At 34.5% G+C, this 68,788-nt stretch overlaps 12 protein-coding genes and 2 pseudogenes across 15 annotated transcripts in view; 10 read left to right on the top strand and 4 right to left on the bottom strand.

The window, feature by feature from the left end:
- The window catches only part of LOC120277554, a 5,593-nt gene extending 2,868 nt beyond the window's left edge, over window positions 1-2,725 (top strand). The window contains exons 4-5 of the mRNA XM_039284415.1: window positions 404-523; window positions 2,655-2,725. Of these exons, the coding sequence (XP_039140349.1) occupies window positions 404-523; window positions 2,655-2,725 (191 nt within the window). The remainder of the gene's footprint in view (window positions 1-403; window positions 524-2,654) is intronic.
- The window catches only part of LOC120278017, a 22,704-nt gene extending 18,901 nt beyond the window's left edge, over window positions 1-3,803 (top strand). The window contains exon 5 of the mRNA XM_039284905.1: window positions 3,752-3,803. The gene's annotated coding sequence lies outside the window, so the exon portion shown is untranslated. The remainder of the gene's footprint in view (window positions 1-3,751) is intronic.
- A 3,586-nt stretch (window positions 3,804-7,389) lies between these two features.
- Window positions 7,390-8,845, top strand: LOC120277553. The gene is made up of 2 exons (XM_039284414.1): window positions 7,390-7,637; window positions 8,254-8,845. Exons 1-2 carry the CDS (start codon window positions 7,390-7,392, stop codon window positions 8,843-8,845), a joined length of 840 nt encoding a protein of 279 aa, XP_039140348.1.
- Window positions 8,846-15,079: 6,234 nt separating this feature from the next.
- LOC120277394 (tRNA wybutosine-synthesizing protein 2/3/4) lies at window positions 15,080-20,888 on the top strand. 2 transcript variants are annotated; one of them, XM_039284225.1, is made up of 11 exons: window positions 15,081-15,544; window positions 15,633-15,823; window positions 16,130-16,457; window positions 16,597-16,990; window positions 17,656-18,765; window positions 19,017-19,146; window positions 19,327-19,562; window positions 19,833-19,968; window positions 20,088-20,164; window positions 20,391-20,497; window positions 20,587-20,888. In XM_039284225.1, the coding sequence occupies exons 1-11, from the start codon at window positions 15,121-15,123 to the stop codon at window positions 20,685-20,687; spliced, it is 3,234 nt and encodes a 1,077-aa protein (XP_039140159.1). In that variant the 5' UTR covers window positions 15,081-15,120; the 3' UTR covers window positions 20,688-20,888. The 2 variants fall into 2 exon arrangements, with proteins under 2 accessions (XP_039140160.1, XP_039140159.1); XM_039284226.1 differs by lacking the exon at window positions 20,587-20,888 and having other exon boundaries at window positions 15,080-15,544; window positions 20,332-20,467.
- Window positions 20,889-22,456: 1,568 nt separating this feature from the next.
- On the top strand, window positions 22,457-23,715 carry LOC120277552 (zinc finger protein CONSTANS-LIKE 9-like). The gene is made up of 5 exons (XM_039284412.1): window positions 22,457-22,831; window positions 22,908-22,991; window positions 23,076-23,305; window positions 23,408-23,523; window positions 23,606-23,715. Exons 1-4 carry the CDS (start codon window positions 22,457-22,459, stop codon window positions 23,466-23,468), a joined length of 750 nt encoding a protein of 249 aa, XP_039140346.1. The 3' UTR covers window positions 23,469-23,523; window positions 23,606-23,715.
- Window positions 23,716-24,819: 1,104 nt separating this feature from the next.
- On the bottom strand, window positions 24,820-28,919 carry LOC120277045 (calcium-dependent protein kinase 2-like). Of its 3 annotated transcripts, none has more exons than XM_039283788.1 (8): window positions 28,697-28,919; window positions 27,721-28,595; window positions 26,397-26,540; window positions 26,151-26,303; window positions 25,722-25,837; window positions 25,265-25,650; window positions 25,072-25,171; window positions 24,820-24,985 (listed from the first exon to the last, which is right to left on the bottom strand). In XM_039283788.1, exons 2-8 carry the CDS (start codon window positions 28,466-28,468, stop codon window positions 24,911-24,913), a joined length of 1,722 nt encoding a protein of 573 aa, XP_039139722.1. In that variant the 5' UTR covers window positions 28,469-28,595; window positions 28,697-28,919; the 3' UTR covers window positions 24,820-24,910. The 3 variants fall into 3 exon arrangements, with proteins under 3 accessions (XP_039139722.1, XP_039139723.1, XP_039139724.1); XM_039283789.1 differs by lacking the exon at window positions 28,697-28,919 and having other exon boundaries at window positions 25,265-25,392; window positions 25,483-25,650; window positions 27,721-28,468; XM_039283790.1 differs by lacking the exons at window positions 24,820-24,985; window positions 25,072-25,171 and having other exon boundaries at window positions 25,261-25,392; window positions 25,483-25,650; window positions 28,697-28,917.
- Window positions 28,920-32,307: 3,388 nt separating this feature from the next.
- On the top strand, window positions 32,308-36,087 carry LOC120277046 (serine/arginine repetitive matrix protein 2-like). The gene is made up of 4 exons (XM_039283791.1): window positions 32,308-32,411; window positions 33,301-34,456; window positions 34,784-35,002; window positions 35,699-36,087. Exons 2-4 carry the CDS (start codon window positions 33,336-33,338, stop codon window positions 35,835-35,837), a joined length of 1,479 nt encoding a protein of 492 aa, XP_039139725.1. The 5' UTR covers window positions 32,308-32,411; window positions 33,301-33,335; the 3' UTR covers window positions 35,838-36,087.
- Window positions 36,088-36,220: 133 nt separating this feature from the next.
- LOC120277043 (glutamate receptor 2.7-like) lies at window positions 36,221-41,456 on the bottom strand. The gene is given in 6 exon segments (XM_039283787.1): window positions 36,221-38,403; window positions 38,492-38,889; window positions 38,976-39,723; window positions 39,725-40,315; window positions 40,317-40,609; window positions 40,707-41,456. Coding segments are annotated over 6 exon segments (2,718 nt in total). The 5' UTR covers window positions 40,963-41,456; the 3' UTR covers window positions 36,221-37,971.
- Window positions 41,457-42,035: 579 nt separating this feature from the next.
- LOC120278181 (probable nucleoredoxin 2) lies at window positions 42,036-43,944 on the bottom strand. Its single transcript, XM_039285105.1, is given in 4 exon segments — window positions 42,036-42,855; window positions 42,948-43,286; window positions 43,288-43,428; window positions 43,668-43,944. Coding segments are annotated over 4 exon segments (1,230 nt in total). The 5' UTR covers window positions 43,773-43,944; the 3' UTR covers window positions 42,036-42,210.
- Window positions 43,945-44,363: 419 nt separating this feature from the next.
- LOC120277551 lies at window positions 44,364-45,253 on the top strand (annotated as a pseudogene).
- A 1,016-nt stretch (window positions 45,254-46,269) lies between these two features.
- On the top strand, window positions 46,270-48,866 carry LOC120277548 (annotated as a pseudogene).
- A 1,918-nt stretch (window positions 48,867-50,784) lies between these two features.
- Window positions 50,785-54,258, bottom strand: LOC120277479. The gene is made up of 3 exons (XM_039284339.1): window positions 53,757-54,258; window positions 52,844-52,972; window positions 50,785-52,772 (listed from the first exon to the last, which is right to left on the bottom strand). Exons 1-3 carry the CDS (start codon window positions 54,126-54,128, stop codon window positions 51,177-51,179), a joined length of 2,097 nt encoding a protein of 698 aa, XP_039140273.1. The 5' UTR covers window positions 54,129-54,258; the 3' UTR covers window positions 50,785-51,176.
- A 6,388-nt stretch (window positions 54,259-60,646) lies between these two features.
- Window positions 60,647-61,123, top strand: LOC120277959. The gene has a single exon (XM_039284839.1). The coding sequence runs from the start codon at window positions 60,680-60,682 to the stop codon at window positions 60,989-60,991; it is 312 nt and encodes a 103-aa protein (XP_039140773.1). The 5' UTR covers window positions 60,647-60,679; the 3' UTR covers window positions 60,992-61,123.
- A 2,655-nt stretch (window positions 61,124-63,778) lies between these two features.
- LOC120277884 (uncharacterized GPI-anchored protein At1g61900) lies at window positions 63,779-67,952 on the top strand. The gene is made up of 8 exons (XM_039284733.1): window positions 63,779-64,087; window positions 65,174-65,374; window positions 65,463-66,068; window positions 66,428-66,673; window positions 66,846-66,857; window positions 67,139-67,282; window positions 67,372-67,416; window positions 67,564-67,952. The coding sequence occupies exons 1-8, from the start codon at window positions 64,024-64,026 to the stop codon at window positions 67,632-67,634; spliced, it is 1,389 nt and encodes a 462-aa protein (XP_039140667.1). The 5' UTR covers window positions 63,779-64,023; the 3' UTR covers window positions 67,635-67,952.
- Window positions 67,953-68,788: the final 836 nt, after the last annotated feature.

Below are 68,788 nucleotides of genomic sequence, written 5' to 3'. Positions count from 1 at the left end.
GGCTAATTGCTTTTTTTTTTTTACTTCTCATATCAAATGTTAGTTGTCCACTTTAGTTTTTTAATGTGTGATATGAGAATAGTTGATAGAATAGTATTTTGTGTGGAATGACAAAAACAATTATGAAAAAGTAGTTTGGACATTGTTTTCATGCTTAATAGATACGACTATAGTACTTTGCATTGTTGTTCCGTACACATGTTTGTGATGTTAGTACAAGTTGGCAAATTTATTTATCATGATTCAGAGTGGCTTGCGTACTCTTTTTTTATTTTGTATTTTGATTACATTTGAAAATCATATTAATAACTACTCGCGGGATATATATATATATATATATTTTTAGGCAATCAATTTATTAAAACATGGTTGTGTTAATCATTGTGTTTTGTGATTGTACTAGGCATTGTTTTAAGAAGAGCCGAGGAACGCTTTAACAAGAATATCAGTTTTATAATGCCTATTACTGAACAATTATCTCCTCGCTTTCGTCCTTTAGGTCCGCAATACTTCAGAAGAAAAGGTTCTATGCATTATAATATTTGTCCTTTTCTTTTAAATTAATTGGTTATTTAAAATTGCTTCGTCTATATATGCGTTACTATTATTATTATTATTATTATTATTTATTTATTATTGTTATTATTATTTTGGTTATTTAAAATTGTTTCATCTTTCAAAGTAACCATACGTTATAATCATTAATAGGTCGTTTCTTATTAACTTTACATTGGAGATAGTTTGGAAAACTATATAATTTGCGCTAGATGAATATTATGGAAAAGCCAAATCCATGGAAAGAAGGGAAATATTATTATGTGAAAATACAATTTAAAACAAACTCCCGACATTTTTTTAAGTCATGCAAAAAGTTCTCGTGTGAAGTTGTTATTTTTAATCATTTATCCTTGATTGCATAAACATCATAGCTAAACTTATATTAATATTTTGAAGTGATAACATAAGTAAGAAATTTTTTAATTTCTACTGCCTTTGGAGTAGTTTATGAATTTTTTTTAATGATTATAATTGTGCTTTGTTAAATTAATACAACTAGACACAACTCAATTCATGAGATCAACATGGTAAATTGGTAATGGAATAGTACTATCTATGAAATAATAATAGCAATAACAAGGCTAATTGCTTTTTTTTTTTACTTCTCATATCAAATGTTAGTTGTCCACTTTAGTTTTTTAATGTGTGATATGAGAATAGTTGATAGAATAGTATTTTGTGTGGAATGACAAAAACAATTATGAAAAAGTAGTTTGGACATTGTTTTCATGCTTAATAGATACGACTACAGTACTTTGCATTGTTGTTCCGTACACATGTTTGTGATGTTAGTACAAGTTGGCAAATTTATTTATCATGATTCAGAGTGGCTTGCGTACTCTTTTTTTATTTTGTATTTTGATTGCATTTGAAAATCATATTAATAACTACTCGCAGGATATATATATATATATAGGCAATCAATTTATTAAAACATGGTTGTGTTAATCATTGTGTTTTGTGATTGTACTAGGCATTGTTTTAAGAAGAGCCGAGGAACGCTTTAACAAGAATATCAGTTTTATAATGCCTATTACTGAACGATTATCTCCTCGCTTTCGTTCTTTAGGTCCGCAATACTTCAAAAGAAAAGGTTCTATGCATTATAATATTTGTCTTTTTCTTTTAAATTAATTGGTTATTTAAAATTGCTTCATCTATATATGCGTTATTATTATTATTATTATTATTATTATTTATTTATTATTATTATTATTATTTTGGTTATTTAAAATTGTTTCATCTTTCAAAGTAGCCATATGTTATAATCATTAATAGGTCGTTTCTTATTAACTTTACATTGGAGATAGTTGGAAAACTATATAATTTGCGCTATATGATTATGGAAAAGCCAAATCCATGGAAAGAAAGGGGATATTATTATGTGAAAATACAATTTAAACAAACTCCGATATTTCTAAGTCATGCAAAAGTTCTATGTGAAGTTGTTATTTTAATCATTTATCCTTGATTGCATAAACATCATAGCTAAATTTATATTAATATTTTGATGTGTTAAATTTTTTTTTTTAACATAAGTAAGAAATTTTTAAATTTCTACTGCCTTTGGAGTAGTTTATGAATTCTTTTTAATGATTATAATTGTGCTTTGTTAAATTAATACAACTAGACGCAACTCAATTCATGAGATCAATATGGTAAATTTGTAGTGGAACAATATTATCTATGAAATGAGAATAGCACAAGGCAAATTGCTTTTTTTTTCTTCTCAGATCAAATGTTTGTTGTCTATTTTAGTTTTTTAATTTGTGATATGAGAATAGTTGACAGAATAGTCCTTTGTGTGGAATGAGAAAAACAATAATGAAAAAGTAGTTTACGCATTGTTTTCATGCTTAATAGATACGACTACAGTACTTTGCATTGTTGTTCCGTACACATGTTTGTGATGTGAGTACAAGTTGGGAAATTTATTTATCATGACTCAGAGTTGCTTGCATACCCTTGTTTTATTTATTAGTTTGATTGCATTTGAAACTCATATAATAACTACTTGCAAGATATATATTTTTTTCTTAGACAATCAATTTATTAAAACATGGTTGTGTTAACCATTGCATTTGTGATTGTACTAGGCTTCGTTTCAACAGGAGTCTGGAAACACTTTGATAAGAATATCAGATTAAGGATACCTATTATTGAATGATTATCCCCTCGCTCTCCTTTTGATCTACACTACTACAACAAAAAAAGGTTTCTATGCATTATAATATATTTTTTTTTTTGGATTAATTGGTTATTTAAAATTGCTTCATCTATGCATTATGATAGATATATATATATATATATATTGGATTAGTTCGTTTTTAAAATTGATTCATCTTTCAAAGTAGTCATATGTTATAATCATTAATAGGTTGTTTGTTTTTAATTTTAAATTGGAGATAGTTGGAAAACTATATAATTTGCGATGGATGATTATAGAAAAGCCAAATCCATGAAAGGACGGTAAATATTAATATGTGAAAATACAATTTAAACAAACTTTGATATTTCTAAGTCATGCAAAAGCTCTGTGTTAATTTGTTATTTTCATCATTTATCCTTTATTGCGTGAACATCACCGCTAAACTTATATCAAAATTTTGAAGTGATAAAAGTTTGTTTTTTAACATAAATAAGAAATTTATTAATTTCTATTGAATTTGGAGTAGTTTATAAAATTTTTTTAATGATTATAATTGTGCTTTGTTAAATTAGTACAACTAAACGAAGCTCAATTCATGAGACCAACATGTTAAATTGATAATGGAACAATACTATTTATGTAATGAGAATAGCATAACAAGGTAAATTGTTTTTTCTTTTGGCCTTTTCCGATCAAATGTTTGTTGCCTATTTAAGTTTTTAATGTGTGATGATAATAGTTGCCAGAATGGTCCTTTTTGTGGAATGAAAAAAACAACGAAAAAGTAGTTTGCATATTGTTTCATGTTTAATAGATACAACTACAGTATTTTGCATTATTGTTTCGTACATTTGTTTGTGGTGTGAGTACAAGTTGGCAAATTCATTTATCATGACTTGTAGTGGCTTGCATACCCTTGTTCTATTTTGTATTTTGATTGCATTTGAAATTCATATTAATAACTATTTGTAGTATATATATATATATATTACCCAATTTATTAAAACATGGTTGTGTTAATCATTCCGTTTGTGATTGTTCTAGGTTTTATTTCAAAGAGAGCTGATGAACGTTTGGACAAGAATATTAGTTTTAGGGTGCCTATTATTCAATATATATATATATATATATATGATTGTCTTTTGTAAAGTACAGTGGGTGATATGATTGACTTTTGTGAATTACAGTGCCTTTTTTTTCTTTTCTTTTCATCATGCTAAGCAGCATACCAAGTATGGTTACTGACAACGTAGATATATGCTTTGTTAATAATGGGGAAAACATGTCACGGGAGTGATCCCTTTTATTAAATTAAGTCAATTGCTCATGTATTTACTTTCTCAAACAATTATCACATGTTTTTGTGTGGGGGTTTTATTTTTTATTTTATTTTATTTTATTTGCTTTTTTTCTTTTTCATTTATCGACAACGCGATAGTCCCAAATCGTGATAACATCAAAGTCGAAAGAGGAGGTCACTGGGTTCAAATCTCTCCCCAACAAGATCGCTCCCCGTCATCGTCTCATACAATCGCTCACCCGAGATTCCTATACTATTCTCATACTCGTATATATATCGTGACATCCTGCTCTAAGATCATGCTTTAGATCTGCTTTATATTCATAAAAAAAAAGTACATTGTCGCCTATTATTCATTGCAAGTGAATGCAGTGGTATATAAATTCTTACTTCTCCTTATGAGATATTATATTTCACTAGTTTAAAAATTATTAGCCATCTTTTATAATATCTCTACAAAGTTTAACCTTCTTTTTTTTAAAAAAAGAGCTTTTACTTATAAAATAATGAATTATGATTAAAAAAAAGAGCTTCTAAATGGATATTAATTACCTATCAATTTTTTTAATAAAGATGGTAATCGGTGCCCTTTAAAATAATTATCAAGGGAACATAGGGCAAATAAATTGGGTGAATTAGTATTTGCACATTGCTGCAATAGTAGCATCAATTCAAGAATTCACCTTGAATTTGTCTATTCACAACTTAAATAATTATTTGTTGTTTTCATCGCTTGTGAGATGAAATCTTTTACACTAATTAAAAAAGTTGAAGATGCCACATATGACATCAACACACAACACTTTTTAAAAAATTATACTAGATCTGAGTTTTAATTCAACAAAAAAATTTGGATCAATTAAATATTGAATAATTTTTTTCATTAGATATACAGACACATTATGCAATTTCTTATTTATTCTTTTTGAAGAAAACTTTTGTCTTCAAAATTATACCAAAGACAAGACGCATCTTAAAAAAAAATCACAACTTGACTGTAATTAGTAAGATTATTTAACTAAATTATTTCATGATTAGCTAACTGCTGTATCAACCAAGCAAACAATTAGTAACATATAAAAAAATGTTTTTATTTAACGATCAACGGCTCAGATTGATGATGAAATGACAGATGTTTGATAACATCGATCTCACCGTCCAAGACTACTTAATATTCATGGACGGCCCAGATCGTTTCCTCCTGGCTTCATACACACGCTTTCCCCGCCGTATAAAATGCTATCGTCTTCCCCCACTCGCTCCGTCTCTCGCACTCTCTCTCTCTCTCTCTCTCTCTCTCTCTCGACTTCGAGGAGGAGCGGCGAAGAAGAGCAATGGAGGAAGTCACAGAGACGGAGCTCGAATCACAGGTGAAGTTCTCCCAAGTCTATCTTCTTTTTTTCCATTGTAATAGCTTCGCTACCTTGCCATCGTTTTTGCCTCCCATCATCTGTTGTTATAATTCTTTATATCATAGATCGGAAGATGTCGAAAAACCCTAATGTAGATCTCCTTTCTTGCCATACGATCTTGAACGACCTCTAGCTAGGATGTAGTTTTCTAGTCGATGTTGGATTGATTTGGATTGTAATTAACCAGCCTGTTTTGCAAAAGATGTGATGGATTCCAAGGCTTTCTTCTCAGTTTATCTAGTAAATTAAACTTCAACATAGAAGGCCTTTGATGGTTTTCAATATTTGTGTTCTTATTTATATTAGTTCTGGCATTTGCTTGCCTTTAATTTATTAGTATGATTCCCTGATTTTTATGATAGCTGTCTTCCATCTACTGAATGCTGTGTAACTGTGTTTGAATTTTCTAATATATATGGAAAAATTTTGGGTTTTTTTTTAAAATATTGTTTTTTTAATTAATTACTAGAATATGCATTTTTAGAATTATTTATTAAAATAGGCATTTTTATTTTTTTAATATTAAATTTTAAATTTTATTAATAGCTATGGGTTCCACTGGTTTTTTAATATTAAATTTTTTTTTTAAATCGGCAGATCCCACTAGTTTTTTAATATTAAAATTTATATTTTTAAAATTGAGATGGGTCCTACTAATTTTTTTTTAATTAAAAACAATTTTACACTAAATCCTTATCATTTCATAAAATTTTTTACAACTATTTTTATTCACACTTCTACTTTCACTAAAATAAACTCACTCGGTATTATTAATGAACGAAAACAATTACATATATTATAAAATTATTCAACAAATACAATATTTAAATTATATTACGACATGATTTGCAAGCTAGTTAAGTTATGTTAAATAACTCATGACTTTATACTGAATACTACTATTTATAGTTGCAAAAAGTTTATTGCGAGTCATGGGGTAAACAATTAAAAAAATTTAAATTAGTGTCATATATATTTGATTTTTTTAATTAAATAAGTTCTTTTTTAATGAGAACACAAATTAAACTTAGTAAGTTGTGATATTATTTTAATTTATATTTTGATGATATGGAATTAAACACAAAAATAAAACACATAATACATTGTAATTAAAGTGTCATCCAAACTAGTCAAAGACATCCACTAAAAAAAGACTAATGAAACACATATCTCATACTCATATTAGTTACAACTTTCTCTCTTTTTGTTTTTAATGAATGTGGTTCATCCACTCAACTCAAAAAAAAAAAAAATTACAACTTAGCAATATCTCTTTGCCAATTCAGTATATATATATTAATAACTTTTAAAGTTTTAACAATATGTCAACCATAAAAAATATATAATTTAGATTCAAAATATTAATAAGTAAAACCAAAATAAATGACACCATCTCCGAGTTAGGTTTTCTTTCAAATTTAGTGTTTCTTTAATTAGTATCATGAGTTCTTTACTTCTTTAAAAGTTAATATGTGTACTCATAAACTTTGCATTACATGAGTTAATTTATGAGTATCCATACAGCTCTCACAGTGGACGCATGCAATGCAATGCAAGCCGAGTGAATGAAGCATGGTGCAACTGTACTTCTTTTCAAGCTACAACATGGCTCGCGTGAGATGATGATTCATACATATAGTTGATGATTCAAAGCTACAACGAAGCTTGCGTGAGATAATGATTCAATATGCTTAATTAATTGGTGTGCATGTGTATATCTGATATCATGCACAAGTTCCATGTTTTGAAGATATGAAAGATGAGTAGTTGCTGAATATTTTTCACATGACTCACTATGAGCTTAGTTGAAGACATGAGTAGTGGTAGTTTGTTCACATTTTTCATGTATATTGATCTTGTAATTAGCTAGCTGCAGGCAAGCTTTATAAATAATAATCAAGGATGAATGTCTCTCTGCAGTATCCTATCATTCGTTAAGAAAAAGAAAAATGTCCTCTCTAACTATTGCCATGATGCTAGTTATCATATTCCTTGGAGGAGCTGCAAATTTGACCAATATTGATGCCAGTGATGATATGAGCTTCGAGATACCCATTATCTACAATGGGTTATCTCCATCTACTTCTAATAATCCAAAAACTAATGTTTCCTTGGTTCCATATGCAGGATACATGGATGCATTAATGCAATTAAAGATGAGGAGACGAGGTCACATGTACTCACTTGATACAGCAATTAATACTCCTTGGAGCGCCCTGTAACAGTGAGCCTTGACACAGGGAGTGATTTGACATGGGTCCAATGTGAACCATGCTCAAATTGTTTTGTTAAAATATTGAGTCCAGTCTTTGACCCTGATTTCGAGTTCATCTCTCTGGTTCTGGAACCAGAGAATACTCTAGTTCCAGCCTATTATATTTTGACACGTGTCCCATATGATGTTATTATATTTTTCCTATTGTAATTGGAGACACGTGTCAGGTTTTAATAGGCTGGAACCAGGGTATTCCCTGGTTCCAGAACCAGGGGAGATGAGTTAAAACCATGAATTGTGAATACCAACAATGCAGTGCTTTTGATGGCACTGCAAAGATTGGTTGTGCTGTTGATGGTGAGTGGATATGTCTATTTGACGAAGAATATATGGATGACTCAATAGTTTAAGGTTTCTTATCAGAGGATTATTTTCAATTCCAAGGCACAAATGGTACCAGAAAAAGATCTAATTCTCCTCTCAAATTTGGTTGTGTGCATGCATCTAAAGGACATTTTTCTCCCTGATATGATGGTATTATGGGTATAGGGCGAGGAAAACTATCATTTATTTCTCAATTGAATATTTCAAGATTTTCTCACTGTCTTTCTATGAGTAGAAAGTCATCTTATATTTCTTTTGAAGATGCAGCAAAACTTGAGGGTGAAACTGTTGGTTTGATTCAAAATATGAAGAACCCTTCTCTTTACTACGTCAATCTTCTTGCCATATCCATATTGGATGGTGAGAACCATCTTGCTTTGGATATTCCACCTAAGACATTTGCCATTGATGATAATGGCCGCGGTGGCTTTTTCCTTGACTCAGGTACCCCTATTACAAGGCTCCATACATCAGCTTATGATGAACTTTGCAGGATGTTAAGTGTGGTATTCTTGTTGTCACACATATCCACTGTCCGTTCAATTCATAGGCAGTCTTATGAGTATTGCTTTGATGCATCTCTTGAGGATGTGGAACACATTAGTGTGGTTTTCACCATTGATTTAGTTGATGTGAAGATAACAGACAAGCAATTATTCTATGAGGAGGTGGATATAGCAAACAATCCCATCCTGTGCCTTGCTATATTTAAGGCAGATTCTTCTGATCCAACCACTTCAATATTGGGAGGTTTCGCCATGAGTGATCATAACATTGGTTATGATCTTCATAGGCAAATGGTCACCTTTAACCCTACCACTTGTTGAACCTTTTTTTTTCTTTTACTTGGATGTCTATGAATGAATATCACTTAATTTGTTGAGACACTTAATTTCGATCTCTGGAATAAAATCAGTTTTCACAATAAATGTTTGTTTGTTAAGCTTTTATTATTATTATTATTATTATTATTGTGAGCAAAGATAAGTGAATTCTGATTTTAAACTAAATTATATATATATATATATATATATGCTTTGCTGCTATAATAATCTTTATAAGAATAAAAAGTACATGTAACTAAAATTTTAAACTTATCGATCTCTCTTTGATTTGTTACATCTCTTAATTTATCTCCCTATTCTTTTTATTTTTATGATCACTGCATATAAGTCATTGAAAATTGGATGATAATTTGATGACTAAAGTTAGTTATTTGGGGTTGTTTTCATATCATTTTCATTTTAAAACATGTTAACATTATAATTGATATGAGACATAAATTATTAGCCAGCAGCAGAGCAACACATCTCCAACCTAACTGATCAACTGCATGCAGATACTGCACCTAATTGTGTTTAGGGTCTAACGGTCTTCATCATGAGGATTTTATAGCTTTACATTCAAATCATGCAGGAACTTTCATCTTTACATCTTGCATTTGCATTTACAATTAATATATGCTGTAATGCATGTGTTCCAAAATGCTCAACTCTTTTCACACAGAGGATCAGTTCTTCTTAATTTATATATATATATATATATATATATATCCATGTCTTAATTTGTATTCAAATTTAATTACATCCAGAAGTATAACAAGAGAAACATGATCAATAGTAAGTGATTCATAGCATCTTTTGCATATCATATCATCCATCGCTCATCATAATCTTCATCATGGTCTGCTGTCTTAATATTTATCTGCATTAACCATACATGCTCAGCATATAGTTGCTGTTAACGAGTGACTCAAAGCCACATGGGGAGATGAAAAAGCCGTGAGTTGGGTGAAGACTTTCTCTAGTTGGTCAGCTTAGTTTAAAGTAGTAACAGGCAAAAGAATGCCTACTCTTATCTTATCATGTTTTGTGTGCATGAAAAGGTGTTTTGTTTTGTACTAAGTTTGCATGTGCTTATGCCATTGGTCCATGCATGCTTTGGGTTGTGTGTGAGCATTTATGAGTGTACTATTTTGTTTTGCTTTTAAATCTCTCATTAGAGAGAGCAACTATGTAAGAGAGAGTATTATTCTGCAGTAGAACGTCTCTCTTCCTCTCATCTTTGTTGACCCAACTACTTTGAAATTCTTCCCAACTTTAACAGTGGTATCAGAGTGTGGGGCAGCTCTTATCTAACGGATACTCAGTACTGTTTGCTGATGATGTTTGCACCATTCTTGACTCAAAAACAGGAGTTAAGTTAATCACAATCCCTCAAACTCGCAATAACATGTTCTTTTGAGCGTTGCGAGCCTTGGCAAGTTGAACGTAGCTGAAGGAGTTCAGAAGACGTCGCGACTGTGGCACTTGCGTTATGGTCACCTAAACTACAGAGGCTTGAAGTACTTGGCACAAGATGAGTTAGTAATGGGACTACCATTGATTGAAGAAGGTGACCAGTGTACAGAGTGCATTGCCGGGAAACAAGCAAGAGGGCCATTCATTACAAGGAAAGCTTCTCGAGCCTCTGAGAACCTTCAGCTATTGCACATGGACCTTTGTGGACCCATGCACACAGAGTCTTTAGGAGGTAGTCGCTATTTCTTCTTACTTGTTGATGATCGAAGTCGTTTTTGTTGGATTTATTGCATTAAATACAAGTCTGAGGCATTTGATAACTTCCGGAAATTTCGAGCTATTGTTGAAAAGCAGTCAGGACACTCCATCAAAGTGCTACGTTCGGACAGAGGTGGAGAATTTTTAAACCAAGAATTCTCTACCTACTGTGATGAAAATGGGATTAAACGAGAGTTCTCGGCACCCTATACACCCCAACAAAACGGGGTTGTGGAGCGGAAAAACCGAACCATCATGGAGATGGCCCGAAGTTTACTAAAGTGCAAGCAACTTCCCACTTTCCTTTGGGCAGAAGCGGTCGTCACTGCGGTGTATTTGATCAATATTTCCCCGACCAGTGCAGTGGTTGGAATGACACCATATGAAGCTTTTCATGGAACAAAGCCATCAGTGAGTCATTTGAGGATCTTCGGAAGCATTGCTTTCGCTTTATTTCCCAAGCACAGCTTGAGCAAGCTTGATGATCGGTCGGAGAAATGCATCTTTGTGGGTTATTGCACAAACTCCAAAGCCTACAAGCTATACAACCCTATAACTTGCAAGGTTGTTGTTAGCCGGGATGTGATCTTTCATGAAAATTATCGCTGGAGTTGGGAGAAGAATGTATCTAGTCCTGGTGGTGCATCCTTTACAAATCCTATTGCACCCCCTGTTACACCATCTCTAGAAGCCAGTGAACGTCTCTCGTCACCCATGTCCGAGAATCGCATATCAAACGTTCCTGAAGCAACAGAAGATACCTTCATTAACATTGAGGAAAGTGAAACTACACAGATTGCAGCTACAGATGGCTCGCCGGCTAGGAAGGTGAGAACACTGAGTGAAGTTTATGAAAATTGTGTGTTTGTTCTTAATGTTACAGACCCAACAACCTAGGAAGATGCTGCCAAGAGCTCAGTCTGGAGAAAGGCCATGGAGGAGAAGCTCGAATCTATTGAACGAAACAACACATGGGAGTTGGTGGACCACTCAAATGGGAAGAAAATGATCGGCTTGAAGTGGGTTTACAAGACCAAACTTGATTCAGAAGGTAAAGTTCAAAAATTCAAAGCTCAACTGGTTGCTAAGGGATACACGCAGCAATCGGGAGTGGACTTTGACGAAGTATTTGCACCTGTAGCCCGCATGGAGACGGTGAGGGTATTGTTTGCATTGGCCACTCAGCTGGACTGGCCCGTGTATCATTTTGATGTTAAATCGGCATTTTTGAACGGCGTACTACAAGAGGAAGTCTATGTAGAACAACCGGTTGGGTATGAGGTGAAGGGAAGCAAAGGCAAAGTTTTGAAGCTCAAGAAAGCTTTGTATGGGTTGCGGCAAGCCCCAAGGGCATGGTATGCAAGAATTGATGCTTATCTCTTGCAACAAGGCTTTGTGAGAAGTGTGAATGAGCATACATTATACAAACGTTTAGATGAAGAGAACAATGTTCTGTTGATGAGTATATATGTTGACGACATTGTTTATATGAGTTCCTCTCAACGTATGGTGCAAGTGTTTAAAGAAGAGATGCAAGAGACCTTTGAAATGATTGATTTGGGTATATTGAATCATTTCCTTGGCATTGAGGTGAGACAAAGCAAGGCAGGGATCTTCATCACTCAAAGGCGATACATTGAAGACATAGTGAAGACATTTAAAATGCATCAAAGCAAAGCAGTGACTACTCCTATGTTTGTCAACGAGAAATTACAAGTAGAGAAAGCAAGTGGTGGCACGGATGCTAAGGTGTATAGAAGTTTGGTTGGCAGATTACTTTATGCAACACATACACGGCCAGACATATCATACGCAATTGGGATCCTCTCCAGGTTTGTGAGCAATCCCAGCAAGCAACACTATGATGCTGGGAAATGAGTGCTGTGTTACTTGAGGGGAACTGCAGGACATGGCATCTGGTATTCTAAAAGTTCTGAATGTAAGCTGCTAGGGTATTCAGACAGTGACTGGGGAGGGTGTGTAGAGGATAGGAAAAGCACGACTGGGATGGTTTTCAGCTTAGGAACCGGAGCTATTTCATGGAACTCTCAAAGGCAGGATATCACAGCTCTCTCCACCACCGAGGCTGAATACGTAGCAGCTTCAACAGCTGCTTGCCAGGTTGTATGGTTGCGCAGAATTCTGGAGGATTGTGGGATGAAACAAGTAGGTGCAACCGTCATATGGTGTGATAATAAGTCAACAATCACAATCGCCAAGAACCCAGCTTTGCATGGGAAGGACAAAGCACATTGAGCTGCGTTTCCACTTCATTCGAGACCTGGTTAATGATGGAGTCATAGAATTGGAATATTGCAGCACTGAAAGGCAGTTGGCTGATATCTTCACGAAGCCCCTGGGTACACAGAAACACAACTGCATTCGATCAAAGTTGGGTGTGAGTGACTTTGAGTCAAGGGAGAATGTTAACGAGTGACTCAAAGCCACATGGGGAGATGAAAAAGCCGTGAGTTGGGTGAAGACTTTCTCTAGTTGGTCAGCTTAGTTTAAAGTAGTAACAGGCAAAAGAATGCCTACTCTTATCTTATCATGTTTTGTGTGCATGAAAAGGTGTTTTGTTTTGTACTAAGTTTGCAAGTGCTTATGCCATTGGTCCATGTATGCTTTGGGTTGTGTGTGAGCATTTATGAGTGTACTATTTTGTTTTGCTTTTAAATCTCTCATTAGAGAGAGTACTATTCTGCAGTAGAACGTCTCTCTTCCTCTCATCTTTGTTGACCCAACTACTTTGAAATTCTTCCCAACTTTAACAGTTGCTAGGTAAAGACCTCATAATTAATGCCTGTGAGGCGTTGAGTTTATCTATGATATGGGCATTATAAAAATTTTAAAAGCAGCTTCTCAAAAATTTGAAAAATTAAAAAAATCATTTAAATTCTATATAACGTTTAACACCATTTATAAATTAAAACCGTTTCTGCTTATCATGAACGATGATTTTTTTTTTTTTTAATAAGTTAGTTACTTAAGATAATTAAAATTTTAATTACTCAAATGATATTTTTCACTGGTTGATCTCTCATGATTTATGCCACTTTTTAAGTTAAAAATTACTAAAAACAATAATAACATCATAAAACAATATATGTTTTTTTAAATAAGAAATTCACATGAGATGTTGTCATGCATCCTCAGCATTATAAAGTAGTTAAATGATGCTTTTTCCATGATGTAATAAAGGCCATCATCAGGCTGTATGGATCATGTGGCACACCTAACCTAATCCCATGCATGATCATCCATATTCAAACGTGAGTCTACACGTCCTTGTGTTGCATATGCATGCATGCCTCCCAGCGAGCCTCTTCCTTCTCACGCACCTTCACGTCATATATATATATATATATATATATTCAAATGTTGTTGGTTGACTCTATATTTTTCTGTTCTTGCTTAGTCTTTTTAATAAATTTATAATTTATCTATTTTAATAATATATATATATATATATTCAATTGATTCAGCTGAAATTTTAATAGTAAAATTAACGCTCATACCATAAATCAGTGGTTTATCCCTTTTTTATCAAAAAAAAAAAATTTAACGCATATATTACTTACAATATCTTTTTTTAATAATATCTTTATATATATAAGAAAATAGGCTTGAATAGTTTGGAGTAATTTAAAAGCATTTAATTAAGATCTAATCAATTAAAGCTTTTTGCTAACTGATTCAAATCATTATACGCGCGCATTTTTGTATGCAATTATTATGAATCCAAATGTAAACAATTTAAAAGAGTGTATATAAAACTAAAAATTATTTTGAATTACTTTTACTATTAAGGCACTAATAGCATAGTCCATCTCAAGGAAATATATATATATATATATATATATATATATATATATATAATAATAATAATAAAACTTTTACTAATAAAAGTATTTTTCTCTAAGATAAATTTCATAAAAATTTAGCTGAAAATTAGTGACATTAATTTTTGATAAATATGGAGGTAAAATTAAAAACGTACACACAATATAGCGTAAAGTGTCATGTTTTTTTTTGGAAATAAATGGGGATAAATCACAGATTTATTGAAATAAAAGTGGAAGTACAAGAAAAAAGTAAAAGTATAAGGATAGAGTCATCACTCATCCAGTGGTGAGGATAAACAGAGAAACAAAAGAAAGAAAAAGAGTAAGTAGAGATAAAAAGCTAAGTAGATGGAAAAAATCGTCTGGCATCTCAGGCCTACTTAGACAGATGTCAAGATCGCCTACACCTGAGCAGCACCAAGGTCATGATCACTAGCGATAGAATCTCTAGCGCTAAGGAAGTTGAGTCAACACTTAATTTTCTAAGAATAAATATTTAAAAAACATAATTCTTGCATTAGTATTTTTAAAAAAAACCAAGCAGTAAATTGATTGGTTTTTTTAAAATAAATAGAATTGAATCTAGTTTTGATGAAATTGATTGTGCGCATCTCAAAGCAATCGGACGGACAAGATGAGAATAAGTGTTTATGAGAGAGTGAGCGCGAGAGAGAGAGAGAGAGAGACGGCGGCGCCAGCATGGAGTTCCAGAAGCGAAAGGCCCAAACACTCGCCGCCATGGCCTCGCCGGCGCCGGACAAGTCCCCGAAAGGCAACCTCGACGCTCCGATTATCCCCCTCCTCGACGCCATCAACAACGATCCCTCTTACTTCACCACTAGCTCCTGTTCCGGTCGCATCTCCATCCTCCTCTCCCTCCCTCCCTCCGCCGCTTCCACCAAGAAGAAGGCCCGTGGCGGCACCTGGATTTTCATTTCCCATGACCCTGCTGACCCTGACTTCCTCGTCGACCTCCTCTTTGGCGCCCGAGACCGTACGGATGATGCTGGCGGCGAGATGGTGTTTCGATTCGAGCCGCTCATCGTGGCTGTGGAGTGCCGGGACATTGATGCCGCTCAAGCGCTTGTGTCCACTGCTATTGCCTCCGGGTTCAGGGAGTCTGGTAAGTCGAGAATTTGAGCTTGGAGATCTGAATTTTTTTTTTTTATCACTTATCGTATTCAAAGGTTTAATTTTGTAATTTTGTTTAGGGATAACGAATGCGGGAAAGCGAGTAATGGTTGCGATAAGATGTTCGATTCGATTGGAGGTGCCTCTTGGGCAGAGTGGTGCGCTTTTGGTTTCTCCGGAGTATGTTCGTTATCTTGTTGGGATCGCCAATGAGAAGATGGAAGCGAATAGAAGAAGAACAGATGGTTTTCTCAATGTTTTGCAGTGCAAGGTAACATTTTTTTTAAAAAAATATATGGGAAAGTTAGTATCTTTGCTCAAATTCCTCTTTGTTTGAATTGGAACTATCTGAAATTTTGGTACACAGACTACTGAGAACTAGATTGCAACATTAAATGTAGCAGATGTAGAATTCCTGATTTTCTGTTTACATTGTATAGTGAATGTGGATTGAAAAGTGATGGGCCTGTCTTTTAGGGCATTATTGATATTATGTATGCAAAATTAAGAATATCATATAACGTGTTCAATCTTCTCATAAAAATATATATTTTGTTGGTTAACATAACTTGTACAGGGTTTGCGGCAATTAGTGACGGAGAAGATTGGCTACCAAAGTTGTATGGTACCTAGGGAAAGTTTGTTGAATCTTGAATCCAAACAAAATGATGTGCAGTCAAAAATATTGTTAATTGAGAGTGATGCTGTAAAGGTTCATGAACAGCACAATATTGGAAGCCTTGATGAGGATGCTTGTGGTCTTGAATCCAATTGGTTTTTCAGAGAAGATAACGGCAATGATGCTTCTTCCAAAACCCCACTGAAAGCTTCAATTTGCTTGCATGAAGTTGAAGTTGAATCTGGGAATTCATGCAGAAGTCATAAATTGAGAGAGACAGTCAATGGTTGACTTGCTATATTGATCTATTGCTTTATGTTCATGCATCTTTTGTTTTGGTACTAATATTTCTGCTGAAGCTTATAGTGTTTTAATTTTTTAAAACAAACAATATTCAGTTCATAGCTATTCGGATTTTTATGCAGGGCTTTCAGAGAAGGGTTCACTTTTAGCTGTCTACCTGACTATTTTTGATGAACCGCCTGAGAAGCTCTATCTCTGGGGTCAATCAGCATGCGTTGTCAATGATAATGAACATAAACAAATCTTCATATTTGGTGGTTTTGGCGGCTTAGGACGGCATGCTAGAAGAAATTATTCTCTAATGCTTGATCCAAAATCTGGCACTCTAAAAGAAATTAATACAGTGGATAGTCCATCTCCTCGCATGGGACACACATCTTCCTTGATTGGTGATCAAATTTTCGTTATTGGAGGTAGAGATGGTCCTACACAAATTTTTGATGAAGTTTGGGTTCTTAACAACGTTGAAAGTAGATGGAATTTGTTAAAATGTAATGGCAGTATGTTCCATCCAAGGTAACTTTCTTGATAACAATTCATAAAACAACCATTTTCTAGTGCCAGTTCTACAATGCCTAGTACCCTGAAATGAAATATTATACTAATCAGTTTGATCTTTCCTTTTACTTTTTAGCAGCTTGTGTTCTTGTTATGCCACTTGCCATTTTTTTCTTTATCATACCCTACTTAAAAATATAATTTATGAGTGACTTTCAAAATTTGAAAACTAAGCGGTTCGACGACTCAGTGTATATGTTTTATTTTACTGTAAAATTATATGTCAAGCTATTAAAAGTACAAATTTAAATGAGAATAAAGCAAAATTGCATTTTCAGTCTTAGTTCTGTATAATTATTTCGATTACTACTTTTGTATTTCTTTTTATTTTATTTTATTTTATTTTATTTTATTTTATTTTATTTTATTTTATTTGGCTTTGAATGGATTATTTTTCTTTTGACTTGTTTGGGTTTTAGTTTAATTAATATTAATTTGATGCTTTAGATCTCAAGGTAAGTGCTTCTTTGCAGGGTTATGAAATGCTCAACTAAAATGTAATTTCCATTGCTAAGTCAATGTTCTCTTTTAAGGTGTCAAACAATTAATCTGGAATAGTTTCTGTTGTCAGTAACTGCAGAAACAATTTTAATGTTTTATCTGATTAAGCTTTGTTTTTCCAGACATCGTCATGCTGCTGCAGCTGTTGGCTCAAATATATATGTTTTTGGTGGACTTGGTTATGAAGTCATTTATTCATGCATGAATGTGCTGCATACTGAAACATTACAGTGGACTGAGGTCAGTGTTCAAGGAGAATGTCCATGTGCTCGGCATTCACATTCTTTGGTGGCTTATGGTTCTCAATTATTTCTGTTTGGGGGCTATGATGGCGAGAAAGCTCTGGGTGACCTTTACAGTTTTGATGTCAGGACATTGCATTGGGAGAAGGTGAAAACCAATGGAAGATCTCCCTGTCCAAGATTTTCACACTCTATGTTTATCTATAAGAATTATCTTGGCATCATAGGTGGCTGCCCTGTCAGGCAAGAGAATCAAGAGTTAGCTTTGCTGAACCTGGATCATCAGTCCTGGGTATATGTTACAGTTGTATGTTTGGGCAGAGAGCTTTGGGTTCGATGCTCAACCACTGTGGTGGATGATGATCTTGTAATTGTTGGTGGTGGAGCATCATGTTATGCATTTGGCACAAAGTTCAATCCTCCAATGAAAGTAAATTTACAGCAATTAGAGACTTTGCATGTTACACATTGTCATAAACTAGTTAAGCAAGGATCACATAGTACATTTCAAGAATCTCTGCAAAACTTGTCTGTTAATGGATGTGGCAATTTTTCAGATGCTGAGCACCTTGTGCTGAAGATCATAAAGAAAAATGCTAAACTTGCCAAGGATATACTGAAAAAGTTCGGATGGCTAGATACAGATAGGAAGGTTCGACCTAGTGTAGATGGGAGCTATATTTGTATACCAGTTAATCAAAACTTTTTTGCCCTTATTCAGAAAAAGCCTCATGGTTCAATGAACGTGGACATCATGGATGATGGCCATCAACCAGAAATTTTTGAAACAAAAAGCATTTCTGTGCATGAGGTTTCTCTGCCAATGGCATTGAGTTTTATTTCATCATCTGGCAGTTCTCTTCTAAAGGACAGTGCAGTCTGTGATAGGAAGGTCTCGAAATCCCCTCAGAGCATAATGAGGGATTTCGTTAGCTCTTTGTTAAGGAAGAAGGGCTTGCCACCTCAGCTATTGGATGAATTGCCCACAAGGTTTTTTTCACCCTAGTGTCCATGATCCTTTTTTTATGAATTTAATGGTAGTTTTGCATGTTTCAATTACTTTCTGTCTTGAAACCTGCTCGAGTGATCTAATCAACGCATGGATTGTGTCACCGTATATTTTGCATCTAATTCCTTTTAAAGTTTTTTTTCCAATGGAATAGCTCTTAAAGTATGAGATTCTTCTTTTTTCTATATTCTCTTATGCACCGTCATTTAAAGAATAGATATATGGTTCTTAGGTGGGAACGTCTTGGGGATATTGTGGTTCTTCCTGTGACATCTTTTAAGGATCAGGCATGGAATTCTATGGGGGAGGAGCTTTGGCCTATAGTTGCAAATTCTATTGGTGCTCAACGTCTTGCACGTCAAGTAAGTGATTTGACCTTAATTCAACGGCTGTCTGTTCATAGAAATGTAATCAAGTGTTTTTTTTAAAACTCATTTTTTTGGATGTGAGAGAATTTAGGCATGGAAATGTATTTGAACTATTTAAATATTTATGAACAACAAAAATGCATGTCTTGAATGTCTTTGCTTGACTTTAATTAGGGTCGAATTTTGGCCACTGGAACAAGGGACACCACTTTGGAGATCCTTGTGGGGGATAATGGTTGGGTTACTCACCAAGAGAATGGAATATTTTATTCCTTTGATGCAACCAAGTGCATGTTTTCCTCCGGCAATCTTTCTGAGAAGCTTCGCATGGCTCAACTGGACTGCAGAGATGAGATTATTGTGGACTTGTTTGCCGGAATTGGTTATTTCGTACTTCCATTTCTTGTCAAGTAAGTTTTAAGCTTTTTCGCAATGCTGTGGCTAATTTTATAACATTTTAGGTTGTTCAAAAGTGTGAGGCGTTTTAGCTAATATTTCTTTTCACTAGTAAAACTTTATTTTTCCATTAGTTTCGTATATTGAAAGAAATCCATGTTAGACATCTGAAGGAAATATTGGTTTTGCTCAAGAGGCTTTCTTTGTTATTCATATTTAAGCAGCCGGACAGAACTTGTCATTACAGCAGAGGTAATTTTACCATTGGTTTTAATTTTTGTCAGAGCTAAGGCAAAACTGGTTTATGCCTGTGAGTGGAATCCCCATGCTATAAATGCTCTTCGGCATAACATCGATACAAACTCTGTGGCAGACCGTTGCGTCATACTTGAAGGAGATAATCGCATCACAGCGCCCAAAGTATGCTATGGAACTTTGATTATGCAGGCTATATTTACACTTTCTAAGCACTTCTTTTTTTATTGCAAGAGTAAAATATTTGCAATACTTGTGTTGACCCTTTGAATTTGTTATGTTAGGGGATCGCTGATCGAGTTTGCCTCGGTCTTCTACCTACTAGTGAGGGTAGCTGGGTTACTGCTGTGAGATCTTTGAAGTAAGCAGCGAATGTATCTATTATGAACTTTTTTTACTTTTTAATTGCTTCTTACAACTGCCTCGTCAATTCCACACATTTATAGATATTAAATACATCTCATCAAAGTTACCCTGTCAAGAATCATGGCCTTGTTTACTTAGTGTTGCAATATCATCTTTATGCAGATCTTTATTCAACCATCTTACTGAAACTACTGAATTTGACTGAATTGCTTATCATTTAGAATTGAAGGAGGCATACTGCATATCCATGGAAATGTCAATGACTCTGAAGAGGGTTCATGGTTGGAATATGTTCTCAAGACCATCACAAACATTGCAAAATCTGAAGGTGAACTGCTAAACAGATCTCTTGCCAATTGAACATTAGGTTTGTTACCACTGTTCTTATTCTAAAGAGTTACTTTTTTTGTGTTTTAGGTTTATGTTGGCAAATTTCTGTAGAACATCTGGAGAGAGTGAAATGGTATGGCCCTCATATTCGTCATCTTGTCGCTGATTTACATTGCAAAAAACTATAAAACTTGAGCTTACAGGTTGCTCAACGTGTTCCCGAGCTAGATTTATTCACGGTTTGACATCGATATTGCTTAAAATTACATGACCGAGGTGTGAATTGGTTAAAATGGACATATAAATACAGCGGAGGTACCAACTGATACGGTACATTTAACTTTTATGGGGGTGTGAAAGGGCAAAACTTCACATAAAAAAATGCAGCTAAACCCACTGATTTTCAAAAAATGCATTTTACTTTTTTAAGGGTGTTTGTGCAAAATTATACATATCAACGGTTTTATTAACTGTGGATTTTCTGCAAAATTTCTAGATCCACGCCACTTTTGAGGGGAAAACCCTGTATAAAAAATTATTTTTATGATGCTTCCTTGATATTACAAAACTAACTCGTAGAAGGTAATCTTGTTAAAATATAACTCCAACAGTTCCTTTCTGTTAAATTTATACCTAATAAACAATTTATTCTTTTTTTAATAACGTATAAAGTTTTTTTTAACCAAACAAAGCAAACCACTTTTTTTTTTTCCTATCCATTCAATATGCTAATAAAATGATGTATTTTAAACAGAATGAGTGAAAAAGATGAGTTCTTTAAAACATAATTTTTAGATTATTTTATGACATTTATTTTTAATTTTGCAAATTATTTTTTAAAATAATTAAAACCAACACTTTTTAAACAAACAAAAGGATCTAACTTTTTGTTGACCGAAGCCATTATTATCTCAACTACAATGCACAAAACTCTAAACCAATTAAATTTCATCTACTTGAATTAGAAACAAGACAAAATTTTCCTTAATCCTAAACCTAATCCAAATCACTTTATTCTAATCAACATACTTAAGTCAACGTTGTTTTGTTAACTTGAAATTTAAACATAAAAATGTGAATCTAATTCTGCTAATCCGATTCACGTTCTTAACTGACAAAAATATCTTAAAACTAACAATTTACTTTCTTAACAAACAAACATATCTTATACTAACAATTTTACTCACTATTACCTTTTGAAAGCACATAAATATCTAACCACCTCTTTAACCTCTCTCCCTCAAACAACAAGTGCTTAACAAGATATTTTTAAGTCAAATGTCCTACGTTGACTCCATATTTTAAATAATTATCATTTAAAATAGCTATTTGAAAAATATGAAAAGCAATGAAATATTTTATTTTTAAACTAAAAATTTATTAACAATTTAGAAAACAATAGGGATATAAAGGTCTTTTTAAACTCAAAAGTCAAACCTATATTTTCCGGAATTTCCTCTCGTGGTACACCGTACATGCCGATATTATCGAGATCAGATTTACTCACGCGGAGGGAGAAATAAAATATATAAATTTATTTATTTATTTATTTTATTTTTTTACATTTATCCAAAACTAACATTAATAAATAAAAAGTAAAACTCATTTAAACAAACCTTAAACTCGGCTCATTATGTATGAAAACCAATTTTTCCCCCTAACAATTATTTTACATAAAATTTCCACATCTCCCACAAAAATAAAACCATATATAAATATCTAACAATACAAATAAACATAAAACCCAATTTTAAAAAAAAAATCTTATTTTTTTTATTTTTATTTTATAATTATTTTTTTCAGTAAAAACTCAAAGATATGCAAAGATATTCTTGTTAATATATTTTTTTATTAATAAAACTATATATTAAAATAAAATTATCCAAATTTTCTCTAAATTGCGTCAGCAATGGTCACTGAAAACATATACTAGTTAAAGGATCAGTGTTCATACCAAATGGACGCGGCGGCGGCGGCGGCGTGTGACTACTGCCGTGGCCAGCGGGCGGTGGTCTACTGCTCGCCGGACTCAGCTCGTCTATGTCTATCATGTGACGTCCATGTCCACTCAGCCAATGCGCTCGCCAGCCGCCATGTCCGTTCCCTCATCTGTGACCGTTGTCTAGTCCAACCAGCCATCACTTGGTGCATGGATGAGGGTGCAATCCTCTGCCATGACTGTGATTGTTGTGCCTTTTCCTTTGCTTGCTCTTCACTTCTTCATCGCCGGCAACCTGTTGGTTGTTATTCTGGTTGTCCTTCAAGTTCTGATCTTTTGAGCTTATGGTCCTCTGTTCTTAATGTCAATCATTTGACCAATGCTCCATTCCAGGTTTGTTCTTTGTTTTTGAATTATTGTATTGTTTTGTTTACTATTGATTTCATTGCATTGTTTTTTTTTTGTTTAGTTTCACTGTTCTTCTGATGATGTCTGTGGTTTGTATCCTTTTCAAGATGCAAGTTTGGATTTTGCTGCTGATAATCTTGTTGAGGTTTGTTTGTTAATTTCTATTGATTTCTTTATTTGATCTTTATGTTTTATAACTTGGAAGCTGAAAATGATGATTGTTATGTAGGGTGTGCTTGATAATTCTGATCAAGGAATGATGATTAATGGTAATGGTATTCAGCATGTTGGTTCTATTTCGATATCGAATCATACCGGTGAAAGTAGTGCTGTTGATTATCAAGACTGTGGTGTTTCACCAATGCTTCTCAACAATGAATCATCAACTCTTGATGCTAATTATCCACAAGCAAGGACTGAAGCAAAGATGAGATACAATCAGAAAAAGAAAAGCAGAAAGTATATATATATATAAATATGTTCTATACATTTGTTTACAGATGTCAATTTTTACTGCAGAAATGTAAATGTGATTTTATTTCATGTGAATTATGTGTTCAGGTTTGGAAAAAATTTGAAGTATGGAACTCGAAAAGTTAAATCAGAGAAAATGAAGACATGAATCAAGATGGATTTGTGAAGTCTGGTGATGAGAATTGTAGTTTTGATGCTTGAAGGTAATTAATTAATTCACTGTCATTTTATCATATAAAATATAGTAATTTTTACTGTGGATTAAAAATTTTTCTTTGTTTGCAGAGAATTGCATGCAAAGGCAAGCAGAATAATTTTAAGAGGAATTGAAGCAATTTCAATTTGAATAAATTTTATTTGCAGATGCTGATTAATTTTGCTGACTTTGTTTTTGAATAAATTATCTGCATTAATTATGAATCTAGTTATAATAATACATCACGTCTTACTTGTTAAGACATATTCTTTAATCTAATTATTATTTTCTTGGCTGGCGTTTCACTTTTAGTTTGAGACAATTTTAAGAGGTGGTTGCTTGTTATCTAATTTAATTAGAAATATTATAGAAATTAAAATGAGAATGAAGATGGAATAGAATAACTATTCCTATTCCTATTCTGTACTTTTGTTTTTATTTCAATAAATTTATGGTTTATCCACATTTAATTCAAAAAAAAAAAAAAAATAACTATTCCTATTTCTATTCTTGTTATGTCTGATATTGATGTACACTAGATGTAAAAGCTTATTCCTATTTTGTTGTATTATTTTTAAGGATTTTTTAATAAAAAAATGGATAAATTATATTATTTTTGTTAAACTAATAAAACGATCCGTACAGACATATAAAAAACAATAAAGATAAAGCAAAATAACAAATAACAACATCATGTTAGAATGAATAAAATTTTTTATCAAAAATAAAAAAAAAATTTAAAAAAAATCTTTTAATAGCATTAAATGTTATCTTAAATATATCACCGAGTTAAAAATTTTGATTAAAGTAGTTTTATAATATCCTTCATCTTTTATTATTTTCCATTGTGTTTAGAAATGAGATAGAATTTTTAAAATATAGAATACAGCGGATAAAACTAATTTAAATGAATTTATATTAAATCATCTTTATTTAAAATGTTATAAACCAAATATCTATAGATAATAAATTTTTGAAAGAGCATACGTAATTAAGTTATTTGAAATTAAATATAAAATGAAAACCTGTTTATATTTCACTTATACAAAGATATTAGTTTCATTGAGGTAAATATATAATATATTTTGAAGTTTTCACTAGTGCTAAGTCTGAAAAATACCAACAGTTAACTTCATATATGAATGAAACTGAAAAAAAAAAATAAAAACCTTATTGTCCAAAATCCACAAGAGTTTAAAATCCAGAATTGGCTTACATTTATCAATTCTTATTGTGCCACCCTTCAACATAGATGAGAAAAACTCATGAAACCAAAAATAGGAAGAAGTAAACAGGGATATTCACATGAAACCACACAAAGTTTGTATGCAAATAAGTCAAATGACAAATGAAGAGCTAAGCTTCTTTCGAATCGATTTTCGATTGAGTACTATCTACACAAGCTTAGCAGGAGGTTGAGCTCCACTTCTCATCATAGCACAAAATTCATCATAATTGATCCTTCCATCCTGTAGTAAAAATGTAGGATTCAGTCAATGGCCATTGACGATGTCGAACAGATCATCGGGTTGAAAATAAGAGAAAAGTAACTTACATTATCTGTGTCGACCTCTGATATAATCTCTTTGATTGTAGCCGCATCGCCCATTCCGTATTTCTCCATGGCTGATTCCAACTCATCTCTTGTGATATAGCTGCAGATTGCAGAGATATAAAGGTTGGTAACATTTTAGATTGAAGAAATTAAGATTAGAAGCACAATGCGGAGCAATGGCGAAATGACTCACCCACTGCTATCCTTGTCGAAATACTGAAAAGCTTTGTATAGATGGTCATCTCTTTCTAATTTGTGTCTGTGCATTGTGGCGGTGATGAATTCGATGTAATCAATGGTGCCATTCCCATCTACATCAGCCTGTAAAGAGAATGATGCATGGAAATATTCAGGGGGCAATGAAAAGAAGTGCGAGCGGAGATACTGTAGAGTTTTGGTGAAATATCTTACAGCTTCCATGAGTTGCTTCACTTCAGCTTCTGATAGCTTTGAACCAAGCCGGGCTAGTCCTGTTTTCAGTTCTTCATATGTGATGGTACCGCTGTTGTCGGTATCCATATTTGTGAACATTTGTTTTAGCCCCTTAATCTCATCTTCAGAAAGATTTTCAGCGATAACCTACAAGGTGTTAAAATTGTCAGTATATTTCTGAGAAATATATGAAACACAAGTGTCCTCTAAGAACCAACCATCAGCGCCATCTTCTTCAGTTTGTTCATTGCTCTGAACTGCTTCATTCTCGAAAGAACTGCACTGTCAATAGGTTTATCGGAAGCATTTCCATCTTCTCTAATCCATGGATGCTCTGTTTAATCAACACCAGTCACAGCATTAGATAATATCACTCAATCCAATGAAATGAATGAATAAACTATGGTACTAATGTTTACTTAACATAAGAGAATCAAGATTTTCTAAGAGATTTTAGAAAGAACTGTTTTGTCTATAGGTCTATTAGATGCATTTCCATCTTCTCTAATTCATGAATGGTCTGCATGGCCACCACCAGTCATGGGATTAGAGGATATTATTCAAATCAAATGAAATAAATAAACCATGCTAGTAATGTTCATGAAAAAGAAAACAATCAAGAAACTTCAATAAGAGAGAATGCAGACCAAGGACTTGCGCAGCAGTGATTCGTTTTTTTGGATCCTGAGTCAGCATCCGTCGAACTAGATCTTTGGCACTGTTTGATATGCTTGGCCATGGCGCAGTCTCAAAGTCAATTTCTCCTTGCAGGATAGCATCAAATATTCCTTTTTCCGTCTCTGCAAAGCCAGGTTACAAACTTATAAGCAAGTAAAGAAAAGAAATTCATGTCTAGGGATCTTGGTGATGAAACTCATGTAAGACCCTCTTACCAGCCCAAAAAGGAGGTACACCACTGAGAAGGATATACAAAATCACACCAGCACTCCAGATATCTATTTCTTTCCCATAATTTCGTCGCAATACTTCAGGAGCAACATAATAAGCGCTCCCCACTATATCTCTATACACTTTACCTGAAACAAATGCAATCCGATAAGAAAGCTTAATTGATAGTGTGAAGTAAAGGGATTCAGTAAACTGCTTAACAAGGACAGAACTAAAAGTTAATAATCATATGTTCTTATCTCTTGGACCAGGACAGATAATTAGCCGTAGAGTTTCATGGCAAGGAGAAGAACCACTTGCAAATTTCTGAAAGATCACACCAGGAGTTATGCAGAAACCCAAGCTAATTTCTGAAAGGTCCAGACTATGAGCTAATATACAAATCATGCTGCATATCACCGACTTTTCTTTTATGAAGTTGTCACAACTTCAATTGGTCCCAAATATGCAGTGATAGTAAAACCAATATAAACAATAACATCCAGAAGCAAGAACACTATCAACATGAATTAATTTGGTGCCAAATAGAAATAATCTAGATGAGCTACATATGACACCATGCTTTCAAACATAAATCCGTACAAAATATTGCATGCCACTTTAGAAATTGGCACAGCATTACCTGTATGTCAGAGGAAAATATTCAATAGCAGAACAATATGATGGGGCACCATGATGGTAACATGCTGCTACATCTGATACACATTATGGAGTGTTTTATTAAGACACCTGATACTTCTTAAACCAGTATTTAATTCCAGTCATTTATTAACTCAAAGATTATTGAATCCAAACTAATATAATGTTGTCTGCGGCATGGAGTACCCCAATTATATTACAGGAATAATCAATGTATTGGAGGAACCGTAGTACCTATGTGATAACAACAATAACCCATTCACCCCAAAACCCTCGACTACTTGTCTATAACCCTCAGGGGGAATAAAGAATTTGAGATCAACCTGGGTAAGAACAACTCCAAGCATACTTTTGCATGTCTTTGGAGTCTCTGGTGTTTCCTGTCTAACTTCATGTGCTGATGCATCAGACATAATAGAACATTGCGTGTAGTGTAAAAAACATTAATGTTCTACTACTCGTTATAGATAGCACAGAAGAAACTTCTTTACAGTCCAGTCATCCTTGGCACTTATCATCATTATGACACAATGCTAAGATAAAGCAAAAGCAAGATATGAAGATAGCAAAGCTGTTATGAGTCCTATTCAGCATGACCTTTTCTATAAAAAAACCAAAATAATTTCCAACACAAAGCAATTTTGCATATGTAAATAGGGAAGTGCTTACCCTCTTCAATGAACACTGATAGCCCAAAATCTGTGGCCTTAAGCATAGCTCCCTCATCCTTCGTCGCAAGCAAGAAGTTCTCTGGCTTGAGGTCCCTGTGCATCACCCCCATGAAATTGCAAATGTGCACAACATTGACAATTGCCCGACAGATAGTGGCAGCTGCCCTCTCTGAGTAATGCCCCTTAGCAATAATCCTATCAAACAATTCCCCGCCCGCACAAAGCTCCATCACAAGATGCACAGAGTGCTTATCCTCATAGGCTCCCTTAAACTCAACAATGTTAGCCTGCCCTGTTAAATGTTGCATGATCTGTATCTCTCTCTTGATATCCTCCCTGTCATTCTTGTTAACAAGCTTGCGCTTGGAGACCGATTTGCAAGCATAAGAAAGACCAGTAGCGTTCTCAGTGCAAAGATAAGTAACACCAAACTGACCCCTGCCAAGCTCCTTTCCAAGTGTATAGAAGCTCCGAACATCAGCAAAGGCCTTACCAAGAATAGTATCAGAATAAGACTCAGGTTTGGGTGGTGGTGGGGTGGGAGTGGAATACTTCAACGGAGATGGAGGTGCATATCTAGATTCAGGTGGAGGGGCATGGGTTTGGTGGTGGGATGGAGGTGTTGATGGCTTGGCTGGCCTCTGCGATGGTGGCGGTGGCCGTGGAGGCGGTGGTGATGGTTCCGGCCTCTGATACCTATACCCATTGGCTTCAGAAGTCGTGCCTTTGCTACAACACGAACCCATCTCTCAACTCCAAACAATCAAAAACCTCAAATTCAACAAAATTCAACAACTATTTCCAATCAAAACCTCAACTTTAATATCAATCAATGATTCAACAACACAGAAATCCACTCCAGATCAGAATATCCTGCAAATCCAAACCGATAGAGAGATCCACACCATGAAACAATCAAATTTTTTTTTTTTTTTAAAAAAAAGATATCTTTCTGGACAAAAACATCAAAATACCTGAATTTGAGCTGAAATTTGAGGGCTTTATTGCAGAAAACGCGGGTCAAAAAGGACAGGAGCAATTGGGGAAGGCTTGGAGGAGATGAAATCAATGAGAAAGCCACCTCTTTTGTGACAGCAATGCATCAAACGAAGCAGGTGTGAAGGTTCATTGTTATTCACACCGGGATTTTTATACGCATTTTTGTTGAATAAAATAACCAAAATTATCTTTTTCTCTCCAGGGTCCTGAGTGGGAACACAAGTGACGTGTAAGTGGGGGCTTGGATAAGAAAACGCGCTTGATCTTTCGCTATTCACTTCCTCAAAAAGTTTGAAACTTTCTCGAGGACTTAAATGCAATATTCATAATTCTCATGGGGTGAAACAGATAAAAACAAAATTTTGTCCCCGAGATGCAAATGGAGGGGGGATTTCCGAATCACGGGGAATGAGGAAAAACCCTTTCCTGCCTAGTGAAGCGGAACAGAGAATGCTCTCTCTACTCCTCACGGGGAGTAAGAAATCCAAATAATAAAAATAAAACATATATTTTGATTTTATTTATTAATTTAGTTTTAAATTTTATGTTATTTATATTAATTAACTTATTGCATTTTATATTATATTATGATTTATTAAGATGAATTTTTTTGTAAACTTTTTATTTTAAATAAATTAGTTGGAATGGAGCTTTCTAATGAGGAGTGAGTGGAGAAAAATTTTTCCTCATAAAAAAATTTAAGACGGAGATTGTTGCTCTAGTGAGAAGTGAGGAAAAGGATGGAAATCTCATTCTCTGTCTCACCTCACCCATCTCAATTGTATCCTAGTTTGTCCACTTGAGAAATTTTAATTAATTTTTATTTAAAAAATTATAAAAATATATTTTATGTGATGATAATTAAGTCAACTTTAATAATTTCTAAAAACATTTGATTTACTAAAATCAAAATAGATAAATAAAAAAAGGTTTATTGACCACTTCAGCACCCGTGTGGGGCCCAAGCAGGCCACGGTCAGGTCAGCGAGGTCATGGAGGAATCTTTATCGGGTTTGTTTTCGGATTCGGGTTAGCGGGTCCGGGTGAAATATGTATTCATGTGGGGGGCCCATCACATGTTACACGTGGTCTTAGGCTCTTAGCTGAATACACGCTTTAAAAATTATTAAAGTTAATGATTTGACTTTGTTTTAATGAGGAGTTGAGTACTTAAAGACTTTGTTTTTTTGTTGATTGCGTGTTGTGGTGATCATGATTCATGGGACATTATTGAGATTATTAATTAACTTATTTTTATTTTAATCACATGAAAATATTCCTAAAGACTTAATCAATGTCTCAGTTTTTAATTTAAATTTTTTAATGTTTTGTGTTCTTTTCATAGAATTAGAGTTAGGAACAAGTTTTAGCATGTGTTTATTGGTAATTATTATTTAATATTAGCTGTTAGCTTTTAAATAGTTGGATATTACTCCCTTTGCTTTTATTTACATGTCATTTTTAGAAGCTTTCTTATTTCTCTTTCTTATGTCAACTTAGAAAATTTATATAGCATTAAATAATTTTTTTAAAATTTATCTTTTTTCTTTAATGTATTTCTATTCTTTTTAATATTTTTTTAAAACACTATTTTAAGAGAAAATAAAAGATATCATTAAAATTAAGAGAATAATAGAATCTTCATGAATTTTTAAATAAAAGTAAATTTAGAAAGCTGATACTTTATTTTATAAATATAAGATATTAACTAATTTTAACCAATTATTTAAATAACAATGAATTAGTTAAAGTGGACATATAGGGCATTAGGGAGTATTATAAATCTTATTTAGTCCAAATGAGGAAATTTATGTGAAATATATTTATTTTTATATTCAAAGCTAAAGCGATACAAATACAAATAACTTATTTTCTTAAATTAAACTCTTTCTGTTTCTTTTTACTTATCTATTTCAACTAATTTACATAAATTAAAAAAATTGATTAAAGTTAGTTGACAGTCTAAAATTTATAAAAAATTATATCAACTTTTCCAAAATTACTCTCATTTAAAATATAATCTATTAGATGTTGTTGAAGTATATTAAATATAAGGGATAAATTTGAAAAAAAATAATATTTTATATTTATAATTTTTTTAAATAAACAAGTAAAAAGAACTAAAGAAAAGCTCTAAATTATGACAAGTAAAAAAGATCGGAGGAAATATAAAAGTCATTTTTTTATTGTCTATTGGCATAAAGTCCTCCACATAAGGTGTTTATGTCTCATTTAAGAAATAGGTTAGAATTTTAACTCACTTATATGATAATGCAAATTTATGAAATATTAATTCCATATTTGTACACATGACCTGAATCCTCTATAATTAAAATAAATAAATAAATATTATTATTAAAAAAAGAATGGTAGGAATTAAATTGCCTAAACTGATGATTGCCGACAAACAAAATAAAATGAGCATTTAGGGATCTCCAACCATGACCCCAAATCCCAAATTTGGGGTCATGGATGGCTCCAACCCAATCCCTTTTTCTACCCCAAATTTGGGGTCCCACATATTTTATATTTTTTTATTCAATATTTTTTTATTTTTATTATTATAACTAATAAAAACTTTAAGTTATTAATTTATATAATCAATACTTTAATTAAAGTAATATTTTAATATAATTTTAATTTTTGTGTAATTAATTATTTAATAATAAATTTCTTAATTAAAATAATTTATGATAAATTTATTAAATTAAAATAGTTAAAATATACTAAAAACAATGAAAGAGACATGCACTATGAATTTATAACAAAATACATTCATAACAAAATAGATAATAATACATAAACATTCACAAATAATAAACCGAGCTATTAAATAACCAAAATAAAAGCTAATGTAAAATATTTGATTAAGTAATTTTATTTTTATTGTTAAAATTGTAATCAACGATGTGTTTATTAATTATTTATCAAACTAATTTATATATATATATATATTATTTTCTAAATAAATTAAATCATAAAATTAAAAATATTTTAAATAAATTTTATTAGTAATGTATTATTACATTATAAATAATATTTAATTAAATCATTGTTGAAAATAATTAATTTCAAGTATATTGTGTTTGAATAGTAATAATAAAAAAAATAAGATGTGTAAAAGAATATTCTTTTTTAGGGATAGATTTGAGACTTATGGTTGGAGTATAATTTACTATTGTGGCACCAAATTTGAGATTTGGGGTTGAAATTTTACATTTAATTATTAATTTATTTGATTATTGTGTTATTTAGTGTTTTTTTAAAAAAATGAATAAATCATGTTCATTGAATTGTGTCATTTAGTTTTTGTTTCTGAGTTGTAATTATTTTAACCATAAAAATGTTTATCGATATCAAGAGTCAAATCATATGGAAAATTTAGTTATTAATTACCATCAATTTATTACATAAATTTTCAATAAAAAAAAAGAAAGAAATTAACTATTAGCGGGTCCCACACCGCCATCAAAGAGAAACAATCTCAGATCATTACGTGGCATGAAAAGGCACTTGTTTCCAGATCCAACGGCTGAGATTTAGAGGTGAAGCGATCGCAACCGCTTGCCAGTTTCGTGTTCTTTTATTCTTCGATATTATCGGGAAATTTTTTACCACTCGGGGGAACTCCATCCGGGAAAGCAAAGCTCCATCTTTTCGACATCGCTCTTTCGATTCGGTTGATCCAAGGTATCCTTCTTTGTTTGTTGGATTTGATGTTGAATTTGATGATTAGGGTTTACTCATCTGTTGTTTTTTTAGAAAAAATTGGATGTAAGTGTGTGAAATTATCCCATTTTTGTTTTTTGAATTAGGGCTTGGTTTTTCTTTGATAGATTAGGTGTTTTTTCATTGATTTCGGTGGGGTTTTATGCGATTTTCGAGTAGCTGATGGAGTTGCGTAGTTATTGATGATTACTGGTGTTTTTTTTTGCGAGTTTGGAATTGATTGATGGGTTTATTGCACGTTTTGTGAATATTTTCTTTAAAAATTCATATTTTGATCAAATTTTCCTTGTTTTCAAGTCTGGAGGCATTGAAATGGTTTATTTTCCAATGTTAGATCTAGAGAAAGGGTCAGGTGAACAGTGGGTGGTGTTTAGAACCATTTGTAAATGAATTCCGCTGTGCACTGTCATAACAATTTATTTGAATGCTACCTTTTGTTAGCACATTCCTCCATATGCTTAAAATTATTACTTATCCAAGCTTTCATGCCAAGAATGTCTGTTATTTGTTTGTCCTTGGAGGAATCCTCAATGACTGAAAATTGTGTGATGCGCTTGCTTTGTTTTAATTTCTTCTCTAGTTACTGCTTATATTGTGCATGTTCCCCCTGGTGCGGCTGATTAATTTGACCCTTGGGTGTGCAATGTGCATGCCTATTTGCATACCATCATGCATGAGTATTTTGATTTGTCATTTATTAGCCTTTTGTGGTTTGTTTCTTGTCACTTTCTTAACCAAAAGTGATTTAGGTTTTGCTTACGCAACAAAATTAGCCAATGGTTGATATGGTTAGATGTCTTATACCTGTCTACAATTTTCCATCTGTTAGCTAATGCCTAATGGCATTCAGTTTTAGCAGACAACATTGTATTGGGAAGAGTTGAGATGGAAGACATGACTCCTTATCAAGAAAAGCTAGATTTGAACTTTGCTATGAACAAAGACGAGCGGGTGCTTGAAAGCAACAACTATGAAAATCATATACCTAAAAATATGATGGAAGGGGATTTGAATGAGGACAACTCTGGCTCTCCTGTACCACAAGATTTTGTTAACAATGAAGGAGACCCTGTTAACAATTTTAGCACAGCAGAAGATTCTTGCTTTGCAGTTGAACCCAGCGTATATCCTGATGATGTTGACTCAAGACCTTACAGTGATCATGCGGATGGAACAATGCCAATTGAGGATGGTCATTACCATGAGAAGGAAGAGTTTGTTGAATGTGTTGGTGCTTCTAATAACACAGATTATGCTACAGAAAACTCCAACAAGGAAATAGTTAATGAAGGAGCAGATGCTCCTTCTCAGAAGCAACCTTCTGCAATGGATAATCATAATGATTGGAGAATTGAAGCTTCAGACCATCAAAACAACGACACACATCCTTTTGATGAATCAGCAAATGAGTTCGGAAATTCTGAGATGGAAGAGAGTGAACTTCTTAACCAGGAAACGGGTGGTGGGAGCTTTAGCCCCCAGAATGAAGTGGATGAAGATATTTGTCCCTCCAGAATGTTGCCCTCTGATAACGGGAAGGATAATGGGGAAAGGTATTATAGTTCTTCTCCTCAAAGAGGCAGAAGTGATATGCCATCACTAGAGGGACAGTTATCTGTTTCTAGAGAAAAGTCTCCTCACATCCACTCGTCTGCAAGGCAAGAAGAATTCGCAAATAGTGACAAGAAATTAATACACTCACCAGACTCTTCTAGACATAAGCATTCACCCTCCCCTGAAAAGCATGTTGTGGGTCGAAAGAGAGCTTCATCCCATGATCGTTCATCTCCACCTACGAAGAGGAAATCCCCTTCAGGAAGGATGTCTCGGAAAGCACCTAGAAGACACTCATCCAGATCACCTCCACGGCGTGATTCACCCCGAAGGAAGGACAGGTCAGCATCAAGATCACCTGTGAGAGGGAGAGAATCTTCTAGAAGGGAAAATCGCGGTAGATCTCGATCCAGGTCTCCCTATCAAAGAGATCGCCCCAGGAGATCCCCAAGGTAAAATTTTATAATTGCTATGGTTTGTAGAAATTTCTCATATATAAGCTACATGCTATGAAAGGTGAATTTGCTGTTTGGAGGTGGCACTTATTTTAAGTCTGTTTCTTATGAAAAAATTTGATAAATAGTTGCCATTGTCTTTTTTTCTTAATATGCTTGATGCATAGCAAGAAAGTGCATATATCACTTTGCTAACATAACAGAAGCATTAATATATCCATCGTTTAAGTTGGAAATATATTGCTTGATAACTAGTATATCATTTTCTCCAATCCATTATATACTATTGATTTGTGGTAACTGATTGATCCGGTCCTGAAAAAGGTACTCCTCAAGACGTAGATCTCCTCCTGCCCACCATTCTCATCGTCGCTCTCCTAGGAGGGCTTGGTCACCACCTGCTAACCGTAGCACTGGAATTGGTAAGCCTGGAAGGAACTTGTTTGTTGCAGGTTTTAGCTATACTACTACTGAGAGAGACTTGGAGAAGAAATTCTCAAGATTTGGCCGGGTGATGGATGTTCGCATAGTGCGAGATAAAAGGTGATAACTTCTCCTTTACTGAATGGTATTACCACTTGTTTATTTTCAATTGCTAAGGCAAAACGATTACACTGGCATCAATATCTAACTGGTAGTTTTTAGGCTTTAATTTGTCTGCTTGATGTCATTTTCCTTTTTGGATTTTGGTGTTCAGTTCTTGTTGTACCAAATGGTTGTTGTCTAAAACTCAATACTCAGCCTTGATGATGCCAACAGGATTTCTGTATAACTTATTGATTTATGATTTGATGGGATAGAGACTAAATTTTTTATATAAAGAGGGAGAGAAGAAAAGGATACCGATCAGAATGAAGAAGGAAATAGGTAGAAGCCTAAAGGGATGACATGGTTTAAACAGAAAATTTGCAAAGTGATATGTTATGGACTATGACTTAATAAGTTGTTAAAAGAAAATTTTCTGTTTTGTGATGATTGAATGCCTACCTGGAAAATCCTAGACAATATTTGCTTCTTTGTGTGCCTGGGCATCTGAGTATAAATTTAGTGCATGCCTGACTAGGATCCAGTCCAAGCTATAACTAAACAAAACAATCTGTAGGTCAGGCTGCTTCAGCCCTAAGAATATTTTGAGAGCAATCCAATGATGGAAAGTGTTAATCGGCGTTGGTTTTATGTGATAGTTTTAGGCCATAGAAATGTGCCAATTGTCATTTTTTATCTTCATTCTGCATGTAGGTCAGGGGATTCTCGTGGGTTTGGCTTTTTATCCTTGGAAAGGGATGAAGATGCTGATGCTGCCATTCGTGCTCTTGACCAGACAGAGTGGAACAGTAGGATTATACTGGTGGAAAAATCAAAGACATCTGTTCGCTAAAGCTCTCCTTTCCATACTATAATACTTGAAGTTTACAATCCTGCAGCTATCTCTGCTTTACATATATAGATGGACGGCAAGTATCATTAGTAATTATCCTTGGATAAACTTGTTTATGCATTTCTTTTTAAAAGTGCACAGAATTTTCTGTGGCTTCTAATGTTTTACAAATTGTAGCGAATTTAAATGTGGGGTGCTTCTTTCCTTGGAATGACAGCTTTTATGAAATTATATTTCAGGGTTTTCAGCAGTTAGATTTCAAAGTACTGAACCTTCTTTTTCTTTTGTTTCGACTACCTCTAACTTAAGGAGTACTCCTGTGTTGCGGAAAGCAGATAAGGTTCAATAACCTATTCTAAACCGGCTCTTATGGAGTTTACATGAATATTGCTCCCTAAAGATGTTATGCCACTACATTGCCGTTGATTAAGTCTGAAGAGTAATGAATGTATTGTTGAAGCCTAAGTTTTGATATGTTACAAAATGTCTTCATATGAACTCATCGGACACTTGTAGGTGCCTTCTTTGTTGTTTATTTTCCTTTGTGCAGGTTGCGTAGCACTAATATTATCTAGTTTTGTGAACTGTGCCCTTTTTCAATTCGGGAATGTGCACTACAGCAAAAGCTTGTTCCTCAAGATGACTGCACAAATGATCTTTCCAAGCTGATCACAGAGGAATTTATCCTCAATTCTGTCACTTTGTTCATGCACAAGCCTTGTTGGTGGCCTACCACAATAGTACATATAAGTACACGGTGAAGACATGCTTTTTACTTGTTTTAATTCTATGTTTTATGCTAAGTTTATGAAGCACATTATACATTGTGCAGTCTCTCTTTCCTACAGGCTTTGGATGATTACTTACGAGTTATGAGTTTAAGGACACAAGCTTGATGACCTCAACCCTAGTTTTGTTCAAGGTCCTTCGAACCTGGAAATGTTGGCCCAATTTAGTACCATTGTCAAATTCAAACCAAGCACTTTGGAGTTTATTTGACATTATAGTAGGCCTCTTGGAATATGTTTGAGATGGTCTGGCTACAAGAACAGATGGCGAAGTGTTCTTTTGCATGATGTCTATTTATTTTCTATTAGGGAGCTATTTAGAATATAACTATCGCAATTTTACCTGCTGTAGCTTTTCTAATGTGATGATGACATTATAATATATGGATTCTGTGGGTATCTCTGGCTGATGTCTGATTGAAGCATACATTATGTTCTTGAAAGACATTGATAAGTGAAATTGTGAGCAGCTTTTAATTTTTTTTATCCCGGGTTTCTTTAGTTTCTTGTATTGTGAGATGTGGTTTGAGTCTCCTCTGTGAGTCGGGCTATTATTTTCTAGTGTCAATATGCCAATATGTTCATGGTTCTGGTTTCTTCAGATAAATTTTTGAAAGATGTTTCTCATCGATGGTGGGTAAATTCTTATCAAGGATGACTAGAAAGATCTTTCCAATGTCTGCATTCTCTGTATTCGAGTTTTCCATTATGATGTGATTGTTTGGATGGGGAACAGTATTGTTTTCCTCTTAGGTGTGACTTTTGAGTTCAGGGGACTTTTGTGAAATTCTTTTACAATGGTCTTGCCAAGTGCCATCTTCTCTATTAGGGCGTGTTAAGCTTATATATATATATATATTACATTTTTGTATTTGGATATGCGAAGATCCTAATGCCTGCTGGACAAAACATTAGACATGCTCGCCTCAAGAATTTCAAATAGTGTTTTGATGCTTCAAGAGATTCCATATCTGTGTTTTCTGAGCATTTTGCAGGATGTTTCGTTATGGAAGGCTGGGAAGGATTTGCCTTATATTTCTTTTCCTTTTGTTGGAATGATTCACCAATTCAGTCTTATGGATGTGAAAGATAATCGATGATTCTTGAGTGACAACTCACACGGTGCTGATGAAGCATGTGTGCTTTGCTTCTGTTTGTGTTTTATGCTCTTGAAAGCATTCCAAGCATTTGTTGTTTAAGATATCATGTGCAATCTTATTTTCAAGGAGATAGTCTTATCTCTTTAGTTTATTATAAATATTATAGATGTTTCCCCTCTTAAGTTTGTGGAATTTCAGAAACATATATGGTTACATGCTTCCTGTTGATCTCTTGTTGAGGATATTCTACCAGGGGCTTGCTGGACCGCCATTTTTGCGAGGCCAAACACTCGGACCATCATCACTACCAGCTTTCATTGAAAACTCCTTCAGGTCACCCTTCTTTCCTCCGTGAAATGATTCATCTTTTTGATCAAATAGCTTAACAAATGTTATTAGCCTCCGTAACATTGAGCTCTCTGAATCCATTTTAGCGAGAACCTGTCTATTTCTCAAGAGGAACACTAGCAGGGATGAAATGATTGCCATAGAAGTAGTGATTCCAGAAAGAAGGAAGAGGCCCCTGAAGCTATCAAGTGTGAGACTGTTTGAAGAAGCCATGTTGTTCTGGTCTGGGCATGCTGTCTTGTTCCTGTATAGTTTCTTGTCTAGCTCCTCGGTCGCCTTCAAGATTGTCCTTGATACTTCGGACACTAGCGGTGATCCCTTCTGAAATGCCTGCACAAATTAGGAAGGTAAGAGCTCACTCATTCATCCATCCATTCATTCTCCTATATGAAATAAATGGAAACGCTTAAACACTCACAAAGCCAAAGCCATCAGTCCTGTATATAGTGCCAACCATGGTATACTTGCCACAATACTTTGAGAGGAAGACCTTGATGTAAGGTATCTCATCAATAATCGCAGAAACACCACCTCTTGCGCTGCCTTTGGATAGTGCTTCATCATATGCTTCAGCAGAGTCAAATGCTTTGAGTTTGGATGCATCAATGTTCAGTAACCTTAACATGCCGGAATCCCCCATGTATCCAATGTATTCACCGTTTCTTATGATCTCGTGCAGGCTGGTCGCTGTTGGATGGAGCTGCTGCACTGTAAGCATGGATGTCAAGCTTGCAGTATAACTTGAAGTTAGTATGAGCACCACAAACAGCCATATGATCACTACTACTCTGGTAAAGTTGCTCAGAACCTTCTCCCCTGCATTCATTCAAAGATAGAAACACATGAGTGGACACAGATTGATATGAGCAAAGGGAGAAAGAACACCAAGAACAATACGAAACTGTGGGCAAAGACGAGAGTGGAGAAGGAGAAGTAGAAGATGGTGCCGAGTTGGTGAAGAGCTGGTCCCCGGAATCCCTCATTAATACGGTGTTCAAGCACCCAGATGGCAAATCCAGTGAAGACAAAGAACGCTCCACTGGCCAACCAGAGATCAGTTGTCAATGGCTTTAGGAAAATCCACGGACTCTTCCCTCTGTCATCTTTGATTGGCACCACCATGGCCATCCCCAGCTCAGTATATGCCACTGAGAAGTCAACATACAGAGATCTGTTGGGTGTAATTGTGACATCCCCAACAACAGCATCAAAGTTACCGAGATAAACCTGGTAAACAAGATCATTGTAGGTGCCGTTCATTTTCCCTTTGTCATCTTCAAATGGGATGTACTCATAGGGGATCTTGTATGGTAGTGAGGCCATGATAGTGTCAAAGACTTCAATGCAGAAGCCACTGCCATTGCGGTTTGTCAGGGGATTCCACTCTCTGTTCACAAACTCCATGAAACCCTTCATCACTGGCACTCCGATCCTCAGTGTCTTGTTATTTGACTGCCAGTCCAATCCATTTGGTGCTGTGATGGCATCTCCAGGCCATATGATCCCTTTAAGGTTTGTTCCATGGTCCAGCTTACCTGAGATCCCATGCTCTGAGGTCCAGTATCCTATCTTCTTCATCTTGTCTCTGTTTATATTGATAATCTCAAAAGACTTAGCCTCTAATTGTCCGTTCACCAGCCGGAATCTGCCCTGTGACGCCATCGAAATTCATGCCGAGGATTGAGTCTAGAAGTTTGTGGCCACTTGGCGAAACTTGGAGCTCCTCCAGGTTTGTGGAGTTTTTTCTGTATGAATCCATTAGCTTTCTATCATGAGGAGCAGTCCCTACTGGAGCGCCAACAGCCTCTGCTGCAAATGCCAGTGCCCAGACAGTATCATAGGCCCACATTGCATATACACTTGGCTCAATCTTTTTGGCAAAGGCAGCAGGGTCTTTTTGCGGTTGCCTCGCTTTCCACTTTGTGTTGAAATCCGGGTACTGTGGGATGTAGGGGTTTACCGTCAGAACACCATGCATGGCTTTTAATGTGGATGAGTCCATGACACCAAAGTTATCAGTTAAGCCGTAAGTGACAATCCATGCATAGCCTTCTTTCATCATTCCGATTTCTTTGGCTTTGGTGAGGAGGCGTGACACTAAGGAGTAAGAAGCATGGACAACAAAGACTCTGGTTTGCAAAGTCATCAAGAAATAAAGTTCAGTGAGGATTTGATCATCATTGGCTGAGAGAGGGATCATGGAACGGTGGGGGACACGGGCATTGGTGGTCTGATAGGCATCAGATGAGATAAGGGATCATGCCAGTGCCATAGTCTGTGTCTTCAAAGATTGGTATGAGTTGAGACCAACCAAAGGATCGAACAAGGGCAGCGATGGCCTGAGCTTGAGATGAGTCACTTATGGTTGTTCGGATGAAGTACGGTGTTCGAACAGAGGAGAGGACTGGAGAGGTGGCCGAGAACGAGATGATTGGGATGTGTGTTCTGTTTCCAATCTCTGCTACAAATTTTGCTTGGATTGATGTTTGTGGTCCAATGATTGCTTCCACTCTGTTGTTTATCAGCAAATCAAGCGCTGCATTGCATGCATAGACATTACGTTAAGTTGATTGATTGATTGGAAGATCAAGAATAAGAACATGAGCATGAATACAAAAACAAGTGACTAGTACCAGCAGATGCAGCTGAGACAACATCTTCCTTTGAATTCCTGATGTAAAAGTCCAGTCTGGTGGTGTAGTTACTATGATATGCATAGAAGTCATCTGTCGCCATGGAAATGCAGCTGCGGCTTATATTACCAACCCATGTATCCATATCCAACACTACCCCCACAGGGAACTTTCTCTGCTCACCAGCAACAGCAACAGCAACAGTGACAAGAAAGGAGACAATGAAAATTACACATGCAAATAAAAGGTTTCCCATCTGAGACGAGAGAGAACAAGAAGACAATGACTTTGAGTTTGGATGTTGAAACTGCTTCCAATTTCCAAGATTTATAGTGACAACAGTCAACGATTATGAAAGACATGCAGGTCACGAGGATGTAGAGACATGGTTGTGCACTGTCACAATGGATGGTTATATTTGGACACTAAAGGTTAAAAATGAGAAAGGGTGTAGGTGGAGAAGTTTGTTATTGGTTTTGGTGGTCAACACTGGTATTGTTCCACTGAATTGGCAACTTCCCACCTTTGGTGGTGATAAAGAAGGCGAAGACCAAGGAGGTGTTCAATGGAAAGCAAAAAGGCTGGGATAAAATATGTTGACATGTTTGAACTTGGCGAGTGAGAATAAACTAAATTAATAAATAAATAAGATTGCGCGTTTTGTCAGTAATCTTGAGATATGGGGGCAATTCTTCATTTATTTTATTTTATTTTTATAAATAATGATAAACATCTTCTATTTAAGGGAAATTAAAGACGGGTATAGAATTAATTCTTCGACACGCTAGTATTTTTACTTTGTATAAGTTTTGAGGATTTGATTTCGAGTTTTTATACCAAAAAAAGTATTAATAGGTCAAATGATCATTGATAGTAGTAGGTCAAGAGTTTGTCGATTAATTAAGTTCACTTAATTGCTTTTTTTATTAATTTTTTTTACGTTTATTTGTCTTTGTACTTTGTGTCCGCATTTGTTGCACATTCTTTGGTGACATCTTGTATGATGTTTGATCTTGTATGATGTTTGAAGATTGACAGGGAAATGACCACTGTTATTTGTGCTTTTTTACTTTGAGATGATGTAAGAAAAAAGGAGTGTAGTGTAGTGGTACATATTGCTTTGTACGAATACCTTTTATTGTTGAACAACAATTTTGTTTATAATATCTGTATATGGTCCCTTTTTAAAACATATATAATATATTTCACTTAAATAAATATTAAAAAAAATTTAAAATTTATTTTTAAAATTTTTAATCAGTATCAGTTAAGTTTTCCAACTCAGAAAACAGATATAGGATGGCCAAAAAAAAAATAAAAACAGGGACATGAACAAGACATTTACATGTCTTTGATTACCAAAGTTATACAGTCTCAAGTGCCACACAAGACATTCCATTTAGAAACAACACTCTACACTCACCAAGTTCCTCAACAGTTATTTAGGTTCAGTCCTTAACTGTTTTAGAGAACTTTGTATCATCCTGCATAATGCATTCAAGTGCTAAGTGCTACTAACAACACAGAACTCATCACCATTCTTATCCTTTCCATCAACTTCTTTGTCAACTTCAACACATTTGAGATGAACTTCATAACCACAATCAAGACACTGATATGCCCAACCAGAACCTTGCTGTTCACACTCACAACATATATATGGTCCACCACCAGAATTTTCAGATACTAACTTCAAAATATGTTGGTGACCAACATGCTGAATACTAAGAGGATATTTCTTAGCTTCTTCATCCATTTTTCCTTTCAAGAACCTCATTTGAGCTTCAGTGAATGGAAATGCCATTTCTGAATGTAAATTTATCAGGTACTTTCCATCCTTAGTCACTGTCTTTCCATCTGGACCAACTATGATCAGTGAGGGAATTCCTCGAATGTCAAAGTATCGAGACAGAGTTTTCGATGTATTTTTCTCGAATGGCAATGCAAACCATGGCATTTCATTGAAGCATTGTGCATAACCTTCTTGTTCTTTATCTAATGAAACAAACACTACTTCAAAGTCTTTCTTATTTCTTCTCAGACTCTCATATATTGACACCAATTTTGATGTGAATTTGGAACATGGAGCACACCAAGATGCAGAGAAGTACAGTCCTATTGTCTTTCCTACTAAACCTGAAACTGGAACCTAGAAACAATGTAATAATGGTTAGTGATAAGGTTTGATAAATAAAACAGTGTAATTTTGATACTCTTTTTTGGTTATGATACATTACAAACCTGCTGATTATGTCCTACTACAAAGTCCCTGTCACTGCAAACAAGAAGTTTCTCTAGAGTTTGTGATGCATATCTTGCTTTCTCTTCGGCTTCGAGCTCTGCCATCTTATCTGAAGTGAATGGATACGCTTCATATCCATAGCGTTCGATAAGCTCTACGCCGTCAGTTTGCAAAAGTTCGCCTTTAGGACTGAAAAGAATCAGTGTGGGAATGCCTTCGATGTCGAACTTCTCTGTCAGGCCTCTCTTGGATTGTAAATCATAGAATGGTATGGCAGGCCAAGGCATTTTGCCATGGAAAATTTCAAAGCAGTAATTATCTTCATCAGATGATATGAAATACGATTTCGAACTCTGATCCTTGTTCTTTCAGTTTTATGTATTCTTTAGCCAGGACTTGATTGAAGAACTCACATTTTGCATACCAATTTGCAGCAAAATACAATCCAATTGTCTTTCCTTCCAGTTCTTTAACACATACCTGTGACTTAACACAACTAATTATCATCTTACAAATCACTAGTTCTCAATATAAAAACAAGAACTCAAATTTAAAGGCAAGCATAATATTATATAACTATGTAAAGTAGCATCATAAATCTTTACATATAAAATAAGTAACAATCATCTCAGAAATCACTAAATTAAAAGAAGAACTCAAAAATTTAATCAAAGAAAGAATAAGTCTATAAGATATGAAAACAGAGGAATTTAATGGACCTTATCACCAGAAGGAAAGATGAGGAAATCCCTGCTTTCAGAAGACAAGGCAGTAGTAAGGCTCCAATCTTCAGAAGTTGGAGTTTCCATGCCACCAATTCTCATGCTTGTCTCTCAAAATCTTTTTTAATACTTCAAATGAGAATATTGATTAAAAATTAACTTCATATTTAAGTCTCTCATTGATTCACAAATATGAAGACATGCTTGCTAAACAAACAACTCACTATTTCCATTGATAGAGAGATCCTTGGTGGCTATCAATGATAAGGCCACACATGTACAAGAATGGTCCACAAGGTATGAAGGTTTCAAACGTAAGTTAATGAATGAACCAAGAAAGCTCTGCTTGTAAGTCACCATAATGCCCATAAAAACAGAGCATCTAATGCTATCTTTGAAGAAAAAGCTTCAACCATTGAGAAAGCAACACTTGGGAGCTAAAGTGATACACATGAATTTTCTCATCTGTTTCATCATGCAGACACGTGTCATGTTGTCTATCTTTCCCATCAAAATAATCATGTGTCTTTTGGTAATCAATGTTTGGACTTAATTAGAAACCAAGTGGGTGAGTGTGGACATGAGCTCATGACACGTTACAAAAGGAACAAGCTACGTGTCTGAAACTATGTGTTTCTTATATAAGTTTCAAACTAAAACACACCAAACAATAATATCATGTGACTGAACACAATGCAAGTGAGCCACTCTGTCATTTTCATTCTTGTTTCCCTTGTGATTTCTTCTGAGATGTCTTTGTTTTTCTTGCTGGCAATTGATAATGGGAAAGGAAAGAGTGAAGTTCAAGTAAGCAGGTAATTACTTATGGATTCCATTTAGTTGAAGGAAAGATGGGCCATTCTATGGAGGATTACTATGTGGCACAATTCAAGGAAGTTGATGGTCATGAAGCTGTTTTGTTTGCTAGCTTTGATGGTCACTCAGGGAATGATGTTGCTACTTATCTTAGTAACCATTTGTTCAACAATATCTTACATCAAGAACAATACTATCTTTCAATTCTTTTCATTCATTCCCTTTGACTGAATTTTAGTTCAAAAATATGGTTATATTTTCACCTACATTCTACTGTCAAATCTTGCAACATTAACTAGTTTATGTTTTACATGAAAAAGCTGGAATTCTGGACTGATAGAAGAACCAATGTGAAGATTCTGAAGAGAAGAGGAGGGTTTACTGCTGTAACAGTAAAACTTATTGATGGCATGAAGTTGGTTGTGGAAAATGTCTGTGATTTGAGGGCGGTTTTATTGGAGAAATGTATAGGTAGGCAATTGTCTGTGGATCATGAACCATTGAAAGAGCACGAAAAAGATCGAAAAACAGAGGTAATTTTGTTACCCATGGAAGAGGTGAAATTCTGAAATTGAATGAGAACTCTCAGTGAGTCACCGGTTTTTAGTATTCAGTTTGTTAGTTTTGTTCTGAATATAGGAAATGTGCCAAGAGTTGATGGACAATTAGCAATATTTAGAACTAACAACCAAGTTGTCTATTTGTAGCCGAGTCACCATTAGAATTCTTCACAAGTGGTGAGAGTGACACATTTCTTGGAGTGTAAACAGTGGTTGTATACAGATGGTTTCAACGCACATGTGTGCGTGGGCTCTGGGCCCACTTGCTCCGCAGAGGTTTGTGCATGTCCCTATCTTTCTTAGCGGTTTAGCAGCTCATCTTGGAAAAAAAAATAGCAATGTCTATAGCTTTGGTGGTAGTACCTTGAAGGAACACATAAGTTCTGATCCTGATGTTGTGTTTTGAAACAATAGATGATGATGCAGAGATGATTATATTAGCAAGTGATGGTTTAATGGAAGGTAGCATTGAGCATTGATTGAAACTTTTCTATTTAATTTTCTTTATGGTTTTCCTAATGGTGTTTTGTTTAGGTAATGTCTATAACCAGGAGGCAGTGGACACTGGACACCATTAAAGGGATGAAGGATGCTCAAGAAGCAGCAATGGAGCTCATTGATGAAGCTCTTAACAGAGGAAGCAAAGATGACATCTCCTGCATTGTTCTTCTTGTCAAGTAATATATATATATATATATATAGATAAAGTTGAACCATATATATTTGAATAAGTTAATGTTATTTCAAGTATCCTTCACAACTTTGTCATTTGTAACATTAATTTAGTTACTCCGTGTGGATTCAAACTAAACCATTACTTGGTCCAAAAAACTAAATCATGATCTCAACTCATTGTTATCTCAGCCTCATTGTTTGTTAGTAAAAAAGAGACATCAAGCACAACTGAGTCATTGCATGCCGGCCGACCAAAGAAACTCAAGAAACCTCAAGATTCACAAGAAACTTAATACGTAACTATTAAACAAACTAAATACATCCATATTCCAAGGAAGTTTCCTGTAAAAAAAGGAACAAATGGAGCTTAGTATACATCACTTCATAAATATATAAACACAAAAGAAAACAACACCAGCACCATCAACCAAAACGTAGACGGCCCGGATAAACTACATTCCCTTGTAAACATCAACACTAATTACTTAAACAATCTCACCATATAAAACCTCCAATTTACCTTCATCTTCTCCAAACAAAGCATTACCATGGAAAACAAGGACTTGAATACAAGACACTTATCAGAAGATCTAAGCTTTGAGTTCAGCCAGATAAGTACTCTATCACCTTCTCCGGCCGATATCTTATTCTCTAATGGCCAACTGATTCCTCAAACTTTTCTTGGCCCAAGAGTATCTAGAAACTCAAGTCTTCATTCATCCAATAACTGCAGCCTTAGTAGTAGTAGCACAACAAGTAGAAGCAACAGCACTAGTAGTAATGGCAGTGGAGTTGTGAAGAAGTGTTTGAGAGATGGTAATAGTGAGAGAAGACCTGGAGAAGGTGGACGTTCAGTGTCTAAACGTGTGTCTTTTCAAATACTTCCTTCTGATCACAAGCTTCAACTCATTGGATCAACAAGGACTACTTCATCTCCCAAAGGTTAGAAACATGCAGGTTGTTAAGAAACAGGGAGAGAAAAACAGGGGATTCATTGCTTCTTTTGTGTTTGCATGTAGAGAGTGCCATGCACTTGAACCTTCTAAGCATGTTGCTGATAAGATCATCAGAGTTTAGAGAGGTTGTAATCCTCAAAAGTTTGATGCTTCATTTTGTGGTTAGAATTATTGTTTTCCTTGCAATGATGATGGTTTTATCATATGTTTGGACTATTCGGTGCATGCAATGAATGTTGAGCATAAAGACAAGGGAAATTCAAGGATATTCTCTATGGTTTTGGACTATGTTTAGTCTGAGCTAGATGAGATTTTTCTTCTTTTATTCAAAGATTTAGTTCTATATCTCTTTAATTGTTCCCTGTGTTTAGTCTTGCTGTGGTTGTTTGTCACCATGGCAAACAAGTTTGTTATTTTCATGTATTCAGGTCCAAATCATGCATATATATTAACTTTGGCCTACTTAGCTAATACAATTAGAAGGTTTGAATAATTTAAAGGTACTTTATGGTGTCACACAGCTAAGAGAATGCAGTTATGACAGGATTGTAAATACCACTGCACTGGTTTGTTGTTTGTCTGTGAGAGAAAAATAATGTCAAATTGTCTGCACCTATCATTGCTGTTTGTATTTCCAATAGGAAGGCCAATATTCAATCCACAATTAAATTCTTCAACACAGGAATTAAGATTTAAGGACACAGATCCCCTGTTTCCGAGATACAATGAATAATGAATGATACCTTTCCATAAATGTAATGAATTGCATCAACCACTTGATACTGTCACTAAATCTCCAACTTAATCTCTCATGGTCCCAAAAGAACTGTGCCTTTAATCCCAGGTAAAAAAAGAAAGAAAGAAAGAAAGAAAACAGAAATGGATCTACCAGAGCAATGCAACAGAAAGAAGATCTTCTATAATCACAATCCCAGTGTCCTTGTCATGAATGTTGTTCCAGTTTTCTGCATCACTGTTTCACTAGTTGTTCTAACCAAGATGCAATGCTCTCTGTTTGATTTGTTTATTGGGACTCACAGTTCCAGACGGGGACCATCCCAAGACATTCAGACACACTGTCATATATTCACCCTCCCAACAACTCAACCTTTTCCTGCTTTTTCCTTATTTACTGCACCCTTTGTTACTACAATGGGAAGCAAGTAGCTACTAACCAGTGATTTTGCTCACCATCTTTTCCATCCAAAAGTTTATTGACATCATTCTTTAACCCCACCTGAATTCCTGTTCCCACTTTTCCACTCCCCTCTCTGTTCTGTCCCAAACTCTCCAGGTCCTTTGCAAAAAAAAGTCATCCATTCTAATCTTTCTCACAAATTTACCACCATTCATTTCACAATCAAAAATCAGATACAACATTTCAAATATTCAATAATAACTATTTCTCCATCATCATCATCATCATCATCATAATAACAGTAACAGTAACAGCAGCAAAAAAAACAACAACACTGAAACAACAACTGAGATTATAGAGATGAATTAGTGCATGGTGCATGGTTAACCAAAGAAGCCGGTTTGGCTCCAGACGGCATCACGCACGCGACTCATGTCTCGGCCTTTGAGTGTCCGACCAACACCTTCAAACACCGACGTGGCAACTGACCTCCCATGCTCACGTGCGAGATACTCGTGTGGCGGCACCCACTCTCCATCCCTCCTCCTCCTCCTCCTCCTCCACCACCACCACCTCCCCATGCACGTCATAGTCAACTCTCCGTACTCTTGACCAGTCCGGCACGTTGACCGGCGCTGAAGCCGCCGCATGTCGGCGTTGCTGCTGCGTTGTCCCACTTCTCCCAACTTCTCGGAACTGGTGTATCACTGACGTGGATGGACTCCGGCAGCCATCTTCAAACGCAAGTGACAGCCCTCCGACGTGCCGGTCTTCTCTCTCGTTCATCCACCGCCGTTGCCGTCTTTCTCTTTCATCTCTATACCAACACTCCTCGCTTTCCTCCCCAACCGCCTCCGACCAAACGTCCTCCTCCCTGAGATCCGGGAGATCGTTCCCGCCGGCGACGGCGCCGCCTCCGCCCCAAGTTCCGAGGAGTCTCTCACTCCCATGCTTCCTCCCCTTCGCCATCTCCCCGCCGGCAGGAGAAGACGAAGGCCACCTTTGTTTATATGGTGCTCAACGTCATTTCATTTGAGTTTCATTTCGGGGTTGGATTTGAGTTTCATTTCCACTTGCCACGTCGAACTGAATGCGGGGCCCAGTGGAGAATTCTTGACCTCTCGATCAATATCTGAACGCTTCCAAACACTAAGCTGCGGGACCCACCACCACGTGGTTACGTGTCGTTAGCTCATGATACCGGGCCCCACTTCCCCCGTTCCCTATCCTGTCATATCACGCCACGTGGTTGGTACGAACTACGCTGACGACGATGGATGTTTACATACGTACATGGTATCGTAAGCGTAATAAATGAATAAACAGTACATAAACCTGCACGTGTGAATCATCATGTAATGTCCACCAGACACGTGTGAGTTACAAACCAAATTCGACTACCCTTCTTTAAAAAACAACACAGCTGGATATTAATAATTAATAAATAATAAATAATAATGAATAATGGAGGTGATTATATATTCCAAATGGTTGGGACTTTGGAAAAGGCATGATAAGCAACGGTTGAGGAGAAGAAAAGAGACATAGACCCACCCAAATTGTCTTGATTGAACCCAAACAAAAGAACAAATAGAAATCTCACTTAAATCCATAACTTATCCTTTCCCCATCACTTTGTCCATCTACATGTTCTACTGTGACACTGTCTATCATTTAACTTGTTAATTACTTATTAATAATTAAATTATTTAAACAAAAAAATTTTTTTAAAAAAAATTAAGTTAATAAAGTTAAATATGCAAAATTATATGAGAAGAGGGTTGCCTTTTAAGGACAATGACGTGCCAGACCGAACTTTGCTGGTCCCGCGATTTAGTCTGGGTTGGCTTCATTGTATTATTGAGTCTGGTGGGACCCGCACCCATGACCCTGGGAGCCACACCACTCATGGAACCCACCTTTTTTTATCTCTAATTTATTTATTTATTTATTAAAAAAAAAGGGATTTGGTTTTAATATCATTTTAATTCCTATTCCAATGCTCATGATTATTATTATTAATAAAAAGGAAAAGTGGACCCCATGAACCGACTGCAAGTAATGGTTGAACCAAGCCATGTAAAGCACTATTAGTTTTGAATAGGTTTGGTATCTTCTCACGAGGTGAGTGGGACCCAATGAAGATGCAACCAAAGCTTTGGAAGAGATCTGGCCCCACCATTGTCTCAGAATCAGAATCTTACCCGCTAATTTTAACAAAACTTTATTTCTTTTTTAAATTAAGATAATGTATGAATTGTCTGTTGAGAGTCTCCAAATGGGCAATAAATTACTTGGAACTTCATGGAATGGAATCAACTTGATTGGGGGGTTGCATTATTTGTATAGTATATTCTATCCATGGTTCTTAGATCTATTGCTTTTGAATTCCATGTGGATCTATATGCTTTTCTTTTTTTTTCCTTTCTTTTTGATTTTCCAGCTAATCAGGACTATGTTTTGGGTCTTTTGTTTAGTTTGAGTTTACTATAATGATGTATTATATTAATATTCTTACCTTACTTTTCCTTTTGATGATTCTCATGTAATTAATAATAGTAACTAAGAAACCCATAAGGACTAAAGAATGAACACTGGTTGATTTGTTTTTTGGTATGTCCTCAAATGATATTTTTCTGTTCCATTGGAGAAGGAAGATGTCATGTCTGTATTGTAGCTATAGTGATGTTTCCATTTTGTTTGTTTGCAAAGTCAGTGATTGATTTACCATGTTTTCTTTATCATAAATACTAATTAATGATTCTTTCATGGCCTTCACCTAAAAAAGACATATGTTGAGCAATAGTGTTTGTTTGTCTGCATCTTAATTGTCATCAGCAATTATAACTAGAGCTAAATGATTACAAAATATCAACAAATACATCAAACAAAAGACAAACAATCATTTTCACTTAAATTGCTAAATTCAGTGTAATGCTGCAGAATTTGAGTAGCTTGTATAGATCATATGGTTTTAAAAAGAAATTATTTCTGAGAGATCAAAAGGAAGTTCCTACAATGTTGCATGGTGATACAAGAGCACGTAAAATCTCCGGTGCATATACAGCAGAGTACGAATTTAACAAAAGGAACTACCACGGAGTTCCCGTGCATTGACTAAAGATACATAAGCAGTTTAGAACAAATAAACAAAAAGATGATGCGAGACGTTGTGTTCGTGTAAACAGACAAGTAGCAGCAATGATCTGAATTGACACTTGATACGATTCCCGCAAAGCCAGAAGGTCAAGTTCGTATATATTTTTCAGTTGCATAGGTAGATGTTTGAGTTATTGTTGAATTGAAAATGCGCTAATCCGGTTTACCTTTTAAGTATGTTAATCTTGAGGTAATGATCATGCTAAATTTTTTGCTTCAAGACCTGCTTCAGCTGAATTTTCTGGCTCTCGATCCTTGCCTCAAGAAGCTTTGCCTTCAAACTTTGGTTTTGCGTGCCTCGTGGCCATTCAATACATCCCTTCATGCCACGAATAATGTATGGTGGGTTCACAGAGTCAGGAGAGCTCCATTGCACCAGGCTTCGAGGACTTGATCCGATTTCACCAGACAGCCTTTCCGGAGACACGGTGGTGGCATTAGACATCCTTCCATTTGACAACCTCCCATTTATCATCTCCATTGATATCTTCTTGGGATTTTCGCCATTAATTTGGCCAGATGACGACTTCCAAAGCCTAACAATTGACGACACCTTCTTCCTTGATTGCTTAGTCCCCACAGAACAAACCTCACTTATTTCGCTATTTGCTTTGCCAGGAACTCCATTATCTTCCCAATCAGTTCCACTCAGTGACACATTACTTTCTTGACAGAATCCATTTACAGATGGATCGCTCCCTTCCGGAGAAAAACTTGATCCTTGCTCTTCAATGTGACTCACCGTTTCCCAACCACTATCATCCTCTGCATCGTCATTTCTATCAACTACTCCATTCACATATCTTGAATTATATTTGGTTTTTCCTAACAATCCATTAATGTCTGGGCTAACTGTATGGACTTTAGATGCATGACTTGCTGGTCTGGATTCACAGCATGGTTGAATCTCTATCTCATTGGCATCTTCTCTTGGTTGGAGTTCTTCAAATACTGAGAATATGTCCTCCGACGCAGGAGGGGGTTGATAAGTCAACTCTTTGATGTCTTGAATACCAACTGAGCTAACTGCCTTTACTAGTGCATCCGCTTCTTTAATGTTCCCCTCGTCAAGATTAGTGTTGCGCCTTTCTTTCAAAAATGCCTCTAAATCAGCTTGTAGTTTACTTAGCTGTGCATACTTCTCCTCAAGGGTCAGCTTTGCATCAACCAACTTCATCTGAACCCTTTCTTCACGCCAAATCTCTGCCGTTTGCAACATTTTCTTCTCTTCTTCGACCTCCTCTCGGGCCATCAATGATTCCCTCTTCAAAGCATCAACCTCGGCTTTGTCCTCTCCCATCTCTTTTGCAAGCTCATCGCAAACCTCCTCCATCAATATTCTGTTCTTCCGTTCCTTCTCGTAGTCTTGCATGAATCTCTTGGCAGATAACTTAGCCTCCGCAAGCTCATTGACCAACTTTGAGTTCATAATTTCCATTCGTTGCCGGCTCTTCCTCTCTCGGTTAAGGTCAATCTTCATGTCATCAAGTATTGCCCTGATCTTTCTGTGCTCTTTGCTGCGCCAGGAAGCTTTCTCCTCCTCAACCTTCCTAAAGAAATGATCCATTTTTTTCTTTGCTACTTTCCTCTCGGCCTCAAGTTCAGCAATTTGAGTACGGGCCTGCTCAAGTTCTGCCTGGAGTGTTGAAACAACTGACACAGTGGTAATCTGCTGATCTTCAAGAAGTTTAAGGTGACTATAAAACCTGTAGACCTCATCTGATGCTTTCGTGCACCCGGGATCCCACTTAGTTGCTTTCTCCATCACTGAATTGGCCAATGCAGCTGACCCATCAAGCTGGACAAGATATAATCAAATCAGATATCAACCGTACATGCAGGAACACCAAGTTGATCACTAGTGATTACCTTTTGCAACATAAAATTCTCAGTATTATGGACAGACATGGGACTTAGAAGCTCGTTCCTTCCGCAAGCATGGAAGGCGGAACTTCCATGAATAGTTGCTGATTTGTTTTGCATATGACCAGGAAAATGCTGCAAAGAGAAAGAATGACCACAACTTGAGAAAAATTTTCAAACTAATCAACAAAAGAGAAAACTTTGAGACAAGCACCATTAAGAAAACAAAGTATCGTAAGGACCACCACCACTACCACAACCTTCATCAAGAAAAGCAAATGGTAGGTCCAACCTCAAAACATCAAAAGAGTAGCAATATATTCATCCAACACAAAAAATTCTAGTAGTAAGCTCAATTCAATCACATATGAGCATAGCATTCCATATATGAATATCAACAATTAAATGGCAAACTTCATAGTAATCAACACAAAAAAAAATCCATCTTTATGAGAAATTTTGTACTCCTTTTCCTTCTTAATAACTAAACCCGGATTAAGTGACAATGATTACTAATTAAGGAAGTAAGCTCCCTTCAATCAGATATGAGAATAGAATCCTTTGAACAAACATCAGCATTTGAATATTAGACTTTACAGCAACCAACAACAAATGCATCTCTGGGTGAAATTTTATACCTTTTTTTTTTTCCTTTTAACAACTAAATGCAGGATTAAGTAATAAAATCAATAAACATAATCCATTCAAGCACTATATAACAACACAGTTTTGGATCTAATGATATGGGCTAAAAATACAACGAAAATCCAACATTCACAAAGTTCCACCAAAACCAAGTATTCGGATGAAAAATCCCATCTTTTCCCTAGATTTGAACCAAGTTGAAACCCTAGAAAAGCAGCATAAACCCTAAAACAAACAAATCCCTAAAAAACCGGAACTCATCTGAGAGACTCACCTCACTCACAACCTGTCCTCTTCTGCCTTCCCCGCCACCACTCGCGAACTCCGGCAAATGAAGTTTCCAGAGTCCAGCAGCCAGCCTCCTCGCCGACACTGCCGGAGCTCCATCGCAGCTCTTCTTCTTCCTCCTTCCCTTTCCCCCAACTTCCGGCGCCACTTCCCCTTGCCGATCCCCATTATCAAACTTCCATCTGAGCAGAGGCGTCCCGGGTCCACTCCGTCTCCCTCCATACGCACCACCTCCGGGAAGCACCGAGCTCCGGAGCCGCTTCTGGCGGCGCTTCTTCGCAGCAGCGTGGTAAGACGGGTCAGGGGTTTGAGCTATGGTTTTGGCGGGGATGAGGGGACCGACAGCGGACTGCACCATCGGAACTACTCTCTCCGGCCAGCCTCCGGCGACATTGGGAGGAGGTTTTGGAAAGAGAACGAGAGGGAAAAATGAGACCTTTTTTAGAGAGAGAAACAAGAGACGTTGGAGAAGAGATCTGAGAGCTTTGTGTTCTGTGGGGCTAAAAGAGTCGCAATAAAATTATATTTCCCAAAATACACACCACTGGGTCCATTTCAGGAAGACTAGGAAACTTTAACATGAAACGTTTTGGGAAGTATGAGGTCATTTAAGGAAATAAAATTAAAAAACAATGTCTATTTAATGAAATTATAAATAATAAAATTTAATTTAATTTCCAACTAAAATCAGTGTTTGATTTATTTATTTACTTATTTAATGTTTTTTTTAAAAAAAAATTAGAGATAAAGAAATGGACCAGCAAACCCTGAGATGCCACATCAGCATTGCAGAAGGGGCCCATGAGGTAGTACTGGGCCGGGCTTTGGATACGTTTTTGGAAGTGTCCTGCTGTTTGAATTTTGGAGACTTGGTATTATGACCGAAAGTGTTGGACCCCAATGGTTTTAAAGAACGTGATAATTTTGATTGCTCGGTCACAAAGAGTGGTTTAATTTTTTAGTGTAGTTTATTTCCTTGAAATTGAAACCAGGATTCTCAACTTGGAAAAAGCCAAGCTGAGATCACGTGTGGCTCACGAACTTCCTGCAGGAACGGGAGACAATTTAATTTATTTAATTATTATTATTATAATATATATATAACATTTAATAATTTGGTTTTCATTTTATCTTATTATTTTCAAAAATATAACCTTCTAGTTCATGTTAATCTCCAACCAAATAAAAAAAAAATTTTGGATTTGGTATTCATGCTTACTTTTCTCAAATTATTAAAATAAAATTAATATAAGGACCAAGAGTGAATTTAAACCATATTAAAAATAAATCAAAAAATTAAAATATTTCAGCTGATATCTAGATAAAATATAGTGTCACGATAATAAATGCGAGAATATTTATATATATATAATATTATTAATAATATATATATATATATATTATTTATTTCTCCTTGATATGTTTATGTAATAACATATGATTAAAAACAAAGATTTTTTTCAATAATTATATTATTTATCTTTTATTTAAACACATATCTGAATGTTAAGTTTTTAGATCAATGAAGTCACTCTTCCACTCAATTTTTTTTTCATTAAAAAGAAAAGAAGAAGAAGAAAAAGGGAAACTCAAAGGAACAAGTAGGCCTTTTTAGTTTAGAAGTGGTTGGTATATTTAATAGGGACATCACCTGGAGATGATCTGAGATTTATATTGAGATTAATAACTCACATGAAAGGTTCCCAAGATCATGTGTAATGAGTCAAAGAAGAGATTAAAAAAATAAAAATTAAAAAATAAAAAAATATTTTAGAAATTATTAATGGAGTGTTGTTTAATGTTTGAGAACAAACAATTATAATAGTATCCAATTATAATAGTGTTGTCCACAAGAGTATCCAATGTCTTTGCTTAAGATTGAAGACTGCTTTCACAACTATTACTAAATATACGCACACAAAAATAATCACCAAACAAATAATAAAATAGCTTTGTTTGATATTTTTCTTAATTTATTTTAATTTATATTTTAAAATAAAATAATGTAGGATAAAAAACAAGATCACATGAGGCAATTTGGGTCTCCCGTGAGATCTCACTTAGACCAATCAAAGATTGAGGTACAAACTCACATCAATAGTAGAGAATTTTAGTACCACTCTATTGTGTAAATTTTAAATTTGGGTAATAAGTATGTCGCATTATATGCTTTTTCATAATGAGGGCCAATACTGTAATTAAAGATTTTTTTTATAGTTTTTATTTTTTTAAAAACATGAGCTTTAAAAAAAACTGAGATATTAACATTAAACACTAAAAACTTACAAAATATAACAGTAAATTATACACTTAATATTATAACTTTAAATTTATTTCTCATTCATTTTGTTATATATATATATATAAGCCATTTCATTATTTTTTTAAATAAATAAAGGATAAATAATGATTTGTTTGCATTAAAAAAAGGAGAGTACAATAGGGAATACAACATAATTAATTGATACAAGATAAATCAGTGTATGATTCTAAGGCAAGAGCTATTTTGAAAGCATCAATAATAAATACGGACCTAGCAAAGAATTGAATAAATAGACATGTAAAAGTATTCTTACTCAAAAAATAGACATTATAGAAAAACATCCTTATTGAGTGATATATAAATGGGTTAATCAATTGAGTCCATTAGCCAAAACCAATATTAAGCATAGGCTCCTTGAAGTCAAGGGTAAGAGAACCGACAAAATCAAACCATTTTGATGTTTAAATGTACTTCTATAAAGTAGGAATTAAAGATGAGGAAAGAAGCAAAAGAACATATTAGTTGGAATTAACTTTTTCAAGTAGAAGACTTGCTCAATGGCATTAGAAGTGTTTGGACTAAATAGCCATCTCATTTATGTCACTAACAAACATTTTAACCTACATTAAATAACTTTTATATATATATATCAAGATGTGTCCCTGTCTTGCATGGGGCCATAAGAAAGCAACATAAACAAAACAAGAAGCCATTCATTCATGAAGAGACTAGTAGACTGTAGACTTAGTCATGTATTTGAACAAAGATACATGTTCTACTCATAAATAGTTTGGCCTCATCTTGCATCATTTTTTTATTTTTTTTTTTTTTTAAATTTCGCTGACTATAAATTTTTAGAAAACAAATTACTAATATAGTAATTGGACGAAAGAAAAAAAGAATCATGTATCAAGAAGTCATTAGGTATACATACTTAAAAACACTTTTCACAAATTTACTCATGCGTCATTTTTATCTATTTTATTGAATGGATATGCATTTATAGCATAGCATAAATTTCAAAGAATTTTTGATATATATATATATATATAGCTGATATAAATAAATTAATTAAAATATGATTTTTTATAGCATAGCATTATCAGTAGTAATACTGTAGACTATACTTCTACTTAAGATAATTTTATTATTATATAAATTAATAAAAAAATAAGTATATATTTTATTTTCATACCACTGGCCTTATGAGGAACAACAAAAGCTTCAACCCCAAAACAATTCAACTTCTATTCTCAATCCATGAATGATGAGTTCCAAGTTTCTCTCATAATTCCAAAAAACTTTTTGGTAGTGATTTCGTTCCATTATATCTCATTTTGTGGGCCATCTTAAGGTGGTTTTATTTCATTATATTTCATTTGTATCATAATTTCATTTATTTATATTTTGTTTGTATTATTACACAATGAAATATCATTTATAATCTATTGAACAAAAAACTATTTTTAGACGAGAGATTTAAAAAAATAGCAGAATTGATTCACTCTATCAATAATTAGCCAATCTAATACATCACATGAGATATGTCTTCTTTTCTATTGACTCATACTAACTAATCAATGAAAAGAAAAAGAAAAAAACCCCGTCTTGTCCTATAAGGCCATTATCCAACACAAGAACCAATTTCTTTTATATACATGTCAATAACTTAAATATTTGTTTTGTTGTTCAAAGCAGCTATTACAGTAGTATTGGCTCAATAATCAACTTTTTAAATCTTATTACTAAATAGCTAATCATAATGTATCCTTATCTTCATAAGACCAACATAAAAATATAATTATAATAATAATAATATTGTAGACATCATATAAATCAAAAGACTTGAGTTTTTCATTTTACTCTCAAATCAAAGATCAAGGATTCGAATTTCTCCCAATTCAAAACTTGAGAGTTCGATTCTATGATTTATTTAACCTTAGGTCTTGAACTTTGAACATACTCACATAAGTTTTTTACCGACACTTGAAAAATAACAATTTGATCATCTTTTATAAGTCAAAAGTAAAATATTTCAACACCCACTCAACATGGATGGTCACAATTCTCACATCAAAAGAACAGGTGATTTTGAAGATGAGTAGACGACAAGGTCAAGACAAGCTCTATCTTCTAACTAGCTAGTTACTAGAAGGTTAAGAGTATTATTTAGTTTATATTATATATTTATTTATGTAAGCTTTATTACTTGGTCCTTTTGTTGTTTTTAAAACTGAAGCTTGCCGAAGTAATCATAGGCTAATTTTAAAATTAGATTTTTGACTATTAGAGGGTGGTTAAGCATTTATTTGATTAATAAAATGATGAGAGAAAAGGGAACCCAAAAATATCTTTAATAAATATTCTTTGAAAAGTTAATGTTCATGATGATATATATATATATATAATATTCTTTTTTGAAATAATATATATAATGTTCTTGTTGTGCCAGTAAGACTAAAAGTTATGTCCCAAGGTCATGCGCATTCGTTTTCTTTTCTTCTTTAATTTAACTTTTGGGTTTTTTTAATCTTTATTATACGTATAATCATAATCCTCATTGTATTAGAACTTTGAGAAAGAGAAATATTAAATTGCATCATATGACTAATTACATAACAAATGACTAATAGTTTATAAATTGTTGGCATATTTTTATAAAAATGGATAATTACTAATATGATGTCGCAAAAATGATATTTACGTATATATAATTATAAAACATATTTATTTATTTATTTTTATGACTATAAATTAACTCATAGATTTTATCAAAATATAAATTGATTCTTGTTTTCTTTTCCCTTTTTTCATGTCTCATATGAATGACAAAAAAAGTAAATAATTATTTATTCTATATAAAATTTTTCAATTAACTTTTGATTGGAGGAAAATATATAAGCAATTGTCCGATCATCATCGATCACATTCGAACTAAATAAAATGTTGAATTCTCTAGAATATAATAATTTCATTCAAACAAACAATTAAGAGAGAAGAAAAAAGAAGAAAATTTAAAACATAATTGATTTCAATTTACAAGACTCTATATAATGTTTCCACGTTCTAAGAAGTTGGTAAGACTACGTCATGAATTCAATATGAATTACCTCAAATTGAAAGCAATTAATCATCTGATTTTGGTCTCTTGAAATCATTAATCAAAATTGAGTCTAATAAGGAACAAACTTAATTGGGTTGCCAACTTGGACGTTGTGGAAAACTTCAAACGTGAGACATAATCTAGTGATTAATCATTCAAATGACAGTGTAATTAATTAAAATGTTTGATTTGATGGTAAACCCACCAAACAAAGACAAAATGAATGTGAAGCGCTAGATTCCCTTATCATAACCCTCTTTCATACTACGTTGAACACAGTGGTTAGATCCCACCCATTTGATTCTCTTCACACTCTCTAGCCCTTTTTTTCTTCACCCTTTGAAGCTTATCCCAACTTTCCTCAGTGCTTTCGTTCTTTGAATTTTTAAATTATTTTAAAATTTTAATAAATATTAATGAATAAAAAGTTATACCAAGTCAATATAATTAGTATAAAAACAATCAAATTAGTTGTTAGTTTTAAAGAAGTTAAAAATCACTCGTGACTCTTGAAAGGATCCAGAAATAACTAGTGGTATATGTTTGAGTTACTTAAATAAGTGATTTTGAGTTCGTATTTTATGAAAGAATTTTACCCTGATTCAAAAGGAGTTTGAGTGAGAGAGAGAGAAAAATGTACCCTGTTTTAAATGGTACAAGTTTAGTTTATTTAAGCAAGTGATTTTGAGTTCAAATTTGATGGGAGATCTACCCTATTCCAAATGATGTAAGTTTGAGTTAAACAAGTGTTTTCAAATTCAAATCATCTGAGAAAAATCTACTCTAATTCAAATGGTATTAGTTTAGATTACTTAAGTAAGCGATTTTGAATTCAAATCCTGTGAAAGAGATTTACTTTCTTTACAGAGCTCCCAATATTTCACTCTAGACTAATTTAGAACTTGAAACTAATAAAACGAAGTTAAACACCGAAATAAATAAATAAAAACTAGCACATAAATTACATGAATCTATTTATTTTAATGATGCGCCTAATGTGGTTAATTAGATTATTCATGCAAAATTACAGGTGGGTCAGGCTCGCCACCTAAACATAAAACCCCCAAAAGCTAAAAAAAATTAATAATTAACATATATATATATATATATATATAAGTACAAACCAATCACTTAATTAATCCACATCAAACCCACCACACCCACAGCACGTGAAAAGAGCTTGATTCCCAACAAAACCCCGTTCACACCAAACCCCTATCCGAAACTCCCAAAAAAGATTCCATCCCCATCCGTGTTCACACTACATCAACCTAACCATCTAACCATCCGATCAACAACGCACGGTCAAGATGCCACCTCAGTGTCGGAGGTGCTGACGTCATGCATAGCCTCAGAGACCAAGTCTACGTTGACCAAAGTTTGCCACGTGGACTTATCACATGTCATCCCTACGTGGCATTCAAATTTCTCATTCTCTATATATATTACGTGAACCTCTCCCATGTTGCAAGTCCTTCCTACTCTTTCTCTCATACCATCAACCAAACACCAATTATATATATATATATAAATAAATAAAAAAATGGGGAACTGTCAGCACGGCCGGCCGGCGACGTGGGCCGATGACGACGAAGACGACTATGAAGAGGAGGAGGAGGAGATGACAAGAGAGATCTCAGAGAAGAAGATGAAGATGGAGCCAGTTACCAAGGAAGTGAAGATCAAGATAACTAAGAAACAATTAGAGGAGTTATTACACAAGGCTGAAATGCAAGGCTTGCCTCTACAACAAGCTTTGATGGTTCTCATGAGTGTCGGCAACGTTGTCGGTGAGCCGGAGAATGGTAAACACTGGCGGCCGGCGTTGCAGAGTATACCGGAGGTGGCTGAGTAGTTAATGGTGGTGTTTTTGTATTAATTTGCATGATCACTTGTCATGTTTGTGGATTAATTATTTTTGGTTGTCATTGTACAGATATTAACAATTATTTTGTAGTGAATATATATTATGATTGTTTCTCTTTAATCATGCATATCTTTTTTGAGTGGTTGGAGACCATTTCATTGATAAAATCACTTTATATATATATATATATATATATATATATATACCAACCTTTATAACTTATGTATGAGGACCCACTGAATGAAAATTCAGTAATGGGATCAGACCATTTCATTTGCTTTGAAGGTATTTATATGCATGTATTATTTGATTGTCAAACAGGTCATACTGGTAATAAATTTGGTAGCAATTGTGGCCAACTAACAAGCTTTAATTAGGGAGGAATGAGTGAATATATGAATGAATGGGTGCAGTGCTCTTAATTTCTTGTTGTGTATAAAACCCACCAACCATAAGACTTGCAAGCTGTGTGGGGACTATGAGATTGATATCAGCCTTATAATTAATTCTGATCATTTTAATTAAGCAGAAACATTAATTAATAATTACTTGTTATTAATTATTTTGGTCAATGGCATTAAGAAATTGACACAGATTTTGAATTTGGTGTCAAAAAGCACCTAAATTTGTCGGTATTTTATATATTAATGTTTTGCTGAACAATAACAAATTAAGAAGATGTACACAGAAAATATTAGTAGGTGATTACTTGTTTATCATGTTATATATTTACAGAAACTTGTAAGGAAACTCTTGCATGATATATATATGTCATGTTTTGGAATTTTGGAAGTGAAATTTTCTTTGATGCATTGCTAAGAATCAAAGTATGATCAAATATGATGTAGTTTTTTCTTTAAGATGACTCATTCTTGTTTTAATACTTATCCATGTTTAAAATATGGTTTATATTAATTCTAGAACCTTAATTATAAGTTGCCAGGTCTTTATAAACTCTAGATATACTTACAACTTATATGGATGATTTCCTGCATGATGGCCGTTCAAACCATCCAACCTTCTTTGCATTGTAATTTTCCTTGTATTTTAGATTTATATCACAAACACTTATTTTTATATTTAAAACATAATTTATGGGCCAATGCTATTGTCTGGATGGACAAGTGGTTGTTAAAAAACATAATCCGTCACAATACCAAAAGTAATATGATCACTCATAAGTGGTTGTTACAAATCAATGCATGAATACCGAAATTTTACAGCACATTACTATATTTATATACTGTTTTTATTTAGATAAATCTCTTGTGAAAAATGATGTATTTTTTCTCTCCCAATTGTATGACAAGAGATTATTCAAGTCACCTAATATATTTTAAAAGGTTTATTAAATCACTGTAACTGGTATATTTTTTTATACTTTATTTTTATTTTTATTTTTTAAAAATAATATGATCATAATGTGATTCGACTTGTTAAAAAAAATCATATAATATTTTATACATCTTCCATGAAGCTTATTTTGTCGTTAATCATCCTGTGAACGCTGTCCCGTCTCACCAATATTTTTTAACTTTTTTTTATTTTTCTTTATTGTAGTTTTTTAGATTTTCTTTTATAAAGTTAATGTAATTATTGTGGAAATATAAATTTCTATATTTTATAATTGCTTGCAACCCAGGAACTGATTAAGTTAAAGCACACGTGAAAAATTAAGTAATAAATAAGTTTATTAAATTCAGAGGTGAATCCAATAAGGGTCTATGACAATATTATATATATATATATATAAGTGACGTACTCCTTAGCAAAATTTAAATCTAAATCTTGTAACATATAAGTACTATTTTGGTACTTTCAGGACTATGATCTAACTATGGCGTAGCAACATTTAAACAAAACTCGCACCATATCAGTACCGCAGATATACAAGTCCTAACAAGTCATCAATTTATACTGAAAATGAAAACAAAAATGAAAATGATTCTTGTTATGTATATATATATAACTATATAACTAGATTAATTAATGGCAACCACACGGGTTAGACCAGTGATAGTCACCATGGGTGATAAAGGGCGCATGATTCAAAACCCTATGTTAGAGTATTATAGTGGTACTATATATTTTTCACGTATAGATTCAGTTGATCTTTCGTAGGAGATGTTATATCCTCCTCTTAAGGTTACATAGCAGATAAATTTATTAACTTTATTTAGTTTTTGAAAATTTTTTAATTAGACACACAAGTGGCACTATTTTAATCATTCCATATGACATTCAGCAAAGTTAATAAATTTTTATATGATTTCTAAACCATTGTAACTGATATACTTTTTTTTTTGACAACTTTTTAATAGAGACACTTGTTTTTTTAGTAAAAAAAAAAATTAATTTTTTTAAAAGTCATAAGATATTATTAAATGTATTGTACAATAATATTATTAAAAATTAGAAATTAGGGCAATAATTATTATTATCATAATTATATCCATGATCCTCCACTCAGATATTTATATTAATTTTATTTGATATTCATGATCAAGGGAATAAAGCATCAAATATTATTTACTAAATTTAACCCAAAAAAAAAAAATAAATAAATAGAAAGAGGGCACTAAATATAAAGGCAGTATGGTTCAATAATGATAGTCACCCACTCAAAAATAAACAGGAACCCCAAAATTCCAATCCTGCCACGTCACCACTTCCACCATACTCACGTGCACTGCTCGTGCTTCTTTAGAGAGAGAAAGAAAGCTTCTTTCTTTCTTTTACTAGTGAGAGAAAGAGGGGAGAGGTGAGAAGTAGTTAGTGCTCTCACTCTTGAACACAGCTCTGCTTCAAGCTTCAATGGCTTTTGTCCCCACTTAGACCTCCATTGCATTCAATGGCATCTCTCTCTACCTCTCTTGAAGGATGACTCCAAATGAACAGCAAGACAACAGCAAAAGGTCTCGCCTTTCACTCCACCCATAAATACAATCACCATCCTCACAAAGTCGCTGCTATGTGGCCTCGCAATTGACTCAAGAGAGGAGGACAAAGGGAAGGCCCAAATGGGGGGTGGAGCTCCTCTGCCTCCCGCTCTCTGGCTTCTGTCTTGTTTTTTCACTCTCTTATGTGAGTTTTCTCTTGTTTTCTTTCAAGATTGCTTGATCTGTGCTCTTTTGTGTTGCTTGAGATCTTGTTGTTTTTATTTTGGTTTTGAATTTCTTAGGGGCATCATGAATTGGTTTGTTGGTTTAGTAATTAGACTGGAAATGCTTGCAAGTTCTTTCCTTTATGGTTTGGGAGTGAAGAAAGTGATGATTTTGGTGTTTGAGGTTTGTGACAAAGCTCAAATTTGTACCTTGAATTGTTGGGGGCTTATGAATTAGTATGCTGGCATAGGACTATTAGAGAAAAATGCTTGTGAATTTTATTCCTTTATGTTTTGAGAGTCACTCATGGTAGAGACTTGGTGAAGAAAGTTGATGATTTTGGAGGTTGTATTTTGTATCAAAGCTTAAGTTTGCAACTTTAATTGTTTGTAAATTGATGTGAAAAGTTTGACTTTTGAGAAAAAGTTCTTGAAGACTTGAAAGGGAAGGATCTCAAAATATGGTGACCAGCTGGAAGTGTTTTCAAGGTTCCACCTTGACCATGCGCAAACACATTGTTAAGCAAGTTTTAGGGTAGAAGAAGAGTTTTGTTACCCTTCAGTGGATATTTATATTGATTAAAATTTAGTTGCTCAAATCTTGTCCTAATCTCAGGCATTGTTAATGTTTTTATGTTGTACTAGAACATGATCCTTAAGAAATGGAGGATTTGCATGTTTGCAAATTCAGAAGTTTGAAAATGGACAACAATGTGAAGGATTCTCTTGAACTCACTCAAATTAGTGGTGCTTTAAAAATCAGAAAACTGAGCGCGGAGCTTTAATTTGATTTTTTTGAACACGTCACCAAGTGTCTATTGTTAAATATGAATCTTCACATATGATGTGTATATTTTGCCATTGCTTACTGATGAAATCATTTATGCATACAGTGCAATGTGCATGGAATTGAGAATCATCTTATAATGATTCTAAATTTAATCTTTTTACATGATCACGTTCAAGCTTTTGTTAATAATATCTTAGATTACTAGGTTAACTTAATATACTATGATGTTGAATGCTTATTATGTCTATAAGCTTCATTATGTATAAATTCTTCTCAGGTTTGGAAGAAATCACCGGATTTGATAACAACATGGTCCATAGTTTTCCTTTGACACTCCAACTGGATTCCTCTCTGAAAGAACAAACTGGTGCTCTTATACCTGAAATGCCTCCTAACAGTTCTCCTCAGCCGTTGATTCCTCTCCTTGCACCTTCACCCTTGGCACCATTCTCAAATAGTAGTACTCCTAAACTTTCAGGTTAGTCTTGATTAATATGATTATACATATCTACATGTGTGGGCCATTGACTTATTTCTTCAATGATCTGATTTAATGCTATTTTCAGGCCAATGTACTTTAAACTTTTCTGCTGTTGAAAGCTTGATGAAGACTACAGCTGTTGATTGCTGGGCCTCCTTCGCTCCTTTCCTGGCCAATGTTATTTGTTGTCCGCAGTTGCAAGCTACTCTTGCCATCCTTATTGGACAGTCAAGTAAGAACTCAGGGATGCTTGCTTTAGATTCAACGCGTGCAAACTATTGCCTATCAGATGTTCAGCAGATTTTGCAAAGTCGAGGAGCTAATCCTGATCTTCAGCATATTTGCTCCATACATCCATCAAACTTCAGCGAAGCTTCTTGCCCTGTCAGTGATGTCAATGGGTTTGAGAGTGTCGTTGACTCTTCTAAACTCCTGGCTGCCTGTCAGAAGGTTGATCCAGTGAATGAATGCTGTAGCCAAAAATGCCAGAGTGCTATACTTGATGCCGCGAGAGAACTTGCCTTCAGAGATGGTGGCTTGCCGAGCTTGAATGTAGCCCATCTATCGTCTGAGCGCACATCCAGAATCGATGATTGCAGGAGCATTGTCCTTAGATGGCTGTCCAGTAGGCTTGATCCATTATCTGCACAGCAAGTACTCAGGCGGATATCAAACTGCAATGTTAATGCAGGTAACTTGAGACAAGCATTAAAAGTCACTTGCCTTGCTCAGTCACCCTGTAAGATGTCATTTGTAAAGTGCCTTCTGTAGAATGTTTAATTAGATTGCATGTCTCGATGCCATATATGGTTGTTTTTTTTTTTTTGTGGTTTCAATGCATATAATGCTTGATTTTATCTGCTAAGTTTTCCTTGGATGGTGTTTGATTGTTTGGTGTTCCCATGTGCGGACAATGCTTTGGTGTCTGTTAGCTTAACTGCTCATAATTTCTTTTCAAATCCCCTCCTACCATTTTAAGTATATTGCTTGATTTAGACATACAAATTTTTAGAAATTGGAACTATTTGTTTTTTGTTTTTCTTGCTGCAGTTTGTCCTCTGGTTTTTCCAAATGCTGAGAATGTTGGACGAGAATGTGGAAACAAGATCAAGAATCATACCACATGCTGTAATGCTATGGACAGTTACATTGTTCACTTGCAGAAGCAAAGTTTTATAACCAATTTACAAGCATTGGATTGTGCTTCATTGCTCGGTCTTCAGTTGCAAAAGATGAATATAAGCAGGAACATTTACAATTATTGTCATGTAACTCTCAAAGACTTTTCTCTTCAAGGTTAGTTGTATCATTGCTTTATTCACGAAACTGCAGAAATTGCTTGTTCTTTAATTAATATGTTCAAACGTTAGTATTAAATGCCCTTTAAAATTGCTGTTGAATGGCATGCTAATTTGAGTTTATGGTTTTTCTGTTCGACATGTGATGCGGCACTCAAATGGCAAAGCAGTTGGATCACAAGGTATTTGTGACAAGATATGCACATTGTCTTGATTTCTTCTTTAAGGAACATATATATAATACATACTGTGCTAGCTAATCACAACTAGTGATGATAGATCTCTATGATTTCTGTTGTCTATTTCTGTCATATGTTTATATGATCACATTATGGTGGCCACTGAAGTCCACATTGTCGTTTACTGTCGTCATGCTTTGTGTCCGTGTGTAATTAAATACAGTTCCTACAGTTGAGCTGTGTTATATATGTTTGGTAACATCTTGCTGCATTTTCTGCACTAGAGTCTGGATGCCTTCTGCCGAGCTTGCCATCCGATGCAACATTTGATCCGTTTTCAGGAATCAGCTTCACTTGTGATCTGAATGACAATATCGCCGCTCCATGGCCAAATGCGTCACAAGCGCCATCGTCCTCTTGCAATAAGAGTATGGGCGAAAGCATCACAGCTTGTTTATGTTTTAATCATCATATGCATACAATTCCATATGACTTTTCACGTCGTTCATCTTTACAGCTGTAAAATTACCAGCATTACCGGCTGCAACATCTGCACATCCAGGTAACAATTTCGATAGTTAATTCTCGAACATTTCTGAACATTCCCGAACCGGCCTTATTAGTGTTCAGATTTGACTAGAAATTGTCATGATCATTAGGAAATTTCAACAGAGAGATGTAACCTGTCACCTGCTCATCTTTTTTGCAGGGAAAAGTATGATGGGAATGATGCTTGCTCTTTTAATTGATTCATTGTTGACTTTTATGTTGCTTGTTTGATCGATCAAGTATCATTACCGGTCAATTACTCAGCACTACCAAGATGCATTTTGAAGATGAAGGTTCAATTAAGCATCAAGTTGAAACAGGAAATTTAGTTGTGAGGCAGGATAGTTCATAGTTGTTTGTATTCTGATGCCACAGTAAAAAATGGTTTAATTCTTGTAGGAATAAGTTATCTGTAAAAGAAAGGGTAAAAAATGAGGCAGTCCATTTGTAAGTAACCAGAAGCTGATTGTTCCTTTGCAAAAGCTCTTTCCTTCATACAAGCATTTTCTTAATCAATTAATTATTTATTTGTTTGGTTGTTCTTGGCAATCAAATTGTAAAAGTTCTTTTTTATATTTCAGTATCATCTCCTTTATTTTGTTTTTTAACATCAGATGGATGCATGGCTAGGGTGTAATCAATCAAGCTCGAGCTGAGTAGTAGGGTGCTCTGGTTCAATTGAAAACTCGTTGCTTGCTACTCGACTTAAACTTGATGGAGTTTTGTTATTATGACTCAAGAATAACTTGATATTTAAATCAAGTCTCAAGCTTGCTTGATTAAGCATAAAGGCTAATGAACTCTATTTGATTTGATCATAGATTTTCAACTGCTCGAGCTAAATTTGAGCTTGAACTCAATTATATATATATATATATATATAATTTAAAATAAAACAATATATAAATAAAAAAATATATAAATACAACTTCTCAGTTGGGCTTATGAGCATTTAAGTCAAGTAATAATTAGATACTCATACTTAGCTCGCTCAATTATTCTAGCTACTTGAGCTAGCTTGATTTAACCATGATCAAGTTGAGTTCGAGTTTTCCACGAATCGAACTCGAGTAGCCAAACTATTTTAACTACTCGAGCTTAAACTCAACTCGGCCATGATCAAGATCGAGCTTGAGTTTACCACAAATCAAATTCAGGTAGCTTCTGAATAGTGACGTTTCATTTACACGCCTATGCATGGCTTCAAAAATATTGAAATTATATGAGTTATATGCATATCTTTACATATCTGCAATGTCTGTTGATAGTTCAGTAGTTAGTAGAGTGAGTGGTATGCTAAATTATAAGAGATTATTTTTGTTTTAAATAAAGTATTACACATGTGTACGTGTATACAAAGGTTATTTATTGTGATAGGTATGTAT

This window comes from Dioscorea cayenensis, chromosome 15, assembly GCF_009730915.1.
Source record: "Dioscorea cayenensis subsp. rotundata cultivar TDr96_F1 chromosome 15, TDr96_F1_v2_PseudoChromosome.rev07_lg8_w22 25.fasta, whole genome shotgun sequence".
In the NCBI taxonomy this organism is placed as follows: Eukaryota; Viridiplantae; Streptophyta; class Magnoliopsida; order Dioscoreales; family Dioscoreaceae; genus Dioscorea; species Dioscorea cayenensis.
This window is presented reverse-complemented; position numbering and strand designations above follow the sequence as displayed.

What these genes read in the sequence shown, in the direction of transcription:
- LOC120277553 (XM_039284414.1), top strand. Translation starts at nt 7,390, where the DNA reads ATGATGCTAGTTATCATATTCCTTGGAGGAGCTGCAAATTTGACCAAT. An exon ending in AATACTCCTTGGAGCGCCCT is followed by an intron (nt 7,638 to 8,253) that starts GTAACAGTGAGC and finishes TTCTATGAGTAG; the next exon opens with AAAGTCATCTTATATTTCTT.
- LOC120277394 (XM_039284225.1), top strand. Translation starts at nt 15,121, where the DNA reads ATGGAGTTCCAGAAGCGAAAGGCCCAAACACTCGCCGCCATGGCCTCG. An exon ending in ACTGCTGTGAGATCTTTGAA is followed by an intron (nt 20,165 to 20,390) that starts GTAAGCAGCGAA and finishes CTTATCATTTAG; the next exon opens with AATTGAAGGAGGCATACTGC. An exon ending in AAACATTGCAAAATCTGAAG is followed by an intron (nt 20,498 to 20,586) that starts GTGAACTGCTAA and finishes TTTGTGTTTTAG; the next exon opens with GTTTATGTTGGCAAATTTCT.
- LOC120277552 (XM_039284412.1), top strand. Translation starts at nt 22,457, where the DNA reads ATGGACGCGGCGGCGGCGGCGGCGTGTGACTACTGCCGTGGCCAGCGG. An exon ending in CTGCTGATAATCTTGTTGAG is followed by an intron (nt 22,992 to 23,075) that starts GTTTGTTTGTTA and finishes ATTGTTATGTAG; the next exon opens with GGTGTGCTTGATAATTCTGA. An exon ending in CAGAAAAAGAAAAGCAGAAA is followed by an intron (nt 23,306 to 23,407) that starts GTATATATATAT and finishes TTATGTGTTCAG; the next exon opens with GTTTGGAAAAAATTTGAAGT.
- LOC120277045 (XM_039283788.1), bottom strand. Translation starts at nt 28,468, where the DNA reads ATGGGTTCGTGTTGTAGCAAAGGCACGACTTCTGAAGCCAATGGGTAT. An exon ending in TGTACCTCCTTTTTGGGCTG is followed by an intron (nt 26,304 to 26,396) that starts GTAAGAGGGTCT and finishes CTGGCTTTGCAG; the next exon opens with AGACGGAAAAAGGAATATTT. An exon ending in CAGAGGTCGACACAGATAAT is followed by an intron (nt 24,986 to 25,071) that starts GTAAGTTACTTT and finishes TTTTTACTACAG; the next exon opens with GATGGAAGGATCAATTATGA.
- LOC120277046 (XM_039283791.1), top strand. Translation starts at nt 33,336, where the DNA reads ATGGAAGACATGACTCCTTATCAAGAAAAGCTAGATTTGAACTTTGCT. An exon ending in CGCCCCAGGAGATCCCCAAG is followed by an intron (nt 34,457 to 34,783) that starts GTAAAATTTTAT and finishes GTCCTGAAAAAG; the next exon opens with GTACTCCTCAAGACGTAGAT. An exon ending in CGCATAGTGCGAGATAAAAG is followed by an intron (nt 35,003 to 35,698) that starts GTGATAACTTCT and finishes TTCTGCATGTAG; the next exon opens with GTCAGGGGATTCTCGTGGGT.
- LOC120277479 (XM_039284339.1), bottom strand. Translation starts at nt 54,128, where the DNA reads ATGGTGCAGTCCGCTGTCGGTCCCCTCATCCCCGCCAAAACCATAGCT. An exon ending in GAGGACAGGTTGTGAGTGAG is followed by an intron (nt 52,973 to 53,756) that starts GTGAGTCTCTCA and finishes TTCTCTTTGCAG; the next exon opens with CATTTTCCTGGTCATATGCA. An exon ending in AGAATTTTATGTTGCAAAAG is followed by an intron (nt 52,773 to 52,843) that starts GTAATCACTAGT and finishes TATCTTGTCCAG; the next exon opens with CTTGATGGGTCAGCTGCATT.
- LOC120277959 (XM_039284839.1), top strand. Translation starts at nt 60,680, where the DNA reads ATGGGGAACTGTCAGCACGGCCGGCCGGCGACGTGGGCCGATGACGAC.
- LOC120277884 (XM_039284733.1), top strand. Translation starts at nt 64,024, where the DNA reads ATGGGGGGTGGAGCTCCTCTGCCTCCCGCTCTCTGGCTTCTGTCTTGT. An exon ending in AAACTGCAATGTTAATGCAG is followed by an intron (nt 66,069 to 66,427) that starts GTAACTTGAGAC and finishes TTCTTGCTGCAG; the next exon opens with TTTGTCCTCTGGTTTTTCCA. An exon ending in ATCGTCCTCTTGCAATAAGA is followed by an intron (nt 67,283 to 67,371) that starts GTATGGGCGAAA and finishes TCATCTTTACAG; the next exon opens with CTGTAAAATTACCAGCATTA.